The sequence below is a fragment of the Trifolium pratense genome, linkage group LG3, assembly GCF_020283565.1.
Source record: "Trifolium pratense cultivar HEN17-A07 linkage group LG3, ARS_RC_1.1, whole genome shotgun sequence".
In the NCBI taxonomy this organism is placed as follows: Eukaryota; Viridiplantae; Streptophyta; class Magnoliopsida; order Fabales; family Fabaceae; genus Trifolium; species Trifolium pratense.
The window spans coordinates 44,185,864-44,253,162 of record NC_060061.1 but is presented as its reverse complement, the minus strand read 5'-3'; the positions used below and the strand labels follow the sequence as shown (position 1 = coordinate 44,253,162).

Below are 67,299 nucleotides of genomic sequence, written 5' to 3'. Positions count from 1 at the left end.
ATCCTAGATCCATTTGTTGTTTGTTGTGGAGACCTCCCATATTTGGGCCACCCGTTGTTGTTAATCCCACATTCCATCTTGTTCAGTTCTGGACGTGAGGGGGTGTGTTAGAAGTCCCACATTGGCTAGAGATATGGCAAAGATAGCCTTTATAAATGTAGTGCAAACCTCAACTCTCAAGCTAGCTTTTGTGGTTGAGTATAGGCCTCCCAAATTCTAATACCTTCTTCAACTACAGAGAAACCCTAAAATATTAAATTTAAATTAATACGACTAATGATTGTTGAACTAAAAAAAAGTTAATGGAGAATTAAAGGTGTTAGTAGATCATGAATTATCATGCGTCTTTTGTTTACAACAAGCTGAAGACGAAAAACATCTTTTCTTTTCATGCCCTTTTAGTAAGAGAGTATGGAACAAATTTTTATCTTGGTTAGAGACATCGTTACAAACCGGAGTCGAAGGTAGAGATTATTTTCTTTTATTTGGTGATTTGTTCAAAATGAAAGACAAATGTCGTGTCCGATACTTGGTTTGGTTGACAACCACTTGGAATATTTGGAATCTTCGCAATAAAGTAATTTTTAAAGGCAATATTCCGGATATTTCGTCGTTATTGGAGACAATCAAACTTGATTCTTGGTTGAGGTTCACTAGTCGGTATGGGCGTAGGACTTGTACTCCTTTTCCTTTAGTGTTATTTTAATAGACCTCAGGGGATGTGAGTGTAATTTTCCTTTTTAATAATTATTTTTTTCTATAAAAAAGAAAATAAAAATAATTTATATATCTAGATGAAATATACTTTTTATATTAAAATTAATTTATTTAATGAATAATTCTACATCATAAAAAAATATTAAAACTCTTACATAATAATTAATTTAATATTTTATAAATAATTTAGAACACAAACAACAACTATATGGGTTTATATGAAGAAAATAAACAAAAAATTATGATTAAGCTTCGTTGTGGGGTTTAAACTCTTAACTTTCAACTCAAAATGATTAAGCTTCGACGAATTTAATCTCTTAACTTTCAAAATAGCACTTTAATTTAACCCTCTAACTTTCACAAATTTGCGATAAAAAAATGAAAACTAAAGCCAGCTTTGTTAGTATAAGTTTATTAACAATCATATAAATCATAAATATATTATTATTTATTGACTGAGATCATTTGAGACTCAATCTTAAAAAATTTATTGAGAGTTGAGAATTTTTAAATAAAAAATAAATTAATCAATTATATAACTAAAATTTGCCTCAAAGGATAAAACAATTGATAAATTGCAATATAAGAGCATCTTAAATAGAGCTTCCTATTTTGTGTGCTTAAATGGATGGGTAGGAATGTCAACGAGGAGGGGATTGATTGGAGGATACTTTATCATCCCTGCCCCACCATCTAAAATGTTCTTCATTCCCATCCTCATTCCCCGCTTTGGGAAGTATTCTTCCTTCATTTTTATCCCTGCAGATCCCCACAGTTCATGCGGAGATCCACGAACCTTAAAAAGTATCAAATTTCTACCATATAAAACTAGTTGTAAAAAAATAGTAAATTTTAATTATAATACAAATAAAAAATTATAATATTATTACGAGGCTTGTGAAAGTAATAAACATCATATATAAACAAATGTATACACATATTATGTGAAAATATAATTAAAAATAATTTATAAAGTACTTAAATATACATTTATGAATGTTATTTTAATAACGTTTTCGGGGACGGAGTCTCCTCCGCGGGGGATAAAATCTCGTCCCCATCCCCAAACCTCTCTCGGGGGGACTTTGTCCTCCATCCCCATATCCAAGAGAAAAATTCTCCGTCTTCGAGTCCCCAAACGGGGCAATCCCTGCGGGGATCCCCATTTATTGATGAAATTGACATTCCTAAGACTGGAGTGTCAGATCGTTTCAATTAAATATATATATTTTTAAATAATATATATAAAAAATTATACAAAGAGAATATTTATTTATAATTAATGTAAGAGTCTTGTACTCCTATAATCTATACCTATATATAAAGATTATACAAAAAAAATTTGTGTGGACTTTTCATAATACTAACAATACTCTTGATTTTTTTTTGAACAAAAATCTTTGTTTAACAAACTCACCATAACATAATTTTTTTTAGCAGCAAAAATCTTATATTAACAAACTCACCATAACATAAGACATGCATTTTTTTATTTATTTTCGACATAAGTTTACATAATAGACACAGACAAACGCGGAACGCGAGCTATCTGGCCGCTAGTATAAATAAATGTTAAATATGATTTTGCTCTCTATAAAATGGCGATGTTTTAAGTTCAATCATTACTTAATTTTTATTATATTTTTAGTTCCGATAAAAAAATTCTTGTACATATATAAGCTTTAGTCCATACTAAAACTAATTTAGGTAATTATCACTAAACTCTTAAATTTTTTATCGGCATATTTAAAATATCATATAAAATTTATTCATTAAAATTTATAATTTTTTAACATGATATTAATTAAATATGAATTTTTTTGAACGACAAAAATTCAAGACAAAAGTAATGAAATTCAAAATTTTGAATTCGCTTTTTCTGAAGAAACTTTTTATAATGTTCTAAACATACATGTGAAAAGATCCTTCAAAAATACACTTTGTCTTTAACAATATGGACCATAATTGAGTGCAGAATTATTTTCTAAGACTAAAAAATTAATAAAAGTTAAGTAAGAACTAAATTTAAAATGTCACCATTGTACAACCAAAAATATATTTAACCCTATAAATAATAATAATATTATTTTTTTCAAAATCATAAGAAAAATTATGTATGCTAACTCTGGTCCTGAATTGACTACTTTTAAAATTCTAAATCAGCCGGCAACATAAGAAAGACTTTTAACCCTTTTTGCACTTCGTTGACTGACTTCCATATAATGATGTATGGCTAGACTCTTGTCCTCAGTTGACTGATCACTATAAAGGATTTGTAATGTAATTATTTGTTACTATTCTGTAACGAATTTTAGATAGACTTTGATATGTATTATTTTAGATGGAAAGTTGAGCCTAATTCAAAGGTAAAATATAATTTGTCTCTACTTATAAACATATATTTAAGTCGACTCATATTCGATGTGATACTTCTTAACGCGTTGTCTCATGTCATAATCTCAATAACAATAAGTTTTTTTTAAACCTTTATATATATATGATCATCATCTTTGCCTCATCTCTCATCTGCACACTCCCAAAAATGATGAATCTATCATCTAGTCTCTCTCTTTTTTTGCTCTCACTATCTTGTTTTATGGCTTGCTTTGGTGCTAATTCAAATAGAAAAAACATCACCACAGATGAATTTTCTCTCCTAGCATTCAAATCTTTCATTACTTCAGACCTCTTGTCTAATAACTGGTCAACCTCAACTTCTGTATGCAATTGGGTTGGTGTCACTTGTGATGAACAACATGGTAGAGTCCATAGTATGTCTTCACTTGTGATAACAAGATGTCTGGACCCATACCTCAAACAATCTCCAATAGGGGTGGACAACGGGCCGGGTCGGCCGGGTTCAGGCCAAAAAACACCACCCGACCCTGTCCACGGGTGGAGTACTGCAGTCCATACCGATCCGTTTTTAAGAGTCGGGTTAGACGGATTCGGGTCAGGCGGATTGCGGGTCAAACGGATGGACTCAAACGGTTTCAAAAAAAGAAAGAAAAAAAAAGATTTGCAAAGAAAAAATTCAGAACATAAAAAAACAGTCAGAAACACCTTTGATATAAATAGTTGAAGACAAAGAAATATAACAGATCTAGTACAAAAGAGACGATATAAACAAATTTAAGCGTGATCTAAGGCATGTGAAATGGAAACAGAGAGGAGAGAAACAAACAAGTTGTATAAGCTGATAAATTTCTGGGTTTTAATTTGAAGGAAGAGTAACATATCCGAGAAACAAGTATAAGCAAAAGTAGAAGATAAGATTTTTTACAATAGAGAAACAAAGGGTTAAAAAGAAAGAACGAAAGAAAAAACAACATTAATAATGTAAATTTATTTTGATAAAGAGAGGGAACAAGATTTGGTGCATTTTAGTTACAGATTGGTATAGAAACTAGAAATGGTAGTATAGAAACTAGAAAACATTGATTAATTATGTTCTCAATGCTGCTAATAATAATAATAATAAATATAAAGCAATAAATATAAAGCTGAATAGTGGAGTGGTGTGAGTTTGTGAGTCACGAGATAGTGGTTTCTATACACATCAATGACATCATCATAAAACAATGCATGCTTTCTTGTCTTCACTATACACGGGCCTGGTCAGTTACCCATGGATGAGAAAAACAAAACCGAACCCGCCCACTACTAGTCACAGGAAACCGTTTTTTCCAATTTTGAACCCGTTTTTCATATTGAACCCGACCCATTTCGGGTATTTTATTTCGGTTTTGCCGGACTGGATCGGTTTTTCGGGTCCTGTCCACCCCTAATCTCCAATATGTCTTCACTTGAGTATGTCTATTTATCTGGTAACAACTTTTCAGGTACTTCCTCCATTTCCCTCCTATATTAACCGCAGGGGCGGAGCCCCTCATGGGCTGGACAGGGCCATGGCCCGCCCCAAGATTTTCATTTTTTTTATATAGGTATATTATTTAGCGGCGGTTTTAAACCCCCACTAAATAGTCTGTTTAGTTTGTTAATTCTCAGTTTGCGGGGGTTTAAATCACCAATTTGGACCACCAGAATTCTTTCACAGGTTTCCAATTTGTGGGGGTTTCAAACCCCCTCTATTTGGACGATCCAGAATTCTCCCTTATAAATTATTAATTCAAATATCCTTCTTAATTTATTTTTTTTAAGCATCCCTTCTAATGTTTTATTGTTTAATATTTATAAAAATTTTAGAATGTGTAATTTATTTTGTGAAAGTATTCAAGTATATTTTTTTGGAGAAAAAATGACTCAAATTTTTATTTAAAATAGAGTTTGTGTATAAAAATTCATGTTTTATCAATCTTTTGTTAAAAAAATTTAAATTTATTTATTGAAAATGGTAATGGTTCACCTATTGACTCTTTTTGAGATATTTATATTAGACACGCCCTCAATATGATATATCTTTTTTTAGTAATTTTTTTTTGCATATTCAATTTATATTCGTAGCGGCCCGCCCCAACTTTTTGGGCTAGCTCCGCCACTAATTAACCGGCACATTTAAAATATATATTCTTTTGTTCTATTATGATTTATTATAATAGCATTTTAATAAAATATTTATTAAGTAATTAATGTATTTGGTCTTTAAAAAATTAATATTGTCACATGGTTGATTGCAACTGCGATCGGGATGAGGCTGAAACTATTTTATGTCAGAATTGACCCCCCAAACCAGATTAGGCGGTCCAGTGGATCGGATAGTGATGGTGAAAACCAAAAAATCTAGGGGGAGTAAGTCAGACTACTTATAGTTTTTTTAGCTGCCTTTTCTAATTTACCTCTTGACAATTTGAGGGTATTTATTTACCCATCAACCAATAACAACAAGTTATATGTATGTGAAATAAAAATTGGTTACAAATTAGTTGCGAGTACCACATGTAAATTTACTTATGTGTGTTCTCGTTGGTTGTTGGACAAATACTCCTAAATTATAAGGGGTAGAATAGATGTCACCTTTTTTTAACTCATATAACAAAAAATATCGATGAAGTTTCTTTTACCTTACTTTTCCATTTTTACCCTCTCGGTAGTATTTAGTCGATTAAATATCTTATATAGCTAATAAAATGAATATTAATATATGTTTCCAAAAATAATTATTGAAATGTTTTCGTGAGCATAGTTTAGTTGGTAGGGACATTGCATGTAATATGTAAGGATCGTTGTTCGAACCTTGATATTTTTACTTACAGCACTGCTAAATGGTACGAAGGAGGTGTGCAAAGAAAAGCAAGAATATGCAACGTGGAAGTTTATAAATAGCTTCAAACTTTTATCTCCTTGTCCCACAGAAATCATGCGGTGGGTGTGTATAAAATGAAGGGTCCAGATCATTCTTGCCTTTCGTTTTTTTCCTTTCTCGTTACAATTATCATTATCCTTTTACTTATTCACCTTAAAGAGTGAAATTCTAGCCACTAGACAATCTGACCACGAAAAAATCAACTAGTTGATTCAACAATCTTGCACCTAAGCCATCAAATACTTATAATCATTTCTTGAGTTAGGATGTCGACTTTATATGGACATCCTTAAAACATATTGATGATATCCAAATTATCAAATAATATATAATAAAATATTTCAACAATTTTCTATTTGGACAATATGAATAATTATATCATAGATTAATATGGATGATTGGCACGAGGATTTCATATAGCGTGATGTTTAAATCATGTATATTTTCAACTGGTCAAACTGAACCTTTTAGTGACATCAAACTAAAGTTTGTAACTCAATATTTATGGAAATGATACATATCTGGATTTGCCGCAGTGAAAAAAACACACAGTTTCACGTAATAACATATCTCGATCGTTAATTTAAAATTCGACAGTTTAGATTTTAAATAAAGTTTTATAAGTAAATTGATCTCAGTCACTCGTCATAAACTGGACGGCCCACATTCGTTACAGCACCATATTGCAACGGCTGCTTCCATACATATATATAACCACCGGAACTTAATGCTATCCTTTTTCAGGTTGGATACCCGAGGAAATTGGCTATCTTGATAAACTTGAGTATCTCATATTGGCACACAATAGCTTCAATGGATCTATTCCTTCCAAACTCCTCAACATATCATCAATGAAACACTTGGAGCTTGAATATAACAACTTCTCAGGCACAATTCCATCAAATGCAAGATATAGCCTTCCTAACCTTGAAAAAATACACTTTGATCATAACAATTTTGTTGGAAATATTCCCACGAATATATTCAACTCTTCTAAGCTCATTGAATTTCAATTTAGTGTCAATGCATTCAGTGGAACACTACCTAACATTGCATTTGAGGATTTAAGGTTTCTTGAAAGGTTTTTAATAGATGAAAACGATTTGACAATTGATGATTCCTTTCAGTTCTTTACTTCTTTGTCAAATTGTAGATATTTGAAATATCTAGCACTATCAAGAAATCATATATCATCCAATCTTCCTAAGTCAATTGGAAACATAACTATAGATCACTTTTGGGCAGATTCATGTGGAATTTATGGTAATATTCCCCTAGAATTTGGAAATATGAGCAACTTGATAGCTTTTTCTCTAAATGGGAATAATATAGATGGACCAATACCTAGTACATTCAAAGATTTACAGAAACTTCAGGCGTTTGACCTTAGCGAAAATGGACTAATAGGATCATTTATCGAGGAGCTTTGTGAAATCGAGAGTTTAGTTCAGTTGGTAATAGAAAATAACAATCTTTCCGGAGTTTTACCAACATGTTTGGGAAATATGACTTCTCTTATAATTTATATTTAGGATTGAACGGTCTGAACTCTACAATACCTTTCTCTTTTTGGAGTCTCAAGGATATCATAGAGGTGGATTTTTCCTCTAATGCTTTCATTGGTAATCTGCCACTTGAGATTGGAAATTTGAGAGCAATTGTACTATTAGATCTATCAGGAAATCATATTTCAAGCAACATTCCGACAACTATTGGTTCCTTAAAAACTTTGCAGAATCTCGCCTTAGCAGATAACAAATTGAATGGATCAATTCCCACGTCACTCGGTGACATGGTGAGCTTGATTTCTTTAGACTTGTCCCAGAATATGTTAACTGGTGTTATTCCAAAATCCTTAGAATCACTTTTGTATCTTCAAAGCATTAACTTGTCATATAATAGATTACAAGGTGAGATTCCTGATGGTGGACCTTTCAAAAATTTCACAGCTCAATCATTTACACATAATGAAGCACTCTGCGGCAATTCTCGCTTGCATGTACCCCAATGTGTTAAACAAGTTAAGAAAACTTCAAGGGCAAAGAAGTTATTACTCAAATGCATAGTTCCCGTAGTTGTGTCAACCGTTTTGGTTGTTGCATTGATCATACTTCTAAAACAAAAGAAAAGGAAAAGGAATGCAAATAATCTTGAAAGGGGATTGTCAAGTTTCGGAGTTGCAAGAAGAATTTCATATTATGAACTTGTGCAAGCAACTAATGGATTCAGTGAGAGTAATTTACTTGGAAGGGGTGGTTTTGGCTCTGTGTATCAAGGAAAGCTTCCTGATGGTGAGATGGTTGCAGTTAAAGTAATTGATTTGCAATCAGAGGAAAAGTCAAGGAGTTTTGATGCAGAATGCAATGCAATGAGAAATCTACGACATCGAAATCTGGTTAAGATTATCAGTAGTTGCTCAAATAATCTTGATTTCAAATCATTGGTGATGGAGTTTATGTCAAATGGAAGTTTGGAGAAATGGTTATATTCAAATAACCATTGTTTAAATTTCTTGCAAAGGTTAAATATAATGATAGATGTTGCATCTGCATTGGAATATCTTCATCATGGTTCTTCAATACCAGTGGTTCATTGTGATCTAAAGCCTGCTAATGTCTTGTTGGATGAAAATATGGTTGCGCGTGTTAGCGATTTTGGTATTGCTAAGCTCATGGATGAAGGGCAATCTAAGACTCATACACAGACTTTGGCTACTATTGGATACCTTGCACCAGGTCATTTCTTCTCTTTTACTTTACATTTTCATCTTTTTGTTTTTAGTCCTAATCAATCTATCTGATTTTGTCTAAAAAATACTACAATAAATGTTACTCCCTCAGTTACATATTTTATGGGTGCGTTTGATCTGCAAAAAAAAAGAAGAGATTTGATTTTAAAATAGTTCCTAGGACTGGACAAATTGGGCGCCAAGGAAAGGACAAAAAATGATATTATTGTCCTCCACTGAATTACGGGACAACTTTTTGTCCTCTGCACAAATATTCTAGAATACCAAAATAACTTTTTGCAAACTAAATATCGTACAAGACAAAATTTATCCAATACCTCAAGCGTTTGTCATGTGTTGTTCTGTCTTATACTGTTCTGTCAAATACTTATATTTTGCATATCAAATAGACCCTAAGCAAAATTCACTTTTTAAATTCATTGAATAATTGATATATTTGATTTACATTTATAACTCCAGAAATATATTTGTACTTTATAGTTAAGAAAGAGTGGTAATATTAACTCATTTCTCTTTTTTACAAGGAAGAAAAGAAGGGTGTTGATAATTATTAACTTGTTTCTAACAATTTAGTTGTTTCTATTAAATTTAACAATATTTGATAACTAGTAGTATTAACATGTAGAGTATGGATCTAAGGGAATTGTTTCTATCAAAGGAGATGTGTACAGCTATGGAATTATGCTGATGGAAATTTTCACAAGAAGAAAACCAACAGATGATATGTTTGTTGCAGAACTAAGTTTGAAAACATGGATCCGAGATTCAATGCCTAATTCAATTATGGAGGTCTTAGATTCTAATTTATTCCAAGAAAATGGGGGAAAAACCAATGACATATTGACACACATGTCATCTATTTTTGGTTTAGCCCTAAATTGTTGTGAATATTCACCTGAAGCAAGACTTAATATGGCAGATGTTACTGCATCGTTAATCAAAATCAAGACTTTGGTTCTTGGCGCAAACGGGGTCTAGTTATTTTCATTTGTACAAGTGGAGTTTTAAATCGTTGGAATGTATATTTAGCCAGGTGGCGTCTACATACTAGGTTGCTACATAATCATGTAAAAAAACATAGTTGAACATGTTTGGTAGAGAATATTAGGAAAACTAAGATGATGCTTGAGTTAAGCTCTTGGATTGTTGTATATGTTATACTTATAGTATTGATGTTTTTGCTGTTTCTGTTATGTGGTAGAGTTGTTTGGTAAAAATCAAAATTTTAAGAGAATATATATATGGTGATGTTTAGTTAACTATTTCAATGTGGTGTGTTATGGCTCATTTCCTTGTGTATATTTTCCAAGAAAATTATGGACTTTGAATTTCAAAGAGAACTTGGATAGATCTGAACAAATAATAACTGTTGAGGCGGATTTGGATTCACTACATTTGATACTTCTATGCAGTCACCGCAATCAATGAATCTCAACCGCTCCCATCATCTAATGTTTCATATAAGGCCACGCCATCTCCCTCACCATAAAAATAAAAGACTAGAACTACCATGAACCTTTGGCTTGAAATACAAGTATAGGGACAAAAATTGAAATGAAATACAAATTTAGTAAAAATGAAGTAAAATCACTTCCATATCATTGATATCTTTGGACTTGTGAAGATGTTAGTTTCTCAATAATGCCATGAAGACAAAAAAAAAAAAAATTGAGTTTGACAATGGTAGTAGCAACGTGACTTTGATTTGAAATGTTCGTATTACTACACATTACATTATATGAAATTATTGATAGCCCTAACGTTAGCTTTATCCTATCCATATCTCATTCAATCAATTAGATTTCGATTTTTTATCAATATATGAAGAGAAAAAAATTGACACTCGTCATTTAAAAGTCGATTCTATAATAAATTAGACTCAGTATAAACCCTAATAATTTTTTCAGCTAGACTTGTAGAAATGAAGACCACTATGAAACTTTAGAGGACAAAAAGCAAACATGAATTCATGTTTTACTTGATGTGTACTATAGCAACGATATGATTTTTGTTGTTACTTTAACCTTTCTTTTTTGAGGACATACTCCTACACTAATTGTGTAGCTAGTGATAGGAATATCTCACTAGTCCTAGGCATTGTCTTGTCCTATCCTCTCTAGCTAGGCCTTGTCTTTATATATGACTTCAACAAACACATTGTACAAATGATTTATTGAATTAACCTAGGAGTAGAATGAATATTGATGACCAGACCAAAAAGAATGGAATATTGATGATATGTATGTAACTCTATAGAGAACAGCATTCCTAAAATTATTCAAGCGGTTCCAAGGCAAAACAGACTATGTTGGGTGGGTATTTATCACCTCCATAAATAAATAAATAAATAAATAAAAGTAATAATAAAATTTCTCAATTTTTATATATTTAAAACTATATAGACTCTGTCAAAAAAAAAAAAACTCTATTAGAGACAACTCAAGTAGTTAATGAATTTCACCAAAGAACGAATCATTCGAAAAAATTCGAGTACAATTTTTTTATAGAACAATTTATTGGTCAGACTTTATTTACCTCACAACTAAATTCTAGATTATTAGAACCACTTCCCCCCGAAGAGTTTAAAAAAAGAAACTCTATTGACTCTCAATACCACCAAAACAATAGCATTTAAGTTAATTTAATTTTTTTTAGGAAAATGTTAAATAGTGCCCGGGGCAATGATTAAACATACTAAAAAGAAATTTTGTCTTAAAATTTGTGCATTCAATATCTTAAAAATGTAAAAAGTTGTCTTATCAACATTAATTTTATCTTTTACTCCTTCCGGCCTTATTTATAAGCAAACGTTACTTTTTAGATTTATTGAAAAATCAATGTATTGAAGGAGTATTTCTTATTTTGGTATACTTAACAAGTGTCCAGACGCACTGTTTAACATGAACTTTTTTTAATGCTACTTCACTTAAAACTTACTAATCCCTTGGTTCCACAATACTTTGTTTTAAAGAAAATTAATTCCAAAATCAAATTTTCAAAATATGTTACAGTATATAGTATTCTGTTATATTTAGTTAGTTAGGTAAGTAAGTTGGTTAGGAAGTTAAGATGTTAGTTAGCACAACTAAGTCTATAAATGGGATTACTTATTGTATAATTTCACATATTATCAAAATGACACCTCAGGAGTCTTATACTCTCTATCTATTATATGCATATGATGAACCATAAAATCCTCTAATTATTAATAAAATACATATACCAATATTTTGGAGAAAAAAATTTAGAAAGAATTATTTATAACGGTGACACTAATGACTATATTACAACAGAATTTGAACTTTGTCCTAAAGTTAAAAAGTCAAATTCTTAGCATTTACTAAACTAACACATCTTGAAGACTCAACAGCAAAAAGTTCAAAATAAATCAACTACTGCAAAATTTAATTTCCCTAATACATATTTGAAATTCAGAAATTTGCTTTCGGAACATATATGAAACAAATTATGGCCGTTTTTTACCAATGGTCAATTAGTGATTCAAATGGCATACTAATGGTGATATATACACATAATTTCTTATATCTACATACATTATGCACATTCTTCATACTTTACAAATATCTTAACACAGAAAATACAGCAGAAAAATTCTTTAGAGTAGTTTTATGATACATAAGTTGAATGTTGAATAAGATAGTAGTCTTCATCTATGAAGGAAACATCACTACATACTGAAATCCATGGATAATTGTACAAGATAATAGTATTCTGAAATCCATAACCATCAATAGTTGGCAATGGGAATCCATTCTTTAATTGGAGGTTCAAGTATGGTAGGACAACTGTTTTGAGGGTGCTTGATATCAGTGACTGCAAATATCGACAGAGTTGAAATGTAAGATTCTTGTTGGTGGGATAGAAAATGATTAAGGCATACGAATCACATATTTGAAAATAGAAACTTTAAAAATAAAGGGAAACCTAGCGTACGAGGCTCCCAACAGCTCGGGTCTGGGTAGGGTAGATGTACGGAGCCTTACCCCTATTAGCGGAAAGGCTGTTACCATCATGATTTGCAGCCATAACCTCAAGATCATCCTTATTGTTGTGCCAGGACTCACCCCCTTAAGTCTTTTTTTTTGGGGTTTACAATGAGCTGGGGATCGAACCCAGGACTTATAGCATACTACCCAAACCCCTCACCCCTAGACCAAACCTAGTGGCTTTAAGTCTTAACTACTAAACTATGTACAGAATCATAAATGAATCCTTAAAGTGAAACATGAAGGATAAGGGCAGAAAATATGTAGAAAGAAATGTGTTTGAAGCAGTAATAGAGGCACTGACGCGATAACGACACTGACACGTCAACACCTATAATAACTCGAAAAAATAAAATTGTATCAAACCACATGTGCAGCTGTTGTGTCAGTATCTGATTCCGACACGTGTCAGATATTAGACATGCCTTCATAAACCTAGCACCTTGAGCATGTACTTTACTATAATTCAAGACCAGTAATCTAGTGGACACAGTTAACAGGCAAGTCACATCCTCAATTCATGTTGACTAAAATCAAAGATTTTATGCCGCTATCAATTATGGCTAATCAATGAATAATTATAACAGAAACTCGGATCTAACGGTTCAGTTTAATACAGTTTTTAATAGAACACATGCATGGTAACAAGATGAAAAAACTAATACTTATATTATGATTTACCTGAATAAGATGTATGTGCAGTTTTCCTATTTTGCTCCATTTCAAGTATGCAGAAAAATTTTGTAATGTAAGTCTACCAGCAATGTTGTTTCCTAAAATTTCCACACCACATGAAGCACTAACATCCTGCAGCATAAGCAAGAACGATGGATCGCGTTAACCAGAATAATGATCATGACTACACAAAATGATAAATGAGATCATCGACAAGCTAAGACGTGCATGTTTTGTACAAGACAATGTGAATACAAAAGATTGGAAGTTCAATAGCTTAATCCAAATGTAGAAAAGAAGTACTCTAGGTGGTATAGCTACTTGTTTGGATTGACTTATTTGAGTTTATCGACTGACATAAGCACTAGTTAGATTGTTTGAGAGAGCTTATGAAAACAACTTATGACATGTCCATAAGCTGTTTCAGCTTATTTCCATAAACTCTTGAAGATAGCTTATAAAAACAGCTTGTAGTTTATATAAGAAATATCTTATACACAAGCACTTATATGATAAACGTTATGCTATAAGCAGTTGATTTAGTTGGTTATCCAAACAGAGCTATATCAATTGTTAACTATCTACTTAAGCACATTAGTTTTCACTCATAGATTTCAGCAAACCTACCACTGATATACATGCAACAGGAATGACTTCGCCACCTTCTAGAACATCGATTGTTATATCTACAGAAAGAGTAGCACCAATATCTTGGTAGCCCACTTGTATAACTGGTAGAGAAGATACAGAGATATTAATCTGCATGTCGTCATTTGGATATCGCTTGTATAATTGAGGAACTACAAATCTCCATTCAGCAGTGTTCAGAAGGTTCTGATCAGGTAGTTCATCGATAATTATTTGCATTTTACCTGCCTGAGCCCAAAAACAACACAAACTATATAAAATCCTCCAACTCAAATGCTTGAACTGGGACAGTAATGAAGTTATCCAATCAGTCTATATAACCGAATCAACATTATTCCGACACCCTTTTATCAACTTAAATGCGAAAGATGTGAGACTTTTAGAAACTTACGTTGAAGTAAACTAGAGAAGCAGATTTTAATACATTTTCATGTATCGAAACCTTTATCATTTTTGGTAAACCACCACAGGCAGAAGAAACCTTATATCCATTCTTGTAACTTCGAGGTACTAAAATCTCACTTGTCCTTGTGAATAAACCATTAATTGCAATTGCAAGAGAGGAATTAGTCAACACGGGATTGCCAACAAAAGAAACATTTAGTGCAGCAGTTTTGTCTAACGCGATTTGCTTAGGAAGAGTTTGCAAAGAATTATCAAGCTTTTCTATCCCTTCTTTTATTTTATCTGAAATGCCCTCTTCCACTGAAGATGCTATATTCTCTTGAAAAGCATCTATTAGCCTGAAACCAGCATAAAGAAGTTAAGGGCATAACATCTTCATAAAACTGCTTATGTATAAGTTGTTTCTATAATAAAAGATTAAAAAAAAGTCAAATTGTTTTCATATAAGCTATAAGCTGTTTTTATAAGTTATCATGGAGAGCTTATGGAAATAAGCTTATGAATATGTCATAAGCTGTTTTCAGAAGCTCTACCAAATAGTTTTGGACAAATGCTTTTGTTAGTAGATAAGCTCAAATAAGTCAATCAAAACAGACCCTTATAACATACCCTAATGTGAGACGAGTTGATAACATCATGAAAGAAAAATGACTGTTTTTTTTTTTAAGAAGCTAAATTAGCCCACTCAAATTGGCACTAGAGAGAACCGAACCTAAGACCTTAAGCAGGAGCACATTCCCAGGTCCCAAGCCAATACCACCAGACCAACCCAAGTGGGTTTGAAAGAAAGAAAAATGATTTTATTAACGGAAACTTCTCTTTTCTACTCTTATGGTTTCATGTCACACTTCAATACAGAACAAAATAGTACCGTCAAAAATTGAAATATGGATTTGGTATTATAGTTTTCTATGAAAGAACATATGAAGAGTTACAATTTATAAGAAACATGGCTTAAGAAGATTGCTTACACTTGGTAAAGCCAAGCTGCCCCACCGTTCAACTTTATAGATAAATCACCCACATAGCATCCATGATCTAAGAGACTCAACTTAAGACCTCCTTCTTGGTTCTTTAAATTTAATGTAAGTCCCACTTGCATGCCTTCAACCTTCCAAACATGGAGATAATATTATTGATTGAACAACATATGTGTATTTCCAAAGAGCAAGAAATAAGTGTAGTTATTCTTCATTCTTCCTTTTGAAATTTATATTCAATTCAACTTACATGCACATGATTATTAATTATGAAAGTTTCATTTTGTATACAGTGCAAAGTAATCAAGATACTTTTCTACTTAGTCCCATGAATTTGACAACTTGCAAAAGGTAAAATTCCATTCCAACCTCCTTCTCCATAATTTCCTAGGACAACCAAGCTAACTAATTTTGACAACTATAATAAACTTTAGGAAAACATCTGTATTTGTTATAAAACCAAACCTTCATTATCAAAGCATAATATAACTAATTAAACTACAATTTCAACAAAACTCTGATCCCAAGTAACCAAGACATTGGACTTGAGTGGTTAATGAACTCCCTCTAGAACGAAATGTATGGTAGAACCCGAGTTCGAATCCTAGTGAGAACAATTTTTGGTAAGACTTTACTTATCTCGTGGCCGTACTGTGGATTACCGGAGCCCGTCCCATGAAAACCAGAGAGTTAATACCAAAAAAAACTCTAATCCCAAGTAGGTAGCTCGATTGGTAAGCTAAGGAACATCGAAAGTGTTTTAATTAAGAGCATCAAAGTTCAAACCTTGAAACTAACATAACCACTAACTTAGTAACATTACCTATAAAAAACAAAACAAAACAAAACTCAGATATAGAAAAAGATCAAAGGCTAGTTAGTATAAACATGACATTGTAGTACCGACACTTCACATCGAAGGCATGTTCTTGGTACACTAAACTAACACTTGTGATTATATATAATCACTTATCACTTATACTTTCTCAATTTATTATCGATGTCGACGTATCAGTATCTATATGGATATTTCATATTAGTAAAATTGCAATTCGATACCTTAATTGAAGCAGTCCCATGATCAGAAATTCCAATCAACCAAGAACTCACAGTATACTTCCACTTCATACTCAAATCAACAGTAGCACCTGAAACAACTACAACTATACCACTCTCTCCAATAACAACAGAAGAAGAATTAACTTGAACATCCTTAATTGTAATATCAGAAAGAACAACCTTAGCATTTCCAACAAGTGCCACTTGTGCAGTATTCTCAATCTCAGGCAACTTAAGAAGAACAATAGTATCAATACCTTTCTCTATCAACAAATCCTTAGCAAAATCAAGACCTTTATTAGATATAACACCAGAGATGAACCCATCATCTTCAAGTGGTTGGAAATAACCACTTGTTGGAATGAATAGAAAGTATAATAGAAAGAAAAAATTAAAGGGTGTCATGGATTTTTGGAAAAAGGGTTGTGAGAGTGATAAAGTTAACAACTTTGAATCTTGAAAAGAAAGAATATGGGTTTTTATTGTTTGAGAGTGAAAGATTGAATTTTTGAGATACCCATGTGATGAAACATAAAGGGTTGGATTTGTTGTTATTGTTAAGTGTTGTTGGAGATTGGTTTGAATCGGTTGGTGTTGGAATTTAGATTTTGTTTGTTTTTTTAGATGTGTGACTGTGATGTGTTGAGTTGGTGTTAAGATGGCACAGATCATTTAGTACTGTGTGGGAGATCATGAATTAGCCAAGTGTACTTAGCATATGGATCCATCAATTTTAACTTTTATTAAGATGAGACAAAATGGATTAAATCGAAAATATAAACCAAACTTAAAAATTTGATTTTTTTTTTCACCGGTATCCGTCTATGTTTACCAAACCGTTTAATCTGATTAAATCAGTTTTAATATTAAGTGATTTCGGCTCTTTTCAATCACAGTCGTGAGAAATTGAAATATATGTAATAATTTTGTTTATAATAAATTTGAACTAATAAGTTAAAGAAGGTTTTTTTAATAAGTTAAAAAAGTAATTGTACCCCAAAAAAATTTTAAAAAAGTAATTTGAATTCTTTAATTTTTATGTGTATACTAGCGGGTCAGGCAGTGTCTGTGTTTAACTTATGTATAAAAAAAATATCTTATGTTATGGTTAGTTTATTAATAAAAAAATTTTGCTGCTAAAAAAAATGTGTCTTATGTTATGGTGAGTTTATTAATAAAAGATTTTTGTTGCTACTAAATAAAATCAAGGGTATTGTTGGTATTATGAAAATGCACACCAAAACTGATGTATCCTCTTTAGAGCTGTCAAAGGGGCCGGCCCGGTCCGGCCTGGCCCGGCCTTGAGGGGCCCGGTCAAATAAAGGGTCGGGTCAGCCCGACCCGTTAACTTCATGATCCGGCCCGCTTAGCCCGACCCGATAAGCAAAAGCCTACATGGCACGATGGGCCGGCCCACTAATTTTCATAATTTTTTTTTTTGAAAAAAAAATATTCTACTAAATTTATGTTATATTTCTCAACTAAATCTTCAAGAAGGTAATTCGTATCCCTATATTTTCTCACATAATCTCACAAACAACAATATCTTCCTCTTTATCCTCATCAAACAAACAAACAAATCTCTAACAAATAATCTCATTCTAATCCAATAAATTTTTTGTCATATTATTATTATTACTACAAAAAAAAAATCCAAGTTTTATATCTTTCATTCATCTATTGTAATTTAAGTAAAAAAAAACAAAAATATAGAAAGAATATAAAATAAATACAATAAAAATGTGATAGGCTTAAAATAACCATATTCCAAGTTTTATATCCTTCATTGTAATTGCACAAAAAAAAAAAATGATGATATGCTTAAAAATAGGAATAAAACAGATTATAGATAGGAACAAAACACAAATAATAACAATAAAACAACAAAAATAAAATAAAAAATTATATATAAATTTATGCATAAAAATAGGACCAAAATATAACAATAAAAAGATTATAAATTTTTTTAAAATAATTTTTTAAATTCTTTAAGGGGCCGGCCCAAAAGCCCGTGGGCCGGCCTATGACGGCCCATGAAAAAATCTAACCCGGTAAGGCTCGGCCCCCTTTTTATGAAGCCCGGCCCATGTAAAAGGATAGGGCTAATGGGCCGGCCCGATAGCCCGACCCTTTTTGACAGCTCTAATCCTCTTTATATATAGTACTAGTGGGTCAGGCGCGCGCTTGCCTGTGTCTAACTTATGTCCAATTAAAAAAAAAATGTCTTATGTTATGGTGAGTTTGTTAATAAAAGATTTTTGCTGCTAAAAAAAGATGTGTCTTATGTTATGGTGAGTTTGTTAATAAAAGATTTTTATTGCTACTAAAAAAATTCAATGGTATTATTGGTATTATGAAACGTCCATACCAAAATTCATGTATCCTCTTTTTTATATATACTAGCGGCCCAGGCAGGCGCGTTCCGCGCCTACCTGTGTCTAACTTATGTCCAAAAAAAAATGTCTTATGTTATAGTGAGTTTGTTAATAAAAAAAATTTGCTGCTAAAAAAAAGATGTACCCTTATGTTATGTTGAGTTTGTTAATAAAAGATTTTTTTTCGCTACTAAAAAAATCAAGGATATTGTTGGTATTATGAAAAGTCCACGCAAAAACTCGTGTATCCTCTTTATATATAATAATATAATATAAATATATAGATTCAATGAGTTTTTTTTTTTAATCTGCTTTTGTTAACTTTTAAAAAATAGTTTGACCGAGTCACCTTTATTTTATTGAAGAGTTTCAATGTGGCACTAATTATGATTCTGTTCCAATAATCCTAATATTTAGATTTGCATATAATTATTATATAAGATAAGATAAAAATTTAAGAGATTAAAATTTAAGATAAAATTTGTTGAATTTGACTACGATTATGATTCTCGTTAGTTATAAATAGCCAAGTACACACAAACTCATTTGTATTCAAAATCATCTTCTATTTAATTTTATTGCTAAATAAAATTACAATGGACTGTGGAAAAGAGTTCATTTACCACAATGAAAGGGAGGTATATGAATACTTGGTGATCAAGCTTGCAAGAGATCCAGCAGAGTCGATGAAACTTCTTGCATTGTGGCTATGGTTGGAAGAGGTTGGATATGGTAACGTGGTTCACAAGATATATGTTTCATCATATTCTATTATCAATGAACTTGCAGATGAAGGTGTTACTTGTCTTAATTGTATCGACACAAATATGATACATTCATCATTTGAATTTAATGAAGATGACATTCCTCAAATGTGTTGCCTTGTGGATAGAAAAATCTCTCTCAAGATGTTATATGAAAATAAGATTTTGGTTAAACAAGGGGTGAATATGATGTTAAAGAACGTGTGCATGATGATATTGGGAGATATCATGAATCAGGTTAATATGAAGATTATTGGTGATAGAGAATGTGAATGAAATCTCTACTCTAGTTTGATTCATCTTTTAAGTTAGTTAGTTATTGATTTTTTGTTTAGAATGTTTTTGGATAACTATCACAAATTAAAGTCTAATTGAGATATTTTAATTTCATGTGTGATGTTACCTTTTTATTATTTAGTTATTTGTTTTTTTTTTCAATAATACTAATTAATGATACTTCCTCCGTTCCTTTTACTTGTCGTTTTAGAAAAATAAATTTATTTCAAATTACTTGTCGTTTTGATAATTTTAGGTTATATTTTGTCTATTATACCCTCGTGTAAATTTCAAATATTTAGGAGTAGTTGTTGAAACCGTAAAAGATTTAATATATATTTGGAAAACTAAAGTTTTTTTTTTTTGGTACATAGTAACATTTTTTTTTTGTACATAATATATTAAATTTATTGGAAAGAGAAAGTGTGTGAAAAAAAAATTATTGGTGAATTAAAATAAGGGTATAATAGGAAGATAATGTGCAAAAATACATTTTCTTAATTTTTTTTTTTTTTTCAAAAACGACAAGTAAAAAGGAACGGATGGAGTATATATTCAGAAAACTAAAGTTTGTTTTTTCTTTTTAAATTTTTTTGGGTACATAACATATTAATTTTTTTTTACATAACATATACAAAATTTTTTTTTATATTCAAAATACATTTTACTAATGTGATATTACTATTTAAAAAAATACTTAAAAAACGGAGGAAGTAACTTCTTAAATAAAAAAAATCTTCTATTTTTATTTAATAAAAGATTAGTCGATTAACTTTGATTATATTAGCCCCTTCTCCGAATAATTAGAGGATAATTAAAAAAAAAAGTTATTTTTTCTTGATAAAAAATTGTTATCCTAATCTGTTGGATTTAAAAAATAAATATTATCCTAATCCTTTGCAATTTGTTTTATTTATTCTATTTTTTAATTTGAATTTGAGATTAATAAAATATAATTAAATTTAAAAACCATATATAAAGAATTAAGAAAGAAAAATAACAAAAGTATGACACTTTTTTACCTGTCACAGAGATACACACACCAAAAAAAACAAAACAAAAATAACCCGCGTAGACGTAGATTCATTAAGCTACAATATAAACGACGCTGCGTTCAACGACTTTTTCCGTTCCATTCAGATTTCGTAATCGACGACAGCCACATACGGTGCCGCTCGGTGGTGCCACCGTTACGATTCAATCCACACTTTCCTACCTTCCTTGAACGACATCGTATTGATCAATCTCATCAAAGTTCCTCATTAATCTCAATTACCAAACCCTAATTCAGAGAAAGTTCATTTCTCCAAAATTAGCTTGTAAGATTTCATTCCTCTTTACGATCGCTACCTTTATTTTATTTGTTTTTGGTTTTTCGATCTGAATTGTAATTCTCAAGCTGCTGGATGGTAGTTTAGTTTTTCTCAATTTCGTGTTTTTCGTTGTTATTTTTGGATAATTATGTGTTTTGTGTTTGATTTTGATGTTAAAGGTGGTTATTTTTGGTGATTTTATGATGGGTGGGAATTTTGTAATTTTTCATTGTTTTTGTTGTATGATCATGATAAGCATGAAGGGATTCTTTGAACAGTTTCTTTCACTTTGTGGGACATAGCTATTGTGGTGTTGATTTGAATAGATGAAAGAGGAATTTTTTTGTTGAGGCAATTAGTTTGGCTTTCTGGGTTAAGAGGTCGATATATTTATGAATATTCATATTGGATAGTGTTGTTAATCCCGGATTGCCGAAAATAGTGGTTTCAACGGTGCTATATAACATGGTTATTGCCGCTATTTGACAAAACTTTATAGTAAATAGTGTATTTTGGAACAATTGCATTTTGTTGAAATCCTGCTACAATATAGTGATATAGTGTGGATATAGACGCTATTTGACAACACTGATTTCGGGTAAGAAGTATCTGGATGCTGGTGTCTCTCGGTTGGAGTGGTGTTAAATTGAAAGTTGGTTCAATGTTTGGTAGTAAAGGGTGGGAGGTCGCAGTTGTTGATGATGTTTATTTGATGAGTTACTTATTTTTCTTTCTGGATTGCTTTGTTGATAGAAATTATTAGATTTAGAGACAGGAATGTATCAAGAAGTGGAGGAGAATGTTGTAAATCTATTTCAGACTCTAAGGACTGGTGTGGTTGTATTACTAAAATACTAATCATTTAAATGTTTGAGCAAGCATGAGATTTTAACATATTGACAGAGAAAGTTTGGTTCTTGTTTTATACCTTTGTTAAAGTGTCTTGAATATCTTCTTTTTGTTCTTTCTTTTGGTGAAAATTGAAGACAAGAAATCAGGGTAAGTTTTTAGGGATGCTCTTTTGTTAGTCGCTGGATTCTACTTGGTTAGAATAGTTTTTCTCCCCTCTATGTATGTAATAACTAACAACCATGTCTTCCTAGCTTTGTAGTTTTCCTTTCACTTAATAGGTTTCCTCAACAGCAAAAAAACCTTCTCAGATTATTTGGAAAAGTTCTTTATCTTGCTGGAAACTACCTAAACATTTATGGACTTTCTGGATTATTGATTATATGGAATCTTTTGTTTCGTTTTGGTGTCGTTCAATGTAAATCTAACAAGTACAAATGTGCAACTTCTGTTGATTATTTCTTCTATATAAATTCTCATAATTTGGCTCTCATTTTTTTCTTTTTCACCTAATTTCAGGCAAATGGCATCTTCTTCAGACTCATGGATGAAGGAATATAATGAAGCAATGAAACTTGCCGATGATATCACTGGCATGATTTCTGAACATAATTCATTTCCTTCGTCCGGACCAGAAACACAGCGTCATGCATCTGCTATAAGAAGGAAGATCACAATATTGGGGACCAGACTGGATAGCTTGCAATCCCTTTTGTCAAAGGTCCCTGTAAAGTGAGTATTTTGCCCGATTATAAAAGAGTTGTGCTATTACAGCAAAGCAATGATGACCTGAGCGCAATGTCCTGTAGTAATATGATGGCTTTTATTTTGAAAAAATGTTTGTGGAATCCTCCTGATCTATCTCCATCTTACTATTTCTTGTCATTGTAATATAAATCTTTTGTGATATACTGATAAGAATATATGTTATCAATATACGTGTCAACGTTTTCTTTTGAATTGCAAAGGTGTGTGATGTAATGCATTACATGTTTCTTTGTCAATAATGAACAGGTCTGACAAAGAGATGAATCGTCGCAAGGACAATCTTGCAAGTTTGAGGTCAAAGGTTAACCAAATGGCTTCAACGTTGAACATGTCAAACTTTGCAAATAGGGATAGTTTGTTTGGGCCTGAAATTAAGCCAGATGCAATGAGCAGAACTGTTGGCTTGGATAATAATGGACTTGTTGGTCTGCAACGGCAAGTTATGAAAGGTAACTTAATTTTGAATCGTGTGAACATTGAAATATATAACTTGTAGTTGTGCTTTGGATATTGATTTCGGAAGCTGTTTTTCGAGCAGAGCAAGATGAGGGCCTTGAGAAATTGGAGGAAACAGTATTAAGTACAAAACATATTGCATTGGCAGTGAATGAAGAGCTTAGTCTACACACTAGACTCATTGTATGTTCCCCTCCTATATTAATTTTCTTTGGCAATATTTTGCGGTCCATGTTTCTATCCTTATGAAAAATGAATCTTCTTTTTTCCTGCTAGGATGACTTGGACGAACATGTAGAGGTTACAGATTCTCGGCTAAGGGTAACACTCTTACCACAACTTCTGTATTGGATTGGGACCATAAGTCTTGTTTAGGCATATATGAAAAATAAACATTTTGAGATTGGAAAAGATCACAATATGCTTAATTTGTCTACATCATGTAAAATCTCATTTCGAATAATTAAGTTGTTATCTTTTCCCTTTGAAGTTTTAATTCTTGAATTGGGATATGTCAATATTGTAGGGTTTACTTGCAACTAACTTTTTCTGTGTCTGCTGTGATAACAGAGAGTGCAGAAGAACTTGGCAGTTTTAAACAAACGCACCAAAGGTGGTTGCTCGTGCTTGTGCATGCTATTATCAGTGATTGGTATAGTGGTTTTGGTTGTTGTCATATGGCTTCTGGTCAAATATTTGTAGATATGAAAAATACCCATCTCGCAAACTTTTTCCTCAAGTTTAAGTTTCTGAATGTGTGTGCCTTGAAACATATATCATATATAACCGGGGTTCTTTGATTGTTCTTGGTACTTTGCAATGATATGAAATTTATTGAGTTCTTGAAAGGCTATGATTTGTAATTGTGAGATCTTTTTTAAGTGTTGATATTTCTTTTTGTTTGTTAAAGTATATGAAAGTAAATGTGACATGTAATGATAACTTAAGTTGCCTGTTAATGATAACTTGTGCACTGTCATGTTCTTTTCTTTTTGGTTTTGAACCTTTGATATAATGCTGCTTGAATAGCATAGCATATATTCAAAGTTCTGGTTTGGCACGGGTTCTAAATACGAAAATGCACAAATGAATTTTTATTTACTATTCTGTCTACAGACAAAAATATATTTATTATATTTTCAATTTTATTATCAAATTTCATTCATTCTGTGATAAAAGTGTATATAAAAGGTTTTACTTTATAAATCATTTAACTATCAATGAAAATAAAATTTATTAGTGAACCAAACAACTTATGAGTGTGAATCAATTATAAAAAATGTAAATGAGCTTTTTGTTGTATTTTCTGATTTTGAGGAAACATACTATTAAGATTAATTCCCAAGAGATAAGTGCTTTCAGGTTAAACTTACAACCTGTTTGGTTAGAGAAAAATTGAGGGGATGAATAATTTTAAATTTTAGCCGTTTGATTTATTTTTTTGGAGGGAGGGAAAGATAGAGAGCAAAATCTCTCATAAGCTAAATTTTACGGATATGGATTGGGTGCATTCAGATTGTTTGTGCAGTCATGCAGTCACCTAGTTTAATGTTCCAGATCCAAAGTTTACAAAATAAATAAAATACATAAATAAAATGGGTGGTTGAGATTACCTGCAGTCAAATTTGATTGCAGGGAATTCATTTCCTAATTTTACCCCTCCTCCACAAGTGAGGAATTTGGAGTACTTGTTTAAAATTTGATGCAGTCGTTTTGGTACTATGTTATTTTTCTCAAAACCACGGTGAGTTTTCACGTTGATGGGGAATATTAAGGGTGTCAAAGTAATTTTATACTTCTTTCGATTAAAAAATCTCATCTTCTCTCTTCTCTTACATGACCAAACACAACATTTTAAAATTTCTCTCTTTCTTTACATTAAAATCTCTGCTCTTCTCCATCATTTCCCCTTCCCTCCGCTTAGTCTATGTTTGGTATCACCGCCGAGACACTAAAATTATAGTGATCCACCATGATTGACATATACCCACCGTGATAACAATATATAGGCTAAAAATCTAAGACTAAACGTAGTTTTCATAAAATTGAGTAATTTAGTAATTGTTTTTTTACCCCATTTATATATTAAAAAAATGCACCGCGTATAAAATAATTTTATACCGTCAATCAATAGCAATTTTGTAATTCGCCAAGTCACCACCACTTTACCCCATATGCTTGGATAATGAAAGATTAAAGACAAAATTACACTACAAGTCATTTATCTTTCTTTTGTAACGTTTTGGTCTTTTATCTCTCGATACACGAATACTTTGGTCCTTTTCGTAATTTTCGTGCACAAAAATGCTGATGTGTCTATTTATGTCTATTTTGTTACTGACGTGGAATTAACACCGTTTAACACTGTTACTTACACAGAGTGGAAGCGTTGAAACCCATTTGAGACCTCTAAACGTTGAAACCCATTGAAGAATCACAGCTTTCACTTGACATAAGGAGTCTGGGGCCAAATCATTGTGAATGAAACTCGTACCGTACCTAGAGTTGCTGTAGCTTTTGGAATTTGCAGAACTGATGCAGATTGAAGCCATTGAGAATTGCAATTTCTCCTTTTTCGTTTTAGGGTTTATAAATTGGGAGAAACCAATTTTATCTCTGTTTGTAGATTTTAAGAGTAAGAAAGTGTGCCAAGATGTTATTTCCACATAGATAAATGTTTATTTAAGTTTTATTGACAAGTCAGTAACAGAGTTGACACATCAACATCTTCTTAAACGGAAGTGACAAAAAGGATCAAAGTCGCGTATTGAGAGATAAATTACCAAAACGTTACAAAAAAAGATAAAAGATCAAAATCTTAAAAAAATAAGATAAAGAACTAGTAGTGTAATTTTGCCAAGATTAAATTATTTTTATTAAATGTTAATTTAAAATACGCATTCAGTACCACAATGAATTGATCTAAATGATAAGAGTTTTGATCTCCTTAAGCATATGTGGTGATAAAAAAATCTAGCATTTTATAATTATTATTTTTTTGATTTGATTCTTTTTTAGAAATTTTTTAGATTTGATTTATAAATTTTTTATTATATTTAAATTAAACTCGTACTGTATTGTCAGACACTGATAATAGATTGCAATGCAACTAACTAGATTACAAACATAAAACATCACAACACAAACACAACACAAGAAAACATAATTGACTTCACTTTTCCCTTCCTAACGTGGGAAAACCTAATACTCCATTCATTCTTACAACACTTCAATTCAATTCAATTCATTCATTACCAAATCCAAAACCCTAACTTTGATTCAACTTCTTAAAGATTCTTTCTTTATAAATAAATCAAAAATACAAGATGAGTGTGATTCCAAAAGAAACAATTGAAGTTATTGCACAAACCATTGGCATCACTAATTTATCTTCCGATGTTGCCCTTGCTCTTGCACCCGATCTTGAATATCGCATTCGTGAAATAATGCAGGTAAGTAAGTAACACCCCCTTTTCCCCAATTTTCAATTTTGATTCTTTAATTTTAATTTAATCCCTTTTTTGTGTGTTTGTTTTTGAATTTTATTTATAGGAATCGATTAAATGTATGCGTCATGGAATGAGAACTTTTCTTACTGCTGATGATGTTGATGCTGCACTTGCATTGAGAAATTTAGAGGTAACTTTGTTTTGCTTTGGCTTACTTTCCTTTAGGGTTTTAGATAGCGGTTACGGAACGGTTGTGGTTATGTCACTGCTTAGATTGCAGTGGTGGGCATTTATTGCGGAGAATTGTGGCCTATACCGGCTTGATTGCATTACAGTTTGAGCAACATAAAAGGTCATAATGTAGCAGCTTAGATCGCGGTTGTAGGTCATAATGTGTTTGCTTCACTTTTTATTTGATAGGGTTGTTTTTCAAGTTGTCATCAATTTTATGTTGTTTTTTTAGTTGAAAATCTTGTAGCTTTTTATCTTTCTTTTTTTTTTTTACAAGAAAATATTAGTAAGTTGGTGGTTATGTCAATTTTTAGGGTTCGAATTTCAAACCTTTTGCGTAATTCTTATTCGGTGTCTCTTAGCTCACCAACTTAGCTACATAGTTGGGATTTTTAAGCCCTGTCTATTTTGTGAAAACATTTTCTGTTCATTTTCAAAAATGTATTTCTTTTAACTGGCTAGTAGAAGATGTGGGACTGCCATTGAGATGGAGGATAGATGAAATACTAGTTAGAGATGGTGCATTTTTAGAAATAGTGAAAACAATCTTTTGGTATTTTCACTGTTTCCAAAAACTGCACACAATTGTTTATTTCAAGAGTCTAGTATCTTCAAAAAGTGCACACAATTTTTAAGAGATGAAAATAGAGAAAGTTTTCACAAAGTAAACAGAGCCTTAGTTTATGTTTGAGCTAACTCCTGTTTTAGTTTCTGTTTGAGCTAAATCTTGTATTAGTTAGTATCTTTGATTTGATTGTGTTGTTTCTGTTTCCATTTATCTTATGTATTTTCCGATAAACATTGTATATGATAAAACATTATGACGTTTATCATACCTAGTGGGATAAGGCTTAGTTGTTGTTGATTTATTGTTTTTGGTTCATTTTTTTTCTTATGCTTGCATTTATGTATCAGCCGATATATGGTTTTGCCTCTAATGATCCTCCGCGGTTCAAAAGAGCTCCTGGGCACAAGGATTTGTTCTACATTGATGACAAGGATGTGGATATTAAAGATGTAAGAGTTTTGTAGGTACTCCTAGACATTTTGTTCTAATTGAAATAGTTGAAGAATTGCTACTTGATATGATATCCTTACTATTTTTCTTGATTTGAATAGCTGGTTGAAGCTCCTTTACCAAAAGCACCCCTTGATACATCAATTACCAGTCATTGGTTGGCTATTGAAGGTGTGCAGCCTGCAATTCCTGAAAATGCTCCATTTGAAGGTAAATTTGTAGATTTAAGTGCTCCTTAGTATATTAGGTTTAACAAACCTCATTGCATAGCTCATATTATTTTTTGTTAATTTCTGCCTATTAATCCTACCTGCTATAGTATTGAAGATTATAACTAGCGTGGATTTTGTATTTTATCATCCATATGATTTCACTCCTTTTTATTGCGTTCCAGTTAACAGGAGGTGTATGATTAGAAAGTTTGGTTTTCCAACAATTGACAATTTTGCTTGTGTTATGTTACTTGCAGCCTCCTCTGAGATAAGACAAATTGACTATAAGGATGATGCGCTTCCTGTTGATGTCAAATTACCAGTTAAACATATAATAACGACGGAGCTTCAGGTATAAACAATCATATGGGATGCATTATTTTGAAGTAGTTTCTTATTTACTGATCAACATTAATGAGCTTTGTTTTTGACTTTTTTCTACAGCTTTACTACGAAAAAATAATTGAGCTGATTTTGAATAAGCCTGGCTCCATTCCTTTTAGAAGAGCATTGGTTACCTTGGCAACTGACTCAGGACTCCATCCTTTAGTTCCTTATTTTACACGCTTTGTTGCTGATGAGGTATTGACAAGTTTATATCTGTTGCACTTTTTGGTTAAACTTCTTATATATGGTGTGTAATAGACTTTTAAGCACTCATTTTTATCTTTTTCCCCTCGTCATATCAGGTGGCAAGGAATTTAAATAATTTAAATATTTTATCTGCCTTGATGCGCCTTGTGCGGAGCCTTTTGCGAAATCCTCACATACATATAGAACTTTATGTAAGTATGGTACTATTTTAATTGTTTTTGCATCTAAATTTCATCAACTTCAGATGATTATTGCCTTCTATGACAATGCTCATGAGGTTGTAGGGTTGAAGTTTATCATTGATCTGTTATTTTGTAACATAATGACTTCATCAAAATTTTGGATATATCTGAACTACTGAAGCAAAGACTTAAGGGCAGTTGTTGTTTATTGAAACCTGAGCTTTAATACATGTCTTTTGAGTTTCAGTTGATATCTAATTTTTTTGTCGAATTCTACCAGTTACACCAATTGATGCCGCCTATCATTACTTGCATTATTGCAAAAAGGATTGGAAACAGACTGTCTGATAATCACTGGGAGCTTAGGGACTTTAGTGCTAATCTTGTGGCTTTGATATGCAAAAGGTGCGGACCTTCTTTCTATAGATGATAAGATTATAAAATGTAGCAGTGCTCATTTAATTATAATTGAACTTGATAGTTCTCATCTCTTTTGACTTCATTAAATCTGAATTTAATGCATATTTGAGGTAATAGGTACAAAAAAGAGAAATGAGAAGGTCAACTTGTAATGCTGGGCAATATGGTTAACGTTAAAAGCTGGCTATTGAGGCTGTTGCTTATATGCATCATTTATATTTTTTTGAGTATTTAAGTGCTTGTCTGAATTTTACAGATTTGGGCATATGTATCACAATCTTCAGCCGCGTGTGACAAAGACATTTCTTCATTCTTTCTTGGATCCTACAAAAGCTCTACCTCAACACTATGGTGCAATTAAAGGAATAACAGCTCTTGGATCAAGACTGGTATATATCTTCAATCCTATGTGTTTTAATATTAGCAGAGTGGACTGGTAGATAACATTTGTGGTTGTAAAATTGGTCTCATTGTTTTTATGATGCTATCCTTCCTTGATGTGGTGTTACTATCTCAAATCTATGCATCTGTTGTTAACACATGTTACTCTTTACAACCTTAACTTTTTTTTCCTTTGGAGTTAATGGGTGCTTTTATGCTGTGATTTAGAACATCTAATTGTGTATGCCAACTAATTGATAATGCTCTTTCTTTTGAGTAGGTTCGCTTGCTTATACTTCCAAATCTCGAGCCATATATGCATCTTCTTGAGCCAGAAATGCAACTTGAGAAGCAAAAAAATGAAATAAAAAGGCAAGAAGCATGGCAAGTCTACGGAGCCTTGCTGGTGAGTTATAATTTTTGTAATTGAGTTTAATGTTGATACAACCCAAAAAGAAAATACTGTTATCCAATGATGTGTTGTCACATTCAATTTGATGTGTTCTTAATTCTCATTGAATGACGTGGCACCACACCTAGTTTTGATTATGCATGAATCTATTTGTTTTTTACTGAACATCTTTTACCTAATTACCGAAGTCATAAACCTTTCAGTGTGCAGTAGGCCAAAATATGCATGAAAAGGTCAAAAGATTCAGCAGTTTGCTTCCCCCTCCAACTCGTGCTACTTCAATTGGCAATGGAAAAGCCATGGTTGCAATGCCAGGTTTGACTTTATTTTGATGCATAACTATTGTTTTTCAGTCAATCCTTGCAAGTTAAAATGTTTTTGAAGCAATAAACCTTTTCTCTGGAATGGATAATTTTTGTTTAGTTAAGCTATATTTAAAATTTTAATATTAAAAGGAAATAAACACTAAAAGGGTTAAAAAGATATGGCGAATGGAAAACATTTTCGATAAAACAAATTAGTCGGTGATACTCTTTATTAGCACCCTTAACAGTAACCTTGAAGTATGTTGTTATTCTTCTGATAGTAATGCTATATCTTTAATCTCCAATTAATGAAGGTAAACATAAAGCATAAATAAATACCGTAAGAGTTTGCCTAATATCAAATAACATAGATAAATACTGTTAAAACAAACAATAATCAATATTTCATCTCCAAAGTAAAGCATAACTATTTATAAATAGAAAAATATTTGTTATAAAATAATATTGACCAAAATTTTACATTTTAAAACCAATATATATTACGTTTCAAAAAAAAAAAAACCAATATATATTACAGTACAGAAGTAACTAGACCACATTTCAAAAATAATGACCAAAAATTTACATTATAAGGTCAAATAAATCTAGAATTGTAAACTTGTAAACTACTAGTAAAATCGAGAGTTTACTAATCTTGTTAGAGTTTACATGTGAATTAACTCGTTTTTGTGATCGAGAATCATAAAGTTGACAACCTTGAAATTTGCACAGGTGTTACTGGGACTATGGTACCAATGAATTCCATGTCAGTTGACAACATGCAAGGGTCAACAAGTGGATATTCCCCCATGATGGGAGTTTCTAATTCAAACGCCGGCATGTCATCAACAATGGGTCGTCAACTATCCAAAGAATACAACACTTCCTCTTCCATTCTAGCTCAGGCTTGGAAGGATGACATAGATGCAGGACAATTGCTGCCACCAGTGTTTGAATTATTTGGCGAGAGTCTGTTATCATTTATACCAAAACCTGAATCATATGTATTTTTGTAAAACATAGGTGTACTATTTGTATTTGTTTTACATGTGAAAGTGCATGTAACTCAGCCACTGGTTCTGTGACTCGTGGCTGCATAAAATAGAAGATACTATAGAAATTAATCTGTCATTTATTCTCTTCTAACATTCATTAGTTGAAATTTGTCTTAAGAGATGATTTATTTAGTATAGATTCTAGTGTCTTTTGATTCTTGTAATGTAAATTCAAAATAGAGCTTTTCTACTTTCTTTGCTGTAAAAAAACAAACAAATCACTTGTTTTGTGCAAAGCAAAACAACTGAAAATCTTTTAATCCTTTTAATTTGTATTTCCTTTTAGCTATTTCAACTTGGCGCTGGGGTTCGCGGAAATTTTTTCTTATATCCTTAGGATTGACACAAGCTAATTGCACCTTTAATACTAATGCAACTTCTTTGTGTCAATTCCAACACATCATTTTGCTCTGCAAGATATTTTAACTTGTCTAGCAAATCTTTGATCCTAGACTCAAATCGATTAGTCAAAGTTGAAACGAAGCTTTTCACCTCGACCTTTTGCTTTGCATTTGTAGGAGTCACATCCAATAATTGATCTACTTCATATACCTCATGTTTTAGATGATCAAGCCATTTCTTCACGTTTTGGTTTTGGTATTGTTTTTTCTCTGCATCATCCAACAATTGATTGATAGAATTTAGTGTGATTTCAAGTTTTTCAACCAACCCTTTATTGAAGAGGTCTTTGAAATCACTTGAGGAAAACCTCTCAAGATTGAGGATGGAGGGAGTATAAAACTACTATGCTTTTAAGGTGGAAATTTTTTTTTTAAGGATAATATTCTACCAATTTAAAAGTGTGAAAATTAATTTTGATATTTTTATTGTTTTTGTTAAGAATTTTATAGAGAGATATATTATTTTAGTGTGTGAAACAAATAAAATGAGAATAAGATCTTCTAATTAGAGACAAAGATGAAGTCTAAATAGACACAAAAGTATTCTATTTCAGAAAATAAATACAATCAACACCAGTAACTAGAAATGAGTCAATAGTTATATTTCCTAATCTCATTTACATTTTAAAGAAAGCAACATTATAAGTTTCTATTAAACTACTAAACTTATATAGGAAACCAAAATTCTTCAAAAATATCAACAAACTAAGAAGTTTAAAATGGTCTATGACAGCAAGGGCAATGCCTTCTCTAGTTCTCATTTTTCTATTTTATATACAATCTTTGAAAGCAAAACTCGACAACATGACCGCGTCTTGCAAAAATTCTGGCTTTGAATGTCCAAGATCAACTACATATATTCCTTCAGTTCTTGATAGAGAGCTGTCTCAATGTTTTTAGGTGTTAATCCTCCGGTTTCCAGGGAAAGGTGGTTGTAGTAATTCAAAGTTTATCATATTATTTGTAGACATTTTGCCATATGCTATTAACTTGAATGTTATGAGTTTATTCGCAGATTCACCCTTTACGTTTTTAACGATGTTGAATATATGGTTTTATTTGATGTAGGAATGAATATTATTTTATTTTTGTCCAAAAAACTCCAACTGTCGATGTGAAAACTCTTATTCTAGAGAGTCACAGAATCCAACTCGCCTAAAACTTTTCTAGATCAATAAAAACAGTTTATCCCAATAAAACAAGAGAAACAAGAAAAAAGAAAACTAGAAAATCGCATAACAGATGACAATGCTCATATCATCTAACATAGAAGTATAGAACAAGAGACAAAATCAAGAACTAAAAAGAAAGTTCAAAGGTTGACAGACATATTCCTTAGAAATTTATACAAACATATTTGACTTAATTTGCTGGCCTCGTGATACGTGTTAAACTTGCAGATAATGAGCACACGATGTTTGATAACTAAGTTCAGCCAATATTGCTTACGTCTCTGACTGCAGAGCAGCTGCAGTTCCCTTACAATGCATGTGTATTTAAATACTACTGTCTAGATTACAACATTAACAATAGCTGAGATGTTTGCCCTCTTTGACTCATTTCTTGGTCTTTGCCCTCTTTGAAAATTGGAGTTATTTCATCTACTGAGATGTTCCTCCTATTCTTCTACCTCTTTTCTTTTCAGCAACCTGTATCCAGATTTTTAACAATTACTAAGTATGTATGTACCGGCATTTTCATTCAATATAGGAAAAAATCTTAAACCACATTGCCTAGTTCATCACACTAAAGTCATGATCTCATTGTTCCTTTGACTCTGACATATAGACAGAATTGTTATTTATAGAACTGTTAAGCATCATATATAAGATAGTAATGTACAATAAGTGTATATAGTAAAGGAAAACTACATCTTCAGAGTTTTTAAAAAGACAAATAAACAAATCTACAATTGTCTCTGAAATAAGGAATTTTAGCAAGATGAGATAATGAGAAATCACATACTCAAAAGAATGTGCAACAGACTTACTTGATCAGTTTGAGAACTTAGGCAAGCAAGAGTTCAATTTCTTCTTTATTCATCATTCTTCGATAACTTGACACAAAAATGACATAGTTCCATAAGCATCACCACATTATCCTTATGCCTCATCCAAACCTACAACATATGGTAGCAACATTTTGGTTCATAGGTTCCAAAATGAAACAATAACATGTCATTATATCCAAATACTTATGATTGAAACCTGGAGAAATATCAGCCATTGATTAAACAAATTTTCTTTCGAGTGATTATCTCTGCAAATGCATCCATGAATTGATAAAATTATAATAAAGATGCATTAAGTTTCCATACAAAGGTCCAGATGAATTTGTTAAAACTGTGCTGCAGTTTTCTAGTCTCTAAGAGAAAATGATTGAAACTTACCTAATCCACTCACTTAAATTCAATAAGCCCTCTAATTGAGTGTGCTAACTTATTTGTTGCCTCTGGAAGCATACAAAAACGCAGATGTTAGATTTGAGTATTCTCAGATTTTGTCTCTTGATGGTAATGCTTTGCAAAGAATGGTCATTTACATCAGTGAAGCACTTGGATACACGATAGTCAAATATTTGCCTGGTACGTACAAAGCCTTCAACTACTCGAAAACATCATCTTCAAAACAAATCCTCATTCAAATATACTTCTACAAACCGTGTCCCTTTTGAAGGTCCATATAAGCACGCTTTGAAACTAATTCACCTATGAACAATGACAAATATGAATACACGTGAAATTTATTGTAAAGGATCTCAATAATTTAAACCTTTTTTATAAATACGTTGAATGAGTAAAAATTGAAAATGAAGAATGCCATGAAATGTTTTTTGATTAATTTTGTGTTAATGCAGCACTAAAATTAGAGACTGCAGAAGTTGTATGCAGGCAAAACTTATTATGTTCAACTATATCTTTGAGGCAGGCACCATTTATGTTTGTGGCTATGTAAAAATCACAACTTTAAATATTTAGGTGAAGAATGTTATTAAGTATCATTGTGGCATGATGCAAGGACAATAAGAAAATAGGTGAAGTTCATTGTTCTATTTACACATATTTTTTATTTGATGTAATTGTTAAGAAATAAATTAATCATTCACCTATTCAAATAAGGGACCTGCAAGGTTGCAACAGGATCTTACGCGGGCTTCATCGCAGTGGCAAGAGTATATCATGGTCACAGAAATGAGAGCGGTGTACGGAAATGAGTATGGTTTCAAGTCTCCTGTAAGAAAGATATCAGAAATGCATTTGCTAACATATATATCAAATACTTGGCCTTGTCAAGAAAATAATATTGGCCATGTTTGATAGATTATAAAAAGATTAGTATGGTGCACTTGCCTGCATTAACATCTCAGTTTTTCTGCTCAATAAACTCAATCTCTTCATAAGCCAACAACCCTCCTCTGGAAAGCTCTGGATAATCGGACAGCTCCAGAGAATGAAGATTGGTGAACTAATTAAGCCTTCTTCTTGAACCTGCTTAGATTTCTTCCCTTGACGGCAATACTGAACAAAATATGGTGTTCTCCAGATTTCTTCAGTCCTAAAAAATTCATTGTCTTCAGAAAACATTCATAAAGTGTATCCCCTTTTTAAAGGTTCTCATAAACATGCTTCTAAACTAATTGACTTATGAATAAGAATGAATGTTCATGACAATTTATTGTATTAAAATACCTGAGAAAAAGGATCTCAACAATTAAAGCACGAATAAAATTTATAAAGAATGTCATGAAACTTTTTTAAATAATTCCTGTTAATGCAGCACAAAATATAGAGATTATTGAAGTTCTATGCATTGGAAAACTTATGATGATGATCAATAGAGAGCTGTGACAGTGTGGAAAAACAGAAACTAAGACCTAGAAAACAAAAACACAATGGAGTATGCAAAAATCTTCACCTTCTCTTCTTGAGCCACCTAAGAATCACTGTAATAGTCTAGTCTTAGTTATGCCGCTGGTCTTTGATACATTGATAAACTGTGTAGAAGTGAAACCTGAGATTCAAACACCATGGAAACTCCCTTTCACCATGGTTTTTTTTCTCGAATTGGAAACTCCCTTGTAATTGGTTGATGCAAGCTATCTGACTGCTTCATTTCTCAAGTCTCGTGTTTACTAGGCAGACCTAAAAAGAAAAGGGGACACAACAAAGTGAGAAGAATAACAAAGAGGAATTGTAGTTTTTTGGAAAACAAAAACACTATTTTTGGAAAACCATTCATTGGCACAGATAGAAAAATTATTGATAAAATAGAATAACAAGGATATGCAAAACTGGAAATCAAATATAAATCAAGGTTGTTGTTGCACTCTTAGGTTCATAAATTAAGCCAGCCAGTGCTTCATCCCTAACATATGCATCAAAGTATAAGTGAAAACAAAAGAATTCTATTTCAAAAAATAATTCAAGGTGCAAGGATGATTAGAAAACAAAAAAAAATCCCTTTAAAATCATGTTACAATGAGGATTATACAATAATCTTGTTCACATGTTTTTGAACTGTTGAAAGTAATTTGTGCTTCGTGTCGGTGGAAGGAACAACAAGATTCTTCAGGTACACTTGCCACCATTCAACATCAATTACAGAGTCAAAATAAATTACTATTTATAATTAAGAGAATATAAACACATGTGTTGTACTTGCCTGCCTGCATTAAAATCTCACTCCACGGATGTGACGAATTGTGTGCCAACGCTCTCCTCCCTCCTTTTTGTACTTCTCCTTTATTAATGGACAATTGTTAATCCACAAACTATCAAGGGAGATGAGTAATTGACCCTCCTCTGGCAAGCTCTCAAGACTAGGGCAGTTTCTAATAATTAGAGATTTAAGAGAATTGAGGTGGAGAAAACCCTTGTAGTTCATTATTCTTAGCTTTGAACAATTATGCAAAGTAAGAAACACAAGAGTTGGTGGCAGAAGATTCTCCTCTGGGAAGGACTCCACATTTTCAAACTCATGATCACCAACTGTAAAACGTCTCAAATGATTGAGTTGGAACAAACCCCACTCCTCTCTCAAAGCAATCAGTTTAGGGCAATTGCGTATTACAAGCTCTGCCAAGTGGGAGGCCAAACCTCCCCAAGGTAACGATTCCAGCTGTTGGAAATCGGTCAACGCTAGCAAATGAAGATTGATGAACTGATGTAGTGAAAAAGGCAAGGAGGAGGAGTGCCATCCTGTTATTGAAAGTTTACGAAGAGAATTATAGCAACACAAATCTAAAGAGGGACGTTTTACAAAGCCTCTGAAATCAAACTCCAACTCTTCAAGAATGGTACATTTTACTAAATTTTGCTCCTCCGTGAACTCGGTATACCGATTTTGTAAAAGGACAAACTTTTTCAAGCAAGTCGACAATCCATTTACAAAAATCCGATCACATTTCTGTAGATCTAACTCTAAGATACTATCACCCTTGGGAATCGATGCCTCCATCATTTCGCAATTATAAATCGTCAATTTCTGTAAAGAAGGAAGGTGTTGAGGCAATGCCCTTTTCAATTTGGAACAATGTCTAATAGAAAGCTTTTTAAGAAAAGGAGATCCCTCAAGACACAAACATTCCTCCAACTTGTTGCATTCAGCTATGTACAAATTTTGTAAAGAAGGAAGGTGTTGAGGCAGGACCCTTTTCAATTCGGGGCAATTGTAAATAGAAATCACTTTAAGCAAAGGAAACCCTTCAAGCCATAACCATTCTTCCCAATTGTCCATATTCTCAAATTTCAAAACTTCAAGGGACATGAACGGAATACTTGTTGAATTATTGTCATAAATCTCTTCGCCAATGATCTTTATTCCATCACAATGTGAAATGTAAAGCTCCTTGAGAGAAGCAAGTTGACCAAGTGCCGGCAAATGAGAACATAATCTACAACTCTTAACTTTAAGAGATACTAAGTTGGGTAAATGACAACCCTTTAACCAATTCGGAAAAGAGTTGCCATTGTAGTATTCAACGGTGAGCCTTTTCAAGTTGCTGTTTGGTTGAAGAGCCTCAAAGACAGATACATTTCTTTCAACAATTGAGTCATTCATTTCTTCTCTTCTCTCATAGAAATTCATATGTAATTCTTCTAAATACTTCTTATCTTTCAAATTGGCCATTGCAGCATCTGCAGGATCAACGACATTAGCCAATCCTTCAATATGAAGTCTTCCATGAAGATGATTTAGTTTCTCCAACTCCTGAAGAACAGATCCGTTATGCTCTTCCACAATTAAGTAAGGCAAGGACTGAAGTTTGTTCAACTTTCCTATATTTTTTGGCATCTTTTTTATATAAGAGCGATCACTATGATCAAAAGGGAGTTCAAGATGACATAAATTGATGAGTTTGGAGAAATTTGATGGGAGATCAGTCATCATTTCACACCCTTCCAACAAGAGTGTTTGCAAATTATACAACATACAAATGGTATCAGGTAAGCTTTTAATCTTTGTGTGAGAAAGGTCTAGATAACGCAAAAGTTTTAAATTGCCTATCTCATCAACTAGCTCTGAGAGACGACAATAACTAAATGATAACATCCACAAACATGTTAGTCTTGAAAACAGATCAAGTTGCACATTTTTGCTTATCAACGTATCTGACGTAGCTGTGCAACATATTACTATCAGACTACGTAATCCCTTACGCTCACAAATTGACTCTAGTAATTTATCACCACAATTTAATTGAAGATACAACCAAATGTGACGTGTTCTTTCAGGGATACCTTTCACCCTAGAACCCTCTATTTGCATACCAAATTCTCCTGACACTGATTTTGCTAAATCATTGACAAGATCATGCATCACAAAGTAGGAAGACGATTTTTGGAAAAATGAAATTGACTCAAGATCACCGAAAATTTCATTACCAAACTCTTCTTCACTTTTTCCTGCGCCACAACACTTCAACAAACCTTCTGCCATCCAAAACCTGATTAGCCCACCTTTGCAATAGCCATACCCTCTGGGAAATATAGAACAATAAGCAAAACAACGCTTATGGTTGGAAGGGAGATTATGATAACTCAATCTCAGCACTGGGTTAATGTTTTTGACCCCGTCTGGTAATCTCCACATATCAGTCTCCAATATCTTAGTCCATTCATGTTCAGAGAAATTTTTTCTCAACAGTTGTCCCAGTGTTTTTACAGCTAAAGGCAACCCTCCACACTTGTTCACTATTTTCTTTCCAATTGATTCAAATTTTGGATATTCGCAGACATTCCTACCTTGAAATGCATGTGTCACAAATAAACTCCAACAATAGCTTTTGTCCAATTGTTGTAAATCAAATAACTTTGAATTCAGGACCTCCGCTACCTCCTTGTCACGTGTTGTCACAATAATCTTACTTCCAGAAGATCCATGGTTAAACGGAAGTAGTAACTTCTCCCAACATTCAGCATTCCCGTTCCAGATATCGTCTAAAACAAGCAAGTATTTCTTGCCTGTTAGTTTGTCATGCAGTTGTTGTTGAAGTAGATTCAAGTCTTCGCCATCTGCTGAAAACTCAAATGACGTGAGAATTGCTTTGGTGAATCCAACATCATCAAAAGATTCTGAAACATAGACCCATGCTTTAAGTTCAAAGTGACCCTTCATCGTATTGTCGTTGTACACAAGCTTAGCAAGAGTGGTTTTTCCCATCCCTCCTAAACCAACTATGCTGATTATTGGAACTTGGTTGCCCCTGTCATTGCCTTCAAATAAAAATTTGATAAGTTCTTCCTTCTGAACACCTCTGCCATATATGGTTGACTCATCCACAAGAGCTGTAGTTGACAATCTAGTTGCTGGTTTCCAGCTGACTAAGCCTTCTTTACTAGCACAAGGACCATCTTCCAATCCCAAATCTTTCTTTTGATCTGCGAGTAACTGTAGATTCTCCAGTAGTTCATTGATCCTAGATTCAAATGGATTTGGAGTTAAAGATGGAAAAAAGCTCAATACAATAGTGGTAACAGGTTCAGATTCCGCTTTCATCTCATTCACCATTGCATCAGTATCAATCTCATCCAAAATTTGGTCTGCTTCATAAACAACATGTTTAAGTTCATCAAGCCACTTCTTCACATGTGTGCTTTGATACTGTTTTATCTCTGCTTCTTCCAAGACATGGTTGATAGAATTGAGTTTAATATCAAGTTCTTTCACCAGCTTATCAAGTTTATTACTACCAAAGTAGTCTCTGATATCAACCGAAGCCAACCTCTCAAAAATCATTTGAAAGGAAGAAGAAAGTAATGCCTCAACAACCAACTCTGCCATGATATTGAATCTCAAGCACAGTCTCTCCAAGATGGAAATGTGTTCTTTCTGTCAAGTAACATTAAATTAAATGAAACAAGAAGAATTATAAACTTAATAGTAACATCTACAAAATATCATTGTTCCTATATATCTAAAATTGTAAATCATGTGACTTTTATCTTTCTCCATAACTCTATTCTATTAATTATAAAAATAATCACTAAATTATGGGTAGGTTATAATAACAAGAAAATATATTTTGAATAGCCAACGTTTTTTTTGTTGAAATAAAAAGAAAAGGCTATTATTGCAAAATTCAGGCCTGAAAATTCATCTCATTTTAAAAAATTCTAAAGTTCTGTAAATAAACTTTTTATAGTATTCTAAACAGGCATCATGAAAAAAAAATTATTGGAAAATTTAAAAGTTTAATAGGACAATATAAAGTACTTCCTCCGGCCTTATTTATAAGCAAAAGTCAACAAATTTTTTTGGCCTTAAATATAAATTCAACTATATTAAATGTTATTGTTACTAAAATACCCCTCATTAATTGTCTACTTTTTAAGATGATTGCATATTCCCAACGTAAATTTAATATATTGTAAAGGATAGTTTAGTAAATATAACAACTTTCTTTTGACTAAAACAACTTTCTTAATAAGTGTGAAATAAGTGTGAAATGAGAGAATTTGGCTTATAAATACGGCAGGAGGGAGTAACTCATTTTCGAAAGTAACTCTCATTTTTGTACAACTTTATCTCTTGTTTAGGGACAAATAGCTTAACATACATAATTTGAAAGATTAATTTTTGTTAACAAAGAAAGAGTGGAGCTAGATTACCAGAAAGTGTGAGAACAATCAAGCTGAGATCTTTGTCAGAAGAATACAACCTAAGATCTGCAAAGGAAAAAGAGAGATTGAGAGAGCATAAAAAATTAGAAAAAGATTTATAGGTAATATAAAATGTCAAATATGAAATTTGAGTACTACCAAAACGGAAGCTATGATGAGTAAAATGTGTTTACTAATAATATTTAGAGAGAAAAATTACTTGAATTAGTTTGTTTGGAAACAAACTGAAGCTGTAGAGAGATCTCCAAAAAGAAAGATGAGTGAACTAAGAAGTAAGAAGTAGTAAATGAATTGTACGCGTCTTTCAACAAACCACGGTCCTTCCCATCACTTGCGTAAATTGAGTGAGTAACTTTTGCAGTAAAACTAGTCATCCAAACAGACATAAATGCGTTCGGTTCGGTTGGTTTTAAAAAGTCATATAAACCAAACTATTAGGGTTGTTTGGTTTGTGCGGTTTTTTGCGATATAAAAATATGATAATATTATCAACTTGCATATATAATATAGTTCTGGATCGCGTGAAATGATATGTTTTGACATCCTACTATTTTATGGACTCAATTTGGGTTGAGTTTGCTAATTTGGACTATGTAATAGGTTAATTGTTCGAGTTTCTCATGTATATCGGGAAGCAAATAAGGTTGTGGATGCCTAAGCTTCATTGGGATATGAGATGCAAGTAGGGATGACAATTTGACCCATACCTAGAGGGTACCCGCAAAAATTACCCACAATAGGTAGGGTAAAAACTCGCATTTTGGGTACGGGCACGGGTATGGGTAATTACCCGCAAAAATGAACGGGTACGAGTACCTTAGTACCCACCCCGCCTCATACCCACATAATATTTATTTATTTATTTATTTTATTTATATTATTATATAATAATATATGTAAATCAATTTTAAACAATACAACTCTATTAAACTATTACATATTTTTAATAAAAATATTTATTTATAACATAATACAAAAATAATGTGAATATTTAACATAAATATGAACTTTAAGATAAGGTTAGTAATAATTTTGTTTATAATTTTCATGAGTCAATAATAAAATCTTTGAAATTTTTTTAATTCTATTAAAATTATATGATATTTTATAATTAATCAATTTATTTTTAGTAAAAATGCGGGTAACGGGTACGGGTATGGGTACCTAGGTACCCATAGGGTATGGGGACGGGGGGAAAAGTTGTTACCCACGTGGGTATAGGGATGGGTACGAGTATTTTTCCAATCCGCGGGTATGGAGATGGGTACTATAGTACCCTACCCATACCCTACCCATTGTCATCCATAGATGCAAGGTTTATCTTACTTTGATGCGCCTTCAACCAGTTTAGAGGAAAGTTTCTACTCCTCGTGTTATATTTAAGTACTTTTGTTTTTCTTGGGCTTTGCCACTCTCTTTATGCAATTCATAGCCTTAAGAGACATAACATTACTATTCATGATATTTTGAGCTCTTTGCAAAAAATTTACAACCTCTGGTGTAAGGAAGCCAAAAGTATCAAACACAAACGATATAAAAGCATGTTGATTGTCAAAACATGTTTTCTCATGTTTAGCCACTTTGCTTGAACCAGCTTTGAACCAACGTTGAGAGATGCTTGTCCCATAGTAAAAGCATCAGCCCTTAATCCCACAAGTGGCGAAACCCTAGTCAAATCTACACATATACGTCTTCCGCTTATCCACTCATACACCACAACATATGTCGGTCTAAGAGTCGATCTTCCCTTATGTGGATCTTTCAAAAAGTTCACAAGCACCGCTTTTTGTACATATATTCCGACGTGCCTAAAAATATCAAAAAGAACATTCTTAACAAAGTTGTGCATGTAGTTGAAGTATGAAGTCTACAATTCAGTGTGTGCTCCCCAAAATCATGAGGCGATATATATATATATAATGTTTAATTATACTTTTGGTCCCATATGTTTATTTTAGGTTTTAAGTTGGTCCATTTTAGGTTTCTTTAAGTTTCAAGTTGATCTCTTAAGTTTGGTCTCAGTCATGTTCCATGTCATTTTATTTTAATTAAAAAAAACAAAATTAAAACATAAGGAACCAACTTGAAACATAAAATAAACATATGAGACAAACTTGAAACCTAAAATAAACACAAGAGACCAACTTGAAACCTAAAATTTGATGGAAGGCCAACTAATGCAACAGAAGAAAAGATAAAGAACCAACATAAAACTTTTAAAAGATAATGGACCAACTTAAAACATAAAATAAAAATAAGAGACAAAAAATGTAATTAAACCAAAAATAAATGGATGAAAAAAAAATAAGGGTATGCTAGGCACTTGTTAAACATACTATAGTTAATGTTAAAAAGATGATTTATTATGTTTTTAATGTGTTAAATGTACAAATTTCAAGATAAAACTTCCATATTAATATGCTTAACTAGTGCCCGGATACTGATTATCATTTTCCAAAAAATAATTAAAAAACTAAGTAAAAGAGCTCCCTTGCTAATGAGAGTGGGTCTTCGTCTCATATGAACCTTAACATGAAAAAATTCAACTCAATCTTCAACTTCTATTAAACCCCTGAATTCCCAGTTCTTCTTCCATTTCCCAATTACAAAAACCCGTAACACACCACAAGCATAGAAAAAATGGCTATGCTTTCTCTTAAAACCCCCAATAAGCTACTCTCATCTTCTTCCATTCCCACTCCAATTTCTCACACTTCACTCTCTTCTTCATCCACTCTTAGAAATTCTATTTCACTGAATCCTAGATTACTAACCTGTAATAATGAACCCCTACGACGTCGTTTTAGGCCCGTTTCATGCTCCTTTGATTCCATTGACAATGCTAAGATTAAGGTTGTTGGTGTTGGTGGTGGTGGCAACAATGCCGTTAACCGCATGATTGGTTGTGGATTACAGGTTTTTCCTTTCCCCTTTCCGTAATTAATGATAAAGTTTTGTTTTTTATTCATTTTTTTGGCATATCTATTAATGGGTTTTTTGTTTTTCGTTCATGAATCATGTGCAATTGTGATAACTTTGGTGGGTTTGCTTATCTGAGAAATGATAATTAACATGCTCTATTTGATTTGTTGAAATTTATGTGGAATGCAAATTATTTATTGGGTTTCATTTGAATTTCAACAAATAGAAGAGAAAGTATTGAAATCAGAGTGTAGAGTGTATTACGCAAATATGAAGAACGGACACTCTAAGATTAGGTGTGTCCTGGTGTCAGACACGCCTCGGTGCCGGACACTGACATATCTCACCGACACAGCACCGAAACAACACTGACACAACCCTGCCACTTATGATTACACTGAGTTATGTGATTTTCTCAAATTATTATCGGTGTTGACGTGTCAGTTTCGTGTCCAGTGTCCGTGCATCAAGCAATTCTCTTGTTTCTGTTTTTGGGAGATGTTTTTATCATGGTTGCATTTTAGCAATCATGACATTGTCATTGTTCCTGCAAGGATTTGAGGGGTATGAAGAATGTGATTATCAGGCTAGTAGGGTACTAGGCACTAATATTGTGTTTTATCTGTCTTTGGTCAAGACAGTGTAGCTTTTCAGTAATTTTTTTTTTTTATAAAACATTAGCGTGCACATGCATCACATGATAACTATGACATCCCAACTATATTGGCACCCCATAATCACCATCTATCATTTGCAGCACCCTAATAAATTTATTAAGAAGAAAGAAAAAAGAGACAAACTTGGGGGGACTAGACCAAAACCCAAGAAGACAAAAATACAAGGAACCTGCCACTGCCTCATTAAAAACCTTTCCTGGAAAACCCCAAGGGATAAAACCAAGGATAAGGGAAAAAGAGTGCAATGAATTTAATGAAATCTAAAAGACGGAAGACCCATTAAATTACTAATATAATCTCCTTGAACACTCGGCGGAACATTATCCCACCAATAAAAACCATCAACATTGATGCCTAAAGCAGCCATTTTATCTGCACAACAGTTCCCTTCACGAAAAATGTGAGTCACTCTAAAATGCATGGTTTTAGTCAACTCCAAGCAATTGCACCATCGATTACGGAGCTTCCAAAGGACAATGAGGGAGGACTTAAAAGCTAAATTAACCAATTGTGAATCGGATTCAAGCCAAAGATAATTCCACTCTTTTGAATGAGCGATCTCAATAGCATTCATAACACCTATAAGCTCAACATGGAGGGCGTAAGAATTTCCAATATTAATAGAAAAACCTCCAAGAAAAGTAGCAGTATAGTCTCTAAAAAGACCCCCACAAGAAGCAATACCGGGGTTACCCAACGCTGAACCATCTGTGTTGCGTTTAACCCAATTATAAAGCGGAGGATGCCACCATACTTCTTTGATGACAGGTGCATTGGGATGATGGACATTGACATTAAAAGCTTTCAAAATGACGAATTCCTGCATAGAAATGAAAGAAGCTTTTTTAGATAAATTGCCAGATAAAGAAACATTGGAGAAGCTTTTCAGTAACTAATCATTGGTGTTTGCTATTGAATTGCAACTACATAGTTCTGAAACATTTTCTTTCCATATTTTTTTAATCAGGGTGTAGACTTTTATGCTATAAATACTGATGCTCAAGCATTGTTGCATTCTGTTGCTGAGAATCCTATCAAAATTGGAGAACTCTTGACTCGTGGATTAGGTCAGAAACCCGCCCTTTATTCCCTTGAGATTCATATGTGAATTGTGCTCAATTGAACTTGCTTATATGTTGATCATTATGTGATTTGTGTGTAGCTTTAATTCCTATATCAGTTATGGGTCTAAGTTTAAGTGAAATTCTTGAGAATGTTCGTTACCATGAAATAGGGTCAAAAGAAAATGCCATTTTGAGTTGTACTGGCAATTTGCATGCATGGGCGGCGATCCCATTTTTCCTAAATCTTTATGAACATAATTACAATTTTTTTCCCTACAAATATGTGAGTTAGGAGGGATTGGTTGACAAAATATGAGCGAAAGGCTGAATCTTACAACACATTTTATTTGCTGCGAGATATATTGACAGCTTCGGATCGTTTGATTGTTGCATTTGATTCAAACTGCTTGATTGAGATGCAGGTACTGGTGGTAATCCAGTTTTGGGGGAACAAGCTGCTGAGGAATCAAAAGAAACTATTGCTAATGCTCTTCAGGGCTCAGATTTAGTGTTTGTAACTGCCGGTATGGGTGGAGGCACGGGTTCTGGGGCTGCCCCTGTCGTGGCTCGGATATCAAAAGAGGCTGGTTACTTGACCGTTGGTGTTGTTACCTATCCCTTCAGTTTTGAAGGACGCAAAAGATCCTTGCAGGCATGTGTCATTTCTTTCCTCAGTCGGAACTTGAAAGTACACTTTGTAGAAGCTACTTCAAATGTTACTTAACAATTAACACTGTTATTGTATGCTAAAAAGAGTTGAAATTTCGTCTTATTTTTTCCCAATTCATACCTTATATCATTAATCATGAGTTATATCTATCTTATGGCTGAACCGTGATGATGCATTTCATAAATTTTTTTATGTTTATTTTCTTTTTTCCAAGATATTGCATTGCTTTGAGGATACTTTGAGTGGTTGAAATTCAAATGTAATCATTTCAGGCACTAGAAGCCATCGAAAATCTGCAGAAAAATGTGGATACACTTATAGTGATTCCAAATGACCGTCTGCTTGACATAGCTGATGAGCAAATGCCTCTGACGGATTCTTTCCGTCTTGCTGATGATGTTCTACGACAAGGAGTACAGGGAATATCAGACATCATAACAGTGAGTTGATTAACTGTTTAGGCTTTTTCTAACATGAACAAGTGATTCATGTGGTGCATCATGCACAAGTCTCGAATAACATTATAACGAATACGAATTTTACAAAATCGACCGTTGGATTGAAAGACTATATCACATAGATCATTCATAGAAATTTTTAGAAAAATTGAAAATGATTTGATATGTTATTGAGATCCATCAAAATTAACGGTTTATGAGTTTTATTAAATACCGTTAATTTTGATGGATCTCAATAACATATCAAATCATTTTCAATTTTTCTAAGAGTTTCCATGGATGATCTATATGATATAATCTTTCAATTCAACGCTCGATTTTATAAAATTCGTATTCGTTATAACGTTATCCGAAACTTGTGCATGGTGCACCACATTACCCACTTATTCATGTTAGACATGGCCAATTATTGATATTTCCTATATGGTCACTGTACTGTCAAAGTTCAAGGTTTTGAAGTTATCTTATATGGATTATCCTGACTTTTTACAGATACCTGGTCTTGTAAATGTGGATTTTGCTGATGTAAAAGCTGTGATGAAAGACTCTGGAACTGCAATGCTTGGAGTAGGTGTTTCCTCCGGTAAAAACCGTGCAGAAGAAGCTGCAGAACAAGCTACTTTGGCACCTTTAATAGGATCATCTATTCAGTCAGCTACAGGGATAGTGTATAATATTACTGGAGGAAAAGACATAACTCTTCAGGAAGTGAACAGAGTATCTCAGGTATTTCATTTTATCAGCACTTGTTGAAAGAGCATATTTATAATTCATTTTGCACTAAGGTTCTGTTTGGATAACTTAATTGAACTTATTTACTAGTATAAGCACTTGTGAAGTTGTTTGAGAGAGCTTACGGAAACAACTTATAACATGTCCATAAAATATTTTCATAAAAACAGCTTATAGCTTATACATATGCACTTACATGATAAGTGCTTAATTAAGTTATTTATCCAAACAGGGTCTGAGTTGATATTGTGCGTCTGTGTAAAATATATGTATCCTTTATCTAAAACGGGTAATCTTTACAGGTTGTGACAAGTTTAGCCGATCCTTCTGCCAATATTATATTTGGAGCTGTTGTTGATGATCGCTACAATGGTGAGATTCACGTGACTATCATTGCAACTGGCTTCTCACAGTCCTTCCAAAAGATGCTACTAACAGATCCAAGGGCTGCAAAGCTTCTTGACAGAATACCTGGGGGCCAAGAAAGCAATCAAACATCTACTCCCCTTAAAGCCTCAAACTTTTCATCAACAGTTGCATCTAAAGCACCCCCACGAAAACTCTTCTTTTAGCTTCTCGGTTCTTTTGAACCTTTTCATAGTAGTTTTGTATCTGTAAAAAATTTTAAGCTTGATTTAGGCATCAATCTGGTTATGGTCTTGTCCCTCGATTGTTGAGAATGATTTTACAAACTCTTAAAAAAAAATTAGTTATTGGCTTGACTCTGTGATTCACAATGTCAGTGTAACGTTTGTAACATTTTTGTTAAAGGAATGAGGATGTATATAAGTTACTACTGGGGTGCAGGAATGGCATAACTAAACAAATTTAAATTTATTAGGAGTTATCACTGCGTGCTGACATTTTTAATATGGACGCAAACATGATACGTCCAAGTTATACAATCCGAACTCCCCTTGTACATATTTAAAATTTCAAGATTTTACACATTTATGTTTTATAATCCGAAACCTCTTGAATTACATCATTTCAAATAGTGATGTTCCTCATGATTCTCCCTCTTGTATGAAGCTAGACATTGCATCTAAATTGTGGTGTCTAACTTCACAGCAACAAGAGCATCCCCAAAAGTTGTGTTATACAGCTTAAGCATGTATCCAAAAAAGTTACTTTTTCTTTATTCTGACACTCCTTAGATCGGGGGTTCGACACCTATAAGACAGTCGTACGACACGTGTTGGACAAGTGTTGTAAAAGTAATATTTTTTCTTTACTTCTACTTTTTTTAGACACATATCAGACATATCTATAAGAGTTAAAGATGTGTCGAAACAACAATGTTAATCAATCAAGGATTAAAAATATTACATTTTGATTATAATATTTTTAGCTTTTTCGATACTTGATGAATAAATAAAAGTCAAATACATCTTATCTTGTTTTAAAACTTTTTTTAATGAAACATAGTATCTCGGGTACTTTCATTTTATCTGCACTTGTTGAAAGAGCATATTATAATTCATTTTGCACTAAGGTTCTGTTTGGATAACGTATTTGAACTTATTTACTATTATAAGCACTTGTGAAGTTGTTTGAGAGAGCTTATAGAAACAACTTATAAACATGTCCATATAGGCAAAATTACACTACAGGTCCTTTATCTTATTTTTTTGTAACAGTTTGGTCATTTATTTTTTTTTGTAACAATTTGGTCCTTTATCTTTTTTTTTATAACACTTTGGTTCTTATCTTATTTATTTATAAAAAATAAAGGACCAAACTGTTACAAATAAAAAAAGATAAAGGATCAAACTGTTACAAAAAAAGGGACTAAAGTGTTAAAAATAAAAAAAATAAAGGACTAAAATGTTACAAATAAAAGATAAAGGACTAAAGTGTTGCAAAAAAAAGATAAAGGACCAAAGTGTTACAAATAAATAAGATAAAGGACGTGTAGTGTAATTTTGCCTAAATTATAATTGCAACTGGCTTCTCACGGTCCTTCCAAAAGATGTTACTAACAGATCCAAGGGCTGCAAAGCTTCTTGACAGATTACCTGGGGGCCAAGAAAGCGATCAAACATCAACTCCCCTCAAAGCCTCAAACTTTTCATCAACAGTTGCATCTAAAGCATCCCCACGAAAACTCTTCTTTTAGCTTCTCGGTTCTTTTGAACTTTTTCATAGTAGTTTCGTATCTGTAAAATTCTTTAAGCTTGATTTAGGCATCAATCTAGTTATGATCTTGTCCCTTGATTGTTGAGAATGATTTTACAAACTCTTCAAAAAAATATTAGCTATTGGCACGTCTCAGAATGTCGGTGTAACACTTGTAACATTTTTGTTAACGGAATGAGGATGTATATAAGTTACTTTGCATGTTGAGAAAGAAGTTTCTACTGGGTGCAGGAATGGCATAACATCCACAATATTAGGTGCAATGTGTATGTAAGGATAAAAAAGCAGATTATGAGGATAATTGTTTACATGTTTGACTTTATTGAGCTTTCACATTTAATTGCGAAGTGAATAGTTTTAGTAATTTAGTTTAAAACCCCTCATGAAATAAAAATAGACAGAATAGTTTAAATACATTAGGGTGTGACAGAATATTTAAAATAAAAATAGACATTCAAGGTATTTTACTCATCAATTCATCAACAATACAAAAGGACTATTAGAAAGATTGGTGACTAGCTATTAATAGAGCTTCTCTAGCAAGTTTGTGGACAACATTATTAGCTTGTCTTCGGATCAAACTTACTTTAAAGTTTGGAAAATAGGAAATAAGATCAATACACTCCATAAGAACATTATAGAAATCCAATTCACAAACCCATTGGAGAACTTTCAGAAGACCATAGGCTGCTTCCTTTTCTGCTGTAACATGACAAAAAGAAACTCTCAATATTTGCACCAATAAAAGCCCCATTTGAGTCAAGACAACACGTCGTTCCTAAACCAGTAGAAAAAACTGCATCACACAATACACTTTTAAAATCTTACACAACACACCCTTTCTCCTTATAAACCAAACCCCCTTCAACCATCATTATTATACACGACAACAATATTTGTTCGCTAGTCTTGTTCAATTCCCCTACCCTAGTCCTCTTCCCGTCTCCCTCTCCTCCAATGAGATGTACTCAGTATCAACCGTGCACATCTCAACCACCCTTTCACCATTCCCTCTTTTTCTCCACAGCCATTAAAACAATTGCTCACCCCTTTAGTAGTCTTTCAATCACAACAATGTAGACTTTTAACAGTTTTTCACATTCAATCAAACACATATCGTTATGGTTCAACCAGACTCAATTTCTGATTAATCAAATGAGTTTTACTTATTCTAGATTTCCAATATCAATGTCCAAGGAGCAATAGGCCATGGCCTTGTATGCGTGTCTCTGTAAAATTAAATAAATAAAACTGAAATTCAAATCCCAAACTTATTTTTGTTGAAAAAAGAGATTCCACACCTACTATGAAAATGAAATGTCAAGAAGAACTGTGACGTTGAGTTAAATCAGAACCCATGCTTACATGCATAATAAAGCTAGCAAGCATCAAGGTTGCACAGCCTCCAAAAGTTTCTCATAAACTTGTCTAGCAGTCAAATCCTCCACCTGAAATGAATTAAACAGGGTACATCCTATTAGAGGGAATTAGAATTGAAATTAATGTGGATGCTTAAGTTGAAGGGGTGGTAAGATAGTAATGTAACTCACCACAAGAAGTTTAGACTTGTTATTCCATCCTCTCTGAAGAGTCATTTGACTCAATCTTAAACCCAAAACCTATAATAATAATATAAAAATTTAGTGAATCAGTCATATCATATGTATGTTGTGAGTGCTAAATGTACCTAAAGGTCATTTAAGTTTCACGTTTGTAACAGGTCATTTAAGTTTTTTAGGTAACAATTAGGTCATTTAAGTTTCTAACTTGTTGCACTGTTATCCTTTCGGTTAATTTCCATCAACATATGCGCCTTTTTCATCAAAATATCCACCAAGGTGGAAGTCAATGTTAACAGCCACAGTGCAAAAAGTAACCCTAAGGGTAACGGTACAACAAGTTAGAAACTAAATGACCTATTTGTTACCTAAAAAACTTAAAACCTAATTGTTACCTAAAAAACTTACAACCTAACTCTTACAATACAAAATTTAAAGGACCCCTGATGTATTTGGCCGGGCGCTAACTAACAAACTACATATCTACATTATTATTACAGTAACAGATTAAAAATAATGCATAGAAGAAGAAGTAAGTATAATACTACATACTTTTCCCATAAACTCCAAGAGTTCATTGTTAGCTTCACCACGAGCAGCCGGAGCAGCTACACTGACTCTAACATCATCAGCATTGACTCTGGTAATTGCAGACCGGTGAGCACGATCCTCAACTTCAATAGCAAGCTGAACAAGTCCACCTTCAAGGTGGGAAATGCAGGGAGGAACAGGTGCATCCTGAGGGTTAGTTTCAGCAGCAACAGTACTGAGTGCAGCATCAAGGACATAAATAAAAGAGGATGAATCAAATTCTGGTTGAGATCGATAGCAAACAAAGAGACCGCAACCGATACAGTTCATTCGGAATTGTTTCTCAACTTTTCCTTCACCACGCTTTAAGAGAACATTGCCTGCTTCGTGAATGTTGAATCTGGCAAGATGTTTGCTCTTGTCTAAAACGTAAGCTCTGTCGGTTTTTCTTCGAGGCATTTTCTGCAATTGAGTGTCTATTGTTTGTTTCATTAGGTTTAGGGTTTGAAAAGAGAATCGAATTGAATTAAATTGAATTGAATCAAACTAACTAACCAGTTATGAGGACATGGGATCCGCAGTGTTTGCAGTAATAAACGAAGAGATCGGATTGTGGGCCCTCTGGTGCAGCATCCTCGCTAGAGTATGTATGTGTCGTCCTCTTCGGCATTCTCTCTTCCTTCCTGCTGCAATTGACGGCGACGGTGAGCGGCGGAGGTTGGAGGGAAAGGGCTTTCACGCGTTTGGGAATAGCATTCAGTTTCAGCCTTTCACGGTTTCGGAGAAAAGAAAACTAAAAAGTTGAAAATAGATTGAACCGGCTGGAAATACAATAGCCGGACCGGTTCATCAATTTACTCGGTTCACACCGATTTTATGTGTTTTTGGCGGTTCACGGACTAGCGGCGATAGCTATCACCGACCGAACTATATGTAATCTATACATTTTTATAATTGTTTATTATTATACTTTTAGTCGGATGTAAGCTCTGCAATAAAGTTATACTCAAAAGTAACATGTGCAATCCGAAGTGTTCATTGGTCAGAAATGAGTTTGATATTTAACACTTCAATTTTGAACAGTATTGAACTTTCGAGCCCGAATCCGATCAAAATCAGACCGATGCACACCTCTAATACATCAAATAATATATGGATACATCATGTAATGTGTTTTAAAACACATGACTTGCCATACTCATTCAATGATATGACAATACATTATGAAATGCATGCGTAAAATAATTTTACAATGACAATGAACAACAATTTTTTTTTTTTTTTTAATTTGGAATAAATATATCAAAAATACATAAATATTTTCCACTTGAGAAGGTTCCTAATCTGTCGTGTTAGGTTGTCCTGTAAAAAAGATTTAAAAAAGTTTAAGAGGTGTATTAGTAAATAAAGATGGTGTAAATAGATTTCAAGCTCATTGGCCCAAGCCCAATTATTGTGAATGAGAAAATCAACAACGTGTCTCTATAGCACAAAACTGATCAAGCGATAGAACCGTAAGATCTCTCTCTGCTTCAGAGTTCAGAGGTAACAAAATTCTCAATTCTCATTTTCATTTTTGTAATTATTAATATTATTTTCTGATCCACTTTTTCGTTTTTTCTTTCTCGATCACAAATTCTCGCTTCAAATCTATTCAAATTACATCATCGTTGTTTTGATTTCTTCTTCGTTTTAGGAATTAATTTTCTCTGATCGGAATCTGAAATCAACGAATCGGAATGGGTTTCTTGATAACAACAGCAATCTTCGCGGTGATTGGAATCATCGCGTGTCTCTGCACCAGAATTTGCTGCAATAGAGGACCTTCTGCAAATCTGTAATATTTTTTTCTGATCTTCGTTTTCATCTTTTAGCTTCTCTATCAATTTGATTTTTTGCTATTTGTTCGCAATTTTATCGATTTATGATGCTGATTCAAAATTTGGGAGTTTCTGCATTTGATGAATTAGTGTACTATGTACTCAATTTGGTGTATAGTAAGATATTTATGAATTGTTTTGATTTGAGCTTAAGAAGTATGAAAATGTTGAATTGTGTTAGTTGATGTGATTTTTGTGCGAGATTTTACTTTTAAATATATAAAAATCTGACTAATAATGCTCAACATTTTGATAAGAGAAACTCGAGGATTATATAGGCACTGTATTTTTCTTGTTTTCTAGTGCTTACAGTTACTCTAGTTAAAATTTTAAAGGTTTTTTGTGATCAAATTAGGCTAAGTGTGTCTTGTATACTACTTAGCGTTGACACTTTATTAGATTGAAGGTTTGCTCGTGTATAGAAACTACCGACATGACAATGACACTTGTGTTTACTTACAATCCTTTTTATTTTCTAAATTTTATATAGGTGTCTACATATTAGTGTTGTGTTCGGTGTCCTTATCGGTGCTTCAGAGCTTGTATAAATTTAAATTAGACATTAGACATAACTGAGATGCACTTAGAAGAATGACCAGTATTATTGGTTAATTCAAAAACTGTCTAGCATTATTGTGTAGGATTCAATACAGCAGGCATCTATGGTTGCCTTCTTTAGGAAGGTCTGCTTCTTTTTCTTTATTGTTAGTTACTACTGTTAATCGTTATTAACTTCTCATTAATAGTTGATATGGTGTCATCGATTATTCATGGCTTCATGCCAACTTTTTATTGTGTTTTGTAAAGCTAAGGGCTCATTTACTTCTCATGTTTCTTGTTTTCATTTTCACTTCAACTAATAAACATAAGAGAATGTGTATATAATATTTTCTCTTACAATTTTCGAAAATTGATCTAGCATTTTTAGAAATCGTGAAGATGCCAAAACACTGTTTTTATTGTTTTTTAAAATGCATTCTTCCTTTTTTTTTTCCAACTTCACTCTATCTTTAAGATGAACACAAACTTTAGAAAATGAAAACTGAAAATACTTTAGAAAGTAAACAGACCTAAGTATTCGACTCATTTAGTGATGCCAACAGGTTCTAAAGAATTTGTACACACAAGGACATATATCCACAAATCTCTTGAACATTCATTTTGTATATTTTCTTGATTATTGATATCTGTACAATACATGTATCATTTTCTTTGACATGTTTCTAATCTCTTATTTTATTGCAGATTTCACCTAACTCTGGTTATTACTGCAACAATATGCTGCTGGATGATGTAAGTACCGTTTAATAGTCATTCTTCTTTTTAGTTTGTATCAAGTCAATCAAGGAATTATTGCAAATAGAAATTGTGCACCTAAGTTTATTGTACCTGGATAAGGAACTTATTGATTAGAAGAAAAATAATTAATGGCATGCTATTCGTGCCCATGAATTAATTTCACACTCACAGGCGGACATGTACTCAGTACTCCAAGTAGTTAATGTTGTTGAAGCTATTTTTTTCTTCTTTTTCCATAGCTATTCTTCAAAGTGCGACAAGATGTTGTGTGGTTTTAGTCATATGAAACATACTGTATAGCAGCCCTCATCAAAACAATAGTAATAGAAGCCTGATAGACGAACCCTATAAAACTGATGTAGTTTAGTTTAATCATCCTTGAGCGTTGCTATTATTTGATATTGTCTTTTATTGAAAATTAAGTGGGCCATCATTATTTTAATGTTTGTATATCATAACATGTCCAGTTGCAAATAGCTTATAATTTACTAGTTAGTTTGAAGATTATGCTTTTCTCGGATTAAACTACCCATTGTCATTTTAATGTTATATTTACATTCTAAATCTTAAATGTGTTGTTTTACTAAAGAAAATTATAAATTGATATTGTGTACTTAGAGTCTGTTCATTATGCACAATTCATCTAGTATGTGTGCGTCATTTTATAGGTAAAAATAAAATATGATGTTTGACAGTCTGTACAGAGGTTGTTTACAGGTTGAGTTGAACTGACCTTTAGATGGAATGATCATTCTTAGACATGATTGTTCATTCCAAAATTTTCCGTCTGCATATTTATAAACTTGTAATTAACCATATAATGTCTTGCTTGTGGTCGTGCTCACCTCGTCTTTCCTTTGTTGTATCAGGTGGGCGATTGTATATTTGGCACAAATGAAACCGCTCATAGTACCTATACTAAGTGGCGAATAAGTTTGTGTGAACAGATGTAGCTTCTTGTATGTTAGAGAATATGGATAACAGATTGGTTGCTGGAGAGAATTTGATATCAGCTCTTGTGAGTTGTTGATTATTTGCTAAGGGTGGATATGTACGTATTTTTTTGTTTGATACTGTCATTTCCGTTGTTGCCTGATGTTGCTGTGTTACAGTTGTTGTATTCAATCCTCATTCATTTCAGACAGTCAGTTCAATTTCGAAACATTAGTGAAAAATAAGAAATTACACATTAGTCATAAAATAAGAACTTTGATAAAATACTATAAATGTCTTTTGATGATAATTGATATCTCTATTCTCTATGCTCCAATCATCTTATTTGTAGAACCCTAATTTGTTGTTTTTGAACATAAATATTTTAGACATCATGTTATTGAGAACATTTTACTGTTCATCAATTTACAGAGGTGTTCTTGCAAGCGTGCGTGTGACTGTGCGACTGTCCCTAGTTATATTAGTTTAATTATTTTATTGAAGAAAAAAGAGAGAAGATAAACCAATATCTCCATTATTTTATGGTGATGAAAAACTTGTTGAAGGAATTGAACTCTGATTCTTTTAACTTTTTGATTTCTCTAACACTTAAATCAAAGCAGCTGAGCAACCCAACTCTTTTAGTGCATGTTTTGGTTACCCGGTGAGATAACCCAAAAGCACGTATATGCTCCGCCACCGTGCTTTAGACATGTTTGGCTTCTTTGACTATCTCTGCTGCCACTGCACATTGCACATTTTGTCTCCAAAATTGATTTCGAGTGAAACTGGTCGCACTAGCTTCTGGAAATCGTGTCTCCACAGCATATATTACATCACATTTAATTTGTCAATTTTCCCTCTTTTGCCCTTTTGAAGTCCATTGTTGATTCGTTATTAATCGAAAGGAAGAAAGGAAGAGAATATGGGCTGTTTACCCAAAATCAATAGATTTATTTAAAGAAAAGGAACAACGATGTTATAACCTATCTCTCTGCATTTTGCAATTTGCTATGTTATGCAATTAATTTCAAAATAACAATTTGGTGGAATACAAGATGTTTATTGGATGTCAGTTTAAAACTATTACTAGCGGTGCTTATTCTATATTCTCAATTTTCAATGTATTGATTTTATATATATTTATAAAATTTTATTATTTAAGATCTTTAAAAAGTGTCCCGAAAACACTTGTTCTAATATTCTAAAAAGTAGTATACTCCACATTTTATTTTTATGCACTCGTATTAAAGGTAGAACGATGAGACTTATTTATCTAATAATAGAAAATAAAATTGTCCACATGATGTTAATGGAATTGTGATTTTTTTTTTGGAGTAGTGGAATTGTGAAATTGATTATGATGCTTCACTTATGTACAATGTGTTTATTTATAATTATACAAATTAAGTGATAACAAACTTCCAAAGTAACTTGTAACATGTAACATGTAACTTGTAACTGTTACGAACTTCAACTAACTTGACATATGGATCATGATTAACATTTCTAATTACGTATTCTCTAGCCTAACTATACATTTAACATTTGACATATGGATGTCCACAAGTTTGATCTATAGGTAAGGATTAGCTTTCCTTGGTTTACTTGGTATCTAAGAAAATGAAACTTAGTTTTTATGTGCTTGCTCTTCCCATGAGCAATGAGATTCCTTGCAAGACATATTGCTGATTTGGTCAACCATAATTTTTTATAGCAATGATTGTAACCACACACGTTGGCATGCTACAATGCAAGTTGAGATATACTCATCTTCACATGCTGAGAGTGCCATCAAAATTTTCTTCTTTGAACTCCATGAAATTGGAGAGTTGAAGATCTTGAACATATATATCCCATAGTGCTTCTCCTTTCTACTTGATACCCTCACCAATCTGAGTCACAATAACCAATCAATCTGCCTCCTTGACCTTCAAGCATACCTTATACACTTTTTTGCCATCTTCATTATTGTTTATCTATGCTATCAATAACAAAATGGATAAAAAAAAACTATATATCTTTAATCATTGAAGTTTGTTATCTTTAACATATTATTAGAGATTGTGCTTCAACAGAATCACTTGTAGTGGCATTTTTAGAGACTCGAGTGGTGCAACCTTAGATTGTTTTTCTCCCCCTATTGTTTATTATTTTGCATTTCATGACGAGTTTATTGGTGTTACTACTTCCATTAAAATTTCTTATTCTATAGGTTAGTAGAACTTTAATTGGAAAGTGACTCTTGATAGGTTTGTTTTAGATATTAAGTCTTTTCATATTGTTTTTTTGGCAATTGAGAAATCGTTGGCTCCATCGTTTAAATATTTATCTTTTATTATTTCTCATATCCTTCATTATTGTTGGGTTATTCTTTGAGTTTTCATTGTTTCCTTTTTTCTTCATAATTTTATCCCACTTGTTCGTAACGAATAATTGCCGTAAACTCATGTTATTTCTTAGTATAGCCCCTCCAAGATGTATTTATACTGTATATCCTTTTTGAAGTTGCTTTGGCAGCAAGTTTTGGCATAATTTATTTTCAAACTTGACTCTTGGCCCCATAAAAAGGACATATTCTTGCTCTATATAGAGATTATTGCATTACTATTTATCAAACCATTGCATTGTAATTCGCCAAGAAGTAATAACATGGATTGCTTGAAGTCATATATGATTTTTGCTCTTGTTCTTTTTGTTATTCTCTATTCTCAAGTTTTAACGGCAATTCAAGTGCATGATGAGTCTCCTATTACTGGTGAGTCACAGCCTATAATTTATTTCTGTATTTTTTTTTACGATTCTACGTGAAAATTCCGTCTATTTAGTCGCTTATTATAACACCCCATATCAATTTATCTAGAATATCAACAAGAGTGTACATAACTGAATCGGGAAACATTAAATTTTCATTACATATCGTCCGAATACATAAATAGGATTACAAAATTCAAGAGATTAATACTAAATTGAGCTAACAACCGAAAACATAAAGAAACTAAATCTTATACAAAATATAAGATAACATGACGTCAGCTCAACTAGCATAATCCAAGTATCTGAACTCCATGCTTGTAGACCATGATATCTCGATCAACCTGTTTATCTAAAATCAAATAACTGGGGGATGAGAACAGTCACTTCGTCTCAGTGGATTCCTACTACACAGTTACTATTGGTGTTTACACCGGGGGCAACTAATGAACTAAAAGTTCCTTGATCCTGATTGTCAGTCCCTAACATAATTTCATAACATGATTTCATAAACATAATAATATAAAGGTGTAACACAAATTAATTATCTTGTTCAGTTTAACATAACTAAGACACTCTGAGGTGAGCCGATCTCAGAGGCTTGACATATCCGTCGTTGATGATTATACGCATCAACACGGCATGAAGCTCACAATCGTAACATGATTAGATTACTCGAATCCCATAACGTGGTACATAAGTAACCACCATGATTGACTGACTTTCTTAACTTAACTTAATTATCGTGATTGTTATCCTGCCCATGAATTCCCTTCCAGGGTATTTTTAAACTGTCCTGGTTTCTGATACTTAATTTCCTGAAGTGATTAACAATCTATTCACATAATATTATCATACTGCTTACAAAAATACTTCAGAATAGTCAGGGATATAAAATGAATGGATTATTATTTAAAACATTGTTTTTCCAGAGTTCTGTTCTGCCACGCTCGCTTGGCGAATCTTCATACTCACTAAGCGAGAAAACCAGTACAGTTCCCTCCTTTGCATTTTCAAAGAATATATCATAATTCCACCTACAATCCCATTCTTCTCTAGTTATAAGCAACATAAAAATATTAAATGAATAGAATGAAGATGATTTTGGGATTTAAACCTTATCACACAATAATATCCTAATTTCCTTAAAGTGGTCATGCATTAATAATTCGGGGAAACTATCATCTTATTCTAGCTAATGTTATCATGCATATTTTATTTGGGGAAACTAATGGAGCTAAACTAACTAGAGTTTAAGGCTCTAAGGGAACCCACCTGAAATTGCTAGCAGTACCGAGCCATATCGCCCGCTTAGAGCCATCCGATGGTGCCACTCGCATATACAAACTCGCGACATATTTTTGCATAAAACTGCTACTGACTTCCGACCTCTAATTTTTGCATTTCAACTTCAAATCAAACTCTTAGAGTCTGTTTGGTAAAAATAAGCTATAAGCTAGCTGATAGCTGAAAAGCTAGCTTATAGCTGATAGCTGAAAAGCTGGCTGATTGAAATTAAAGTGTTTGGTAAAATTAGCTTTTAAAGTGGTTAATAAATATAAAATGACATAATTGATAGTGGGTAATTTCTATTTTAGAGTGAGTAGTTATTAAATGAAAGGGTAAAAATGGAATAAAGTGTAAAAAGTTATAAGCTATAAGCTCAAACGCTACTTGAAATAGCATCTGAAAAAAAACTATAAGCTAGTAAAAAAAACTTGTTACCAAACACCTCTAATTTTTTTAAACAAGCTTATAAACTCATATAATAAGCTATAAGCTAGCTTATTTGTGTTACCAAACAGACTCTTACTCAGCCAATTAAGCATACATATTCAGTTCTGGAATCATTCACCCAACTTAAACTCACATTTTAGCTTATTCCGCAAAATCCATGCCAAAACCCGTATGCAGTTTCCAGCATCAATATCCAAACTTCAAACTCGTTTTCCGAATCCATTTCTAATCCAAAACATATCAAACTTACATCCAAACTGAAGGGAATTAAGTGTAGAATCCGAAAATCCAACAATTACACATGTCTGGGCTACACAGCAACAACTATGACTCGATTAGTACCTGTACTGTCATACGAATTTTTCACTAAAATTCCATAGAATTCAGCCATAACCATTCTAATCATATCAATCAGTTTTAACAACAACATCAGACCACTGTACAGCAACAACAACAGTTCATTAAGGTTGCTAAATCACTTTTCCATAATAATTTCTTAAATCCCAAGTCCTTTCCAACTTCTGCAAGTTTTCAGCTTCCTTAATCTTTGAGAATTTCTTAACTCTATAACTTACCCTTCCTTTATCATGCTGCTGATTGAGAATTTGTTCCAGAATTTGCACATGCAATCAACACCATAAACACCTATGATTTTCTTCAATTTAATTTCCCGTAATAGAGAAAGAATGAATGGTTTGTTACAGGTCAATGACTAAGAGTTAACTAGAAAAGAGTACATGCAACCTTTTGGGTAGAAGAATGAAACATGGGTTATGGAGGAGGGGCGTGAGGTTGAAGAACACGGGTTATGGGAGAGAAAGAAATGAGACAAGTTGTTGTTCTGATTCTTCACAAATGAGTAAAGGGTTCTCTTTCTCTCAAATGCTGATAGTTAACTTATTCTTGGTGTTCTTTAATTATCTCTTATATTTGTTCACTTATTTTCAATTAGTCTCCAATAATCAACTATAATTAATATTTTTCTATTAATTAAAGTTGGGATGTTACATTTATTGAACATGTTGGCTTATGACTGAACATAACTGATGACATGACATAATTAGTGATGGGTAAATCGAATTTTGCTAATATTATAGGGGCAAAATACTAAATAGTCAAATTAAAGACAACATGTTCAATCAATGACTAATTAGAAGTCAAGAATCTTCACATTATAGGGTTGGAATCCGAAAAAATAATATTACATGGGATAAATTGAAATTTACTAACATTACTGAGGTAAACATTATTTTTACAAGTCAAATGCATATAATTTTATTGATATATGCATCGTAATGGTAATTTTTTTTTTACCTGCATTCAATCACATCTCACTATTATTTTACTCTAGGGTTAAAAGTGTTTTTCGTCTCAATAAAATTAGTGAATTTTAATTTTGTCCCCATAAAAAAAATTGCATGTTTTCATCTTAAAAAAACTGCTGTTTTGGTTTTAGTCCATAATGGACAAAATTTTGACATTTTTTTTTTTAACTTAATATTGATATTAAAATGAACATAAATTGGTGATTACGGACTAAAAATAAAACATAAAATTTTTAGGGGATAAAAACATGTGATTTTATTTTATAGGGAGGAAAACCAAATTTTACTAATTTTATAGGGATGAAAATTATATTTAACCCTTTACTTTATTATCAAATTTTTTTTGACTTATTATTATCAATTTTTAATTTATCTCTACAAGTATGTATATTATAAAATTTGTTTGAAAGCATGTGTATATTTTTGTATATATTCACAGATTGAAAAATATATTTAAAAATATAATTTAGCGCGGTGGCGCGGTGTATAAAAAAGAGTTAAATGTTTTGAATAGAGAGGGTCATACATAGTTTCAAATTATGAAAGGGTGGATTAGAAAAAACCTTTTATCTAAGGCAATGCATAGTTTTATAAAAGAACGAAAAGTTAAGCCACTAGGTTTGGTCTAGTGGTGAGGGGTTTGGGTAGTACGTTATAGGTCCTGGGTTCGATCCTAAGCTCATTGTAAAAAAAAAAGAACGAAAAGTTACTCATATATTGTTCCACATCACATACAAATCAATTTACTCTTCTATTCTATTTTTGCAGAATCAAATCTTTCTCGAATGGTTGTTAAATCCACCGATGAACGGATCTTAGAATTTAAGAAGACCTTCATCCTTTTCAACAACGGAAAAGTTGGTTGTATTGCTATCAAAGAATTTGGAAATGTAATGCGGTCGATCGGTCATATCCCAACTAATGCTGAGTTGCAGGTCATTAAAAATGAGGTCGACGTTGGTACCAGTTACGTTGTAGAAATATTGAACTGGATCACAAAAATGTTCATTAAGTTTGATGAGGATCATAATGATGTCATATCTGTAGACGAGTTTCGTCATTTCGCTACAAAGCTCGACAAGCATGAGATGAATGTCCAAACAGCGAATGATGCCGTTGGTGCTTATGATAGTGATAGTGATGGGAAGCTAAACTTACATGAGTTTTACAATATAGTAATAGTGATGATTAAGGACAGAAATAAGTTTTTAGGAGTTAATCGTAATAGTAATGGAGATAGATCAAAACCACAACCAAAATCTTAAAAAACAAAGGAAAAAAAGGGAAGGGGCAAATGAGTTTTTATGGGAATTATTCTATTTTCATTATTAGGACATGTTTTATTTGGTCTGTTTATTTCATTATTATGAGTTTTTTTTTTGCCTTTGTCATATATTTAGGTGATCGTTTTTTAGTTGTGCTATTACTAGTATTTATGTATATTATGAACTTTTTCTTGTATTTATTTTGTATATGATATTTTGTTGTGTTCGCTGATTTGTTTGCAATATAATTATATTATTGCTACTACTCGTTATTAGAATTCGAGGTATTTGGGTGCACCGAGCAAGCATCGTAACTTTGAAAGGTTTCAAGATAGCAAAACCTCTCAAAGAGGAAGTTGATGTACATGAGTTGTATTGTCATTTTGTTTTATGGTGAACTCTATGGTGCCATAAGTGATTAAAGTCTTGCACTACATGAACAAGCGCTTATATTTATGATCCCGTCGATAAATCTCAGATGATCGATATGACTTATTTATCCAATAATAGAAAACAAAATTGTCCACAATGATGTTAGAACTTGTGCATAGAACTTGATAAATACGCAAAGAGAAGATAATAATGGAATTGTGAAATTGATTATGATGCTATACACTTATGTAAAATGTGTTTACAAGCTATTTATACAAACCTGCTTAGTGACGGATTTTGCTACGCCCCAAAATCCGTAACCATTTTTAACGTCACAAATATTAGTGAGTAAATTTCAATTCCATTACAAACTAGTACGAAATATATCCATCACCAATGCTTGTATTTCATCACTAAATTATACAGAGAAAACAAATGCATCACTTATATTTCTAGCTTGTGATACTTTTGCATTCTAATTTTTCCAAAAATAAAATAATCAAATGGACGACCTATATAAAAAAGTGTTACGTTTTAATTTTCATTTCTATCACTACTAGAAATTTTCTATTTTCTTGTGGATTTGGACCCAAACTCCGCAGGAAATACATTTTCTGCGAATTCTCTCGAGAATTTTAGTTTCCAACTAATACCTTCGTGGATAATTGTTTTCTGCAATTTTTGAAATCGTGAAACTCTCCTGCGGAAGTTTTTGCGGATAATAAGAACAAATCCGCAACAAATTTTCCTACCATAATTCTGCAATATTTAAATTTGTATATCCTTTAGTAGTTGCTTTGGTAGCAAGTTTTGTCATAATTTATTTTTAAACTTGACTCTTGACCCCCATAAAAACTACGTATTCTTGCCCTATATAGAGACCACTGCATTATTAACCATATCATTGTAATTCGCCAAGAAATAATAACATGAATTACTCAAAGTCATATATGTTTTTTTGTCTTGTTCTTTTTGTTATTCTCTATTCTCAAGTTTTAACTGCAATTCATGTGCATGATGAATCTCCTATTAATGGTAAGTCTTGCTAGCCTATAAAAGAACAAAAAGTTACTCACATATTGTTACACATCACATACAAATAATTTTCCTCTTCTCTTCTACTTTTGCAGAATCAAATCTTCCTCCAATGGCCGTTCAATCCCCCTACAAAAGGATCTTAGAGTTTAAGAAGACCATCAGCCTTTTCAACATCGGAAAAAATGGTTGTATTACTATCAAAGAAATTGGGAATGTAATGCGGTTGCTCGATCATATCTCAACCAATGTCGAGTTAAAAGTCATAAAAAATGAGGTCGACGTTCATATCATTGGATACCTTGAATGGTATTTGGAGTGGATTCCGGAAATTTTTAGAAATTTTGATGAGGATCATAATGATTTCATATCTGTAGAAGAATTTCGTCATTTCGTGACAAAGTTCGACAACCATGAGATGACCATTGAAGCAGTGAACAATACTTTTAGTGGTTATGATATTGATGGTGACAGGAAGCTAGACTTAGATGAGTTTATCAATATAGTGAAAGTGATGATTTATGGACATAGATAATTTGTATGTGGTTTATTAGTGATGACTCTTTAGCAATAGATTTAGTCCTAACATTTGTTTTATACTATTCCCTTCCCATGAACAAATCTAAGGATATGTTTGAACTTGAGATTCTCCAGATTCTCCACTTATTCGCTTAAAGATGTAAATTTTTTAGTGATCGAGTACTACTTGACAAAAAATACATTCATTTGAACTAGTTTTGTAAAACTTTATTCTTTATGAATTCGCTTTGTCTTAATGCATATAATTTATTGATTAGCACCATATTTTTGTGTTATATTAAAGGTGCATACCAATTGAAAAATAATCATTTTCAAATATATAGGTACATTTAAATTTTCAAATATACCATTAAAATTATAAAAAGGATATTAAACTAAATATTCAATTATATTTAACCAATTGTATATTTGTGTAGTTTCACATCATAATGCCGAGTTGCAAGTCATGATGAATGTGGTGGACGTTATCCCTTCAGATGAGGAGCTTATGGGTTATTTCAATTTATTTGACGTCTGCAGATTAGGTTCAATATGTGTATGCAAGATTCGGCAACACATCGCTTACCATTGAAGAAGCGAACCAAATTATTCGTATTAGAGATAATAATAGAGATGGAAAGATAAGCTTTGAGGAATTACGCGAAGGAGTTCGCTTCCCCTCCCACGAGCTCCGCTAATAACGAGGGGTCGGCAGTGGCTAAGACCCCCCAATCCATCTTTTACATATTCCTTCACTTTAATTCTTACATACCTATTTTATATGTGTATATATATCCAATAATTGAAACCTTGACGGACAAGACGATTTCAAACCTACATATCTCAATAGACTTAGAACATCTTGAAGCAGCTAGGTCATTAAACACAACGAGATTCAACAAAATGCCTAAGAGGTTGGACCGAGAGATGAATCCAATACATTAGTAACCAGACCCTTACGTGTTAACATAACCATACCCTTTCATATTAAACAAGCATAATACCCGTGCATACGCACGGGTCGCGGCGTTGCCGCGATATTTTTTTTTATCGTAGGATGAATATTGTATAATATGAAATTAATCGCGTTATAAAATTATTTATCATTGCAAAGATTATGGGTTCCTACTACATTGTGCAGACTTACGGTCATTTTAGACATCGTTGATAAATATATATATATATCCCGTATTTTTTTGCGCGTTTATTTGAACTATAAATATTACTAAATATTAAAGTCGACAAATTTGATATTAACAAAAAAAAAATTGAAAAATTTGGTTAAGAAATATTTTTTTTTTATAATTAAAAAATTGATACATTGGGTTACTTAAATTTTTCAATAGCAACAACCCGTTATCTGTGTACAGTAGTTATTTAAATTTTTCATAAGCAAATTTTTTTTCCCCATGTATAATAGTTATTTTAAAAAAAAATTATGAGCAATATTTGTCTAATATAATCATTCATCAAAATTCATATTTAATTCATCCCTAAATAAAAAAAATTAAACTTTTGTAAGAAATTTGTTTGTAATGTATTAAAGATGACCAGAGAAAAAAATTCAAAATTTTAAAGCGCAAAAAATATGAAAATTCATAATTAATTAATCCATTTTTAAAATAATTTAACATTTTGCTAAAGATATTTCTATCAATGATACACTTGAGTTGATTTAAAAGCATGATTAAAAGTTATGACAAAAAATATTTAGGGGATCGAAATTTGCTGAAATTTTTATAGGGACTAAAAATAACATTAGATATATTTATAAAATAAAAAAAATTAATAACACTTGAGATTTATTATTAGAGTTTTGTATAATAGATAAAAAATTAACATAAGACAAAAGACTTTATTTTATAGGATATGTATATATGTGTCAAAAGGATGATATGTGAATTTTTTTTTAAAAAAAATTATGTGTCAACAAATGAAGAGGGCTAGTTTGGACCTTTCCATAGTATCTTTCTTTACTAAATTATATATATATATATATATATAATCTCATCCCTCTATAAAAAAAAATTCAAAATTTTTGTAATGTATTAAGATGACCGTAGAAAAAAATTTCAAAATTGTTTTAATGTACCTTTCCATATATATGATCTCATCCCTCTATGATCTCATCTTTCTTTACCAAATGAAGAGAAATTTTTGTAATGTATTAAGAAGACCGTCGAAAAAAATTTAAAATCTTAAAACGCAAAAAATATAAAAATTCATAATTAATTAATCCATTTTTAAAAGAAAAAAAAGAATATAAGTAGACAGTGTAAAAATTGTTTACACAGACATGCAATAGAATTTTGCCATGTCATTTATTTATTTATTTAAAATATA

General features: G+C 32.4%; 10 protein-coding genes, 1 long non-coding RNA gene and 1 pseudogene across 23 annotated transcripts; 8 read left to right on the top strand and 4 right to left on the bottom strand.

Annotated features, from left to right (window-relative positions):
• The first annotated feature begins 6,717 nt into the window (after positions 1–6,717).
• LOC123916710 lies at positions 6,718–9,848 on the top strand (annotated as a pseudogene).
• A 2,127-nt stretch (positions 9,849–11,975) lies between these two features.
• Positions 11,976–17,185, bottom strand: LOC123917581 (putative BPI/LBP family protein At1g04970). The gene is made up of 6 exons (XM_045969341.1): positions 16,504–17,185; positions 15,436–15,575; positions 14,451–14,802; positions 14,039–14,287; positions 13,418–13,543; positions 11,976–12,563 (listed from the first exon to the last, which is right to left on the bottom strand). The coding sequence occupies exons 1-6, from the start codon at positions 17,173–17,175 to the stop codon at positions 12,357–12,359; spliced, it is 1,746 nt and encodes a 581-aa protein (XP_045825297.1). The 5' UTR covers positions 17,176–17,185; the 3' UTR covers positions 11,976–12,356.
• Positions 17,186–19,474: 2,289 nt separating this feature from the next.
• Positions 19,475–19,918, top strand: LOC123915186. Its single transcript, XM_045966329.1, has one exon. It carries the CDS (start codon positions 19,475–19,477, stop codon positions 19,916–19,918), a length of 444 nt encoding a protein of 147 aa, XP_045822285.1.
• Positions 19,919–20,925: 1,007 nt separating this feature from the next.
• Positions 20,926–24,213, top strand: LOC123918072 (syntaxin-52-like). The gene is made up of 6 exons (XM_045970012.1): positions 20,926–21,237; positions 22,600–22,812; positions 23,095–23,297; positions 23,387–23,487; positions 23,581–23,625; positions 23,875–24,213. Exons 2-6 carry the CDS (start codon positions 22,604–22,606, stop codon positions 24,004–24,006), a joined length of 690 nt encoding a protein of 229 aa, XP_045825968.1. The 5' UTR covers positions 20,926–21,237; positions 22,600–22,603; the 3' UTR covers positions 24,007–24,213.
• A 2,211-nt stretch (positions 24,214–26,424) lies between these two features.
• On the top strand, positions 26,425–31,727 carry LOC123918319 (transcription initiation factor TFIID subunit 6-like). Its single transcript, XM_045970326.1, has 12 exons — positions 26,425–26,756; positions 26,857–26,943; positions 27,900–28,001; positions 28,104–28,212; positions 28,472–28,566; positions 28,659–28,796; positions 28,904–28,999; positions 29,271–29,395; positions 29,667–29,799; positions 30,072–30,197; positions 30,407–30,518; positions 31,241–31,727. Exons 1-12 carry the CDS (start codon positions 26,631–26,633, stop codon positions 31,522–31,524), a joined length of 1,533 nt encoding a protein of 510 aa, XP_045826282.1. The 5' UTR covers positions 26,425–26,630; the 3' UTR covers positions 31,525–31,727.
• Positions 31,728–33,381: 1,654 nt separating this feature from the next.
• LOC123913816 (putative disease resistance RPP13-like protein 1) lies at positions 33,382–41,451 on the bottom strand. Of its 7 annotated transcripts, none has more exons than XM_045964685.1 (10): positions 41,224–41,451; positions 41,074–41,130; positions 36,626–40,294; positions 35,879–36,105; positions 35,314–35,518; positions 35,070–35,194; positions 34,506–34,671; positions 34,354–34,415; positions 33,955–34,083; positions 33,382–33,613 (listed from the first exon to the last, which is right to left on the bottom strand). In XM_045964685.1, exon 3 carries the CDS (start codon positions 40,244–40,246, stop codon positions 36,635–36,637), a length of 3,612 nt encoding a protein of 1,203 aa, XP_045820641.1. In that variant the 5' UTR covers positions 40,247–40,294; positions 41,074–41,130; positions 41,224–41,451; the 3' UTR covers positions 33,382–33,613; positions 33,955–34,083; positions 34,354–34,415; positions 34,506–34,671; positions 35,070–35,194; positions 35,314–35,518; positions 35,879–36,105; positions 36,626–36,634. The 7 variants fall into 7 exon arrangements, with proteins under 7 accessions (XP_045820641.1, XP_045820640.1, XP_045820635.1 ...); XM_045964684.1 differs by having other exon boundaries at positions 41,285–41,451; XM_045964679.1 differs by having other exon boundaries at positions 34,354–34,671.
• A 2,130-nt stretch (positions 41,452–43,581) lies between these two features.
• On the top strand, positions 43,582–48,404 carry LOC123913819 (cell division protein FtsZ homolog 1, chloroplastic-like). Its single transcript, XM_045964687.1, has 6 exons — positions 43,582–44,001; positions 45,652–45,751; positions 46,171–46,400; positions 46,691–46,858; positions 47,369–47,602; positions 47,911–48,404. The coding sequence occupies exons 1-6, from the start codon at positions 43,726–43,728 to the stop codon at positions 48,178–48,180; spliced, it is 1,278 nt and encodes a 425-aa protein (XP_045820643.1). The 5' UTR covers positions 43,582–43,725; the 3' UTR covers positions 48,181–48,404.
• Positions 48,405–50,171: 1,767 nt separating this feature from the next.
• LOC123913820 (UPF0235 protein At5g63440) lies at positions 50,172–52,865 on the bottom strand. 7 transcript variants are annotated; one of them, XR_006811713.1, is made up of 5 exons: positions 52,393–52,865; positions 51,859–52,313; positions 51,298–51,366; positions 51,049–51,195; positions 50,172–50,976 (listed from the first exon to the last, which is right to left on the bottom strand). XR_006811713.1 is itself a non-coding variant. In XM_045964688.1 (5 exons), the coding sequence occupies exons 1-4, from the start codon at positions 52,505–52,507 to the stop codon at positions 51,136–51,138; spliced, it is 699 nt and encodes a 232-aa protein (XP_045820644.1). In that variant the 5' UTR covers positions 52,508–52,865; the 3' UTR covers positions 50,172–50,976; positions 51,113–51,135. The 7 variants fall into 7 exon arrangements, 4 of the variants coding, with proteins under 4 accessions (XP_045820644.1, XP_045820645.1, XP_045820646.1 ...); XR_006811711.1 differs by having other exon boundaries at positions 50,172–50,449; XR_006811712.1 differs by having other exon boundaries at positions 50,172–50,446.
• A 375-nt stretch (positions 52,866–53,240) lies between these two features.
• LOC123918689 (V-type proton ATPase subunit e1) lies at positions 53,241–56,278 on the top strand. The gene is made up of 4 exons (XM_045970810.1): positions 53,241–53,382; positions 53,534–53,674; positions 54,963–55,010; positions 55,886–56,278. Exons 2-4 carry the CDS (start codon positions 53,577–53,579, stop codon positions 55,947–55,949), a joined length of 210 nt encoding a protein of 69 aa, XP_045826766.1. The 5' UTR covers positions 53,241–53,382; positions 53,534–53,576; the 3' UTR covers positions 55,950–56,278.
• Positions 56,279–58,582: 2,304 nt separating this feature from the next.
• LOC123913023 (calmodulin-2-like) lies at positions 58,583–63,146 on the top strand. The gene is made up of 2 exons (XM_045963631.1): positions 58,583–58,707; positions 62,534–63,146. The coding sequence occupies exons 1-2, from the start codon at positions 58,602–58,604 to the stop codon at positions 63,028–63,030; spliced, it is 603 nt and encodes a 200-aa protein (XP_045819587.1). The 5' UTR covers positions 58,583–58,601; the 3' UTR covers positions 63,031–63,146.
• LOC123913024 lies at positions 58,783–60,131 on the bottom strand. Its single transcript, XR_006811523.1, has 2 exons — positions 59,979–60,131; positions 58,783–59,055 (listed from the first exon to the last, which is right to left on the bottom strand). It is a non-coding gene; the product is annotated as an uncharacterized LOC123913024 (long non-coding RNA).
• A 1,179-nt stretch (positions 63,147–64,325) lies between the features above and the next one.
• LOC123917413 (calmodulin-5/6/7/8-like) lies at positions 64,326–65,168 on the top strand. The gene is made up of 2 exons (XM_045969117.1): positions 64,326–64,437; positions 64,533–65,168. Exons 1-2 carry the CDS (start codon positions 64,332–64,334, stop codon positions 64,970–64,972), a joined length of 546 nt encoding a protein of 181 aa, XP_045825073.1. The 5' UTR covers positions 64,326–64,331; the 3' UTR covers positions 64,973–65,168.
• Positions 65,169–67,299: the final 2,131 nt, after the last annotated feature.

Coding starts and splice junctions, on each gene's coding strand:
- LOC123917581 (XM_045969341.1), bottom strand. CDS start 17,175: ATGATCTGTGCCATCTTAACACCAACTCAACACATCACAGTCACACAT. Junction 13,544..14,038: donor CTGTTGCATGTATATCAGTG/GTAGGTTTGCTG, acceptor CTTATGCTGCAG/GATGTTAGTGCTTCATGTGG. Junction 12,564..13,417: donor TGCACATACATCTTATTCAG/GTAAATCATAAT, acceptor CGATATTTGCAG/TCACTGATATCAAGCACCCT.
- LOC123915186 (XM_045966329.1), top strand. CDS start 19,475: ATGGACTGTGGAAAAGAGTTCATTTACCACAATGAAAGGGAGGTATAT.
- LOC123918072 (XM_045970012.1), top strand. CDS start 22,604: ATGGCATCTTCTTCAGACTCATGGATGAAGGAATATAATGAAGCAATG. Junction 23,488..23,580: donor GTCTACACACTAGACTCATT/GTATGTTCCCCT, acceptor TTTTCCTGCTAG/GATGACTTGGACGAACATGT. Junction 23,626..23,874: donor TTACAGATTCTCGGCTAAGG/GTAACACTCTTA, acceptor CTGTGATAACAG/AGAGTGCAGAAGAACTTGGC.
- LOC123918319 (XM_045970326.1), top strand. CDS start 26,631: ATGAGTGTGATTCCAAAAGAAACAATTGAAGTTATTGCACAAACCATT. Junction 28,567..28,658: donor TAATAACGACGGAGCTTCAG/GTATAAACAATC, acceptor TTTTTTCTACAG/CTTTACTACGAAAAAATAAT. Junction 30,198..30,406: donor AAGTCTACGGAGCCTTGCTG/GTGAGTTATAAT, acceptor TAAACCTTTCAG/TGTGCAGTAGGCCAAAATAT.
- LOC123913816 (XM_045964679.1), bottom strand. CDS start 40,246: ATGGCAGAGTTGGTTGTTGAGGCATTACTTTCTTCTTCCTTTCAAATG.
- LOC123913819 (XM_045964687.1), top strand. CDS start 43,726: ATGGCTATGCTTTCTCTTAAAACCCCCAATAAGCTACTCTCATCTTCT. Junction 46,401..46,690: donor GACGCAAAAGATCCTTGCAG/GCATGTGTCATT, acceptor TAATCATTTCAG/GCACTAGAAGCCATCGAAAA. Junction 46,859..47,368: donor GAATATCAGACATCATAACA/GTGAGTTGATTA, acceptor GACTTTTTACAG/ATACCTGGTCTTGTAAATGT.
- LOC123913820 (XM_045964688.1), bottom strand. CDS start 52,507: ATGCCGAAGAGGACGACACATACATACTCTAGCGAGGATGCTGCACCA. Junction 51,367..51,858: donor TCTTGGAGTTTATGGGAAAA/GTATGTAGTATT, acceptor TTATTATTATAG/GTTTTGGGTTTAAGATTGAG. Junction 51,196..51,297: donor ACAAGTCTAAACTTCTTGTG/GTGAGTTACATT, acceptor AATTCATTTCAG/GTGGAGGATTTGACTGCTAG.
- LOC123918689 (XM_045970810.1), top strand. CDS start 53,577: ATGGGTTTCTTGATAACAACAGCAATCTTCGCGGTGATTGGAATCATC. Junction 53,675..54,962: donor AGAGGACCTTCTGCAAATCT/GTAATATTTTTT, acceptor ATTTTATTGCAG/ATTTCACCTAACTCTGGTTA. Junction 55,011..55,885: donor ACAATATGCTGCTGGATGAT/GTAAGTACCGTT, acceptor TTGTTGTATCAG/GTGGGCGATTGTATATTTGG.
- LOC123913023 (XM_045963631.1), top strand. CDS start 58,602: ATGGATTGCTTGAAGTCATATATGATTTTTGCTCTTGTTCTTTTTGTT. Junction 58,708..62,533: donor TGATGAGTCTCCTATTACTG/GTGAGTCACAGC, acceptor CTATTTTTGCAG/AATCAAATCTTTCTCGAATG.
- LOC123917413 (XM_045969117.1), top strand. CDS start 64,332: ATGAATTACTCAAAGTCATATATGTTTTTTTGTCTTGTTCTTTTTGTT. Junction 64,438..64,532: donor TGATGAATCTCCTATTAATG/GTAAGTCTTGCT, acceptor CTACTTTTGCAG/AATCAAATCTTCCTCCAATG.